Genomic DNA, 71,730 nt, shown 5'->3' on the forward strand with positions numbered 1-71,730 from the left:
CAGAGTTGTTAAGAGGTTAAGGTTGCCGTATTGTCTAGTTAAGGAGAATTTTTCAAGATAGGACCGTGCGCGAACGTAGAAGGCTTGTGGAAGAGAATACTTGAAGAGCATTGGATTACAGCTAGAAGGATTTATCCTACATACATTCCTGACTATGGACTTTGTGTGTGTATGTATAGTTTTTAAACTGTTATAACATGCTATGATTATGCTTATTGTGTTTGGTCTGAGAGTAAGGGTAGTGTTGTACGTGACCTTGGGTTTAAATCCCTAAACCTTCTAGAAGAATTGATCACTTAGGTTATGGGGAGCCTATCCAAGCTAATACGTGTGACGTGTGCTTGTGCGAAGCCAGGGCTCATAACTGATCCGGTGGCAGGTAATATGGTTTCTCAATTGCAAGTTCCTATATGTTAGACAACCTCATTAATCCCATTTATTTATTCTATGACTTACCTTGTTTAACTCTCTCTAGTCAAATCTCTTAATTGTAAATCCCAATAGTTAAGGCTTAATTCTTGTATTTGTTTTATTCAATGATTTAGTCCTGTTTTAGACCTAGACTGTATCTATTTAATTCTACCTCCAAGAGAGAAGAATACATCAGAAAATTCCCAAACTTTCATGGTATCAGAGTAGTGATCCTAACCTAGGGTTTCTGCTACCAATCTCTTCTTCTTCTTCCTTGGATTCATTGCCTTACACCTGCAGATCAAGATATCTTTTTCCCAGTCTACTTCACCATTATAGTTCTCTCGCTGCTTCCTCTTCCACTGTTGCCATGGCTTTATCTTCTAACTTTGCCAACATCACTCATCTTGTGACCATGAAATTTAATGATGATAATTATCTCGTGGTATCATCAAGTTGAAGCCTATCTCATTGGGCAAGACTTATTTAAGTTTGTTGATAAATCTCACCAATGTCTAGCGGAGACCTCTCTAGATTATAGTCTTTAGATACGTACTGATAAGACTCTTGTGAGCACTCTTTCTGCCACTTCGTCAGTGCCTATTCTATCTCTAGTTGTGAGCTGCAAGACCTCTGCCTCTATGTGGTCTATTATCTCTTAGTATTTCAGTTAGAAGTCCACAGCCAACTCCTCACATCTTCGACGTACTCTTAATGAAATATCTCGTGGCAGTAGAACAGTTTCTGCTTATCTTCAGGAGGCAAAATCCATTGCTGATCAACTTGCTTCTATAGGGGAACTAGTCTCTAATACTGACTTGGTTAATGCTGTTCTTTGTGGCCTTGGTGATGAGTATGAAATGCTGGTTACTGCTCTTGAGAGCGTCAACACACTTCCTCAATTCAATTCACTACGGTTTCTCCTTTTGACTCAAGAGTCACGATGTCATCTCTTTGCTTCACCACAACCTCAACCAATTGCCATGTTGGCCGTTCAGAACTCTTCCCGGTCTTCTAACTCCAATTATAGTTCTCGAAATAACAACCACAACAATAATTGGAACAACAACTGGAATTCTGGTCACTGAAACAACAACTCTGGTCCTCGTTCTACTGCCCCTGATGTTCTAGGCATTGCTCTTACTAGTACCTGCTAACTTTGCCATGGATCCGGACTTCTTGCTCCTACATGCCCTATGATTCATCGGTTTGCATGCCCTCCAGTGCCTAATTCCCTACATACTGCTTTTGCTTTGTCATGATAATAATGTTCTTTGTGCCTTTGACTCTCAACATTTTTATATCTTTGACCGTTCTAATGGTTCACTCCTTTTTCAGGGCCTATGTAGGGATGGTCTCTACAAGCTTCCATCCATTCCTTCTCGTCTACAAGCTTTATCCGCTTCTCATCTTCCATCATATATATAGCTTTTATATATGTGTTTTGTTCTATCTTTCATATTTCTCTTCCCCCCTCTCTTTAATTAAATTGCTATAAGTTAATGGGTGTTCTAAATGATGAAAATGTTATACATGTCAGTAGATGATCAGCCCAGTGTGTTAAGTTGGTCATTATTGGATTGGGCTTCTGCTTGGCATACCTCTCTCCTTTTCATCATATTATCCTTTAATGTCCCACTCCCTTCAAACGTGCTTCCACACTAGTCTTTGGTCTTGTGTATTTTGGCTCCCTTATTACCTATATTTGTCCTAATTTTTTATTTTTATTTTTTCATTACCATACCTACAACATATGGTGTTGATGCTGCATTCAGCTATAAGTATAACCAATTGCAAGGGGTTTGTGATAAAGATGCTCTTGCTATCTGTCCTGGATTTACCACTACTCATGTTATTCTGGTATTGATGTAGAATAAGGTTGGGCAGCAGGTTTTAGATAAACTAGAGGAAACAAAACACAACAAATAGAAACAAAAGATAACTAGAATCACTCCAGGGGCTTCACACAAAAAAAAACTCCTATCGCAGAAAATCTAACTCAGAAACTTTATTACTCAATAATTTGTCCTCCAAGAGGTACAAAGAGGTCTTATAAAGACTACAAACCTGACTGAAAATAAGAAAGCAAACCTATTCTAGGATAGAAATCCTAATCTAACTAGAAATAGGAAAATAAAGTCAATCCCAATAAAAATAAGAAATCAAACCAAAGTCAATCCTAATGAAAATAGAAAATCAAACCAAATCCTTCTTGAAATAAGAAAACAAAAAAAAAAAAAAAAGCAACACATGAAACAAACAGTTCAGAAAACTGATCCAACCACAAAGATAGAGTTGAATTAGATGATCTTTTCTTCGCTCTTCTTCGTTGGTAAACCTTAAATGGCTTGTTAACGATGTCCGCATCAATTCCCCCTAGTTGAGAAGAGCTCGACTCCGTCGAGATAAAGCTGTAATATCGTTCTAGAATGTCGGGATCAATCTGTTGCAGGTCTTCCTTTGTAATCCATGTGTTATCCAAATCTAGTCTATTCTTCCACTTGACTAGGAACTTCTAGTATCCACCTTGTCTAGTACAAACAACCTGTTCATCTAATATATCTTCTACAACATCCTTTGCTTTAGCTTTAGACAGAGGCAAAGGCAGGGTCAAAGGAGAAAATTTAGAAACTATAAATGGATATGAATTCTCTGCAGGGTGGTTAGGACTAAGGGAAATAGTCGATTCCCTGTATGGAACCAAGTCTTCAATATTAAACGTTGACCTGATTTCCATTTCGGGAAGAAGTTCCAACATATAAGCATTGGATCCCATCCGCTTCAAAATTTTAAGAGGCCCCATACTGCGAGCTTGCAATTTCTTTGTGATCCCTTGTTGAAACCTTTCAGGCTTAATTCATGCCATAACGTAGTCCCCAATTGAAAATTCCTTGAATCTTCGGTGAGCATCAACAGCTATCATACATTGCTCGTTACTCTTGTTAATTCTCCTATGAATTTCAGCATGTAGTTCATGAATATGAATTGCAAACTCATTAGCTGATTCAGAAAATCTATGTGAAACAGCCATGGGAATGAGATCTATAGGAGCTCTTGGCTTGTGACCATAGACAACTTCAAAGGGACTCATTCCGATTGTTCTGTTGATCAAGTTATTATATGCAAACTCCGCTGTTGGTAAAACAGAATCCCACGATTTAACATGTTCACCAACTAAACATCGAAACAGGTTACCCAAGCTTGTATTGACCACCTCTGTTTGCCCATCTATTTGTAGATGATAGGCCAAAGAAAATTGAAACTTACCTATCATGTGCCACAATGTCTTCCAAAAATAACTCATAAATCGAACATCACGATCAGATAGTATAGTTAGTGGCAAACCATGCAATCGAACCACCACATCCATAAAAAGCTTAGCCACCATCGAAGCATCATACGTCTTGGAACAAGGAATAAAATGCGCCATTTTAGAAAATTGATCCACGGTCACAAAAATAGAGTCGTGTTTTCTCATGGTTGTAGGTAGTCCAAGTACGAAATCCATGCTTATATCTTGACAAAGAGCATGTGGAATTGGTAAAGGAGTATACAATCCTATGTTCTGCCTTTTATGCTTCGCTAGTTGGCAAGTACGCACCTCTCCACAATCTTGGCAACATCTCGCTTAAGACTCGGCCAATAAAATCGATCCTCCATAAGAGTAATTGTTTTGTCTCTACCAAAATGGCCAGCCAGTCCACCAGCGTGCAATTCTAAAATCCGAAAATCTCGAACCGATGTGCGGGGAATGCAAAGCTTGTTTCTTTTGAAAAGAAAACCATCTTGCAAAACAAACTAGTTACTTGTGGCTTTGTCTGCCAAAAGTGCCACATAGACGCTCCCAAAATCTGGACAACCTAGATAGTCCTCTTTCAACCTTTCAAATCCCTTCACTTCTATACTCTAGTAGTTATGAGAGAAACCTTTCGACTAAGTGCATCTGCTGGCTTATTTTCGACCCTCGCCTTATGCTTCAACACAAATGTATATTCTTGAAGAGACTCCACCCACTTTGCGTGTCGTGAATTTAATTTCTTTTGAGAGAACTGAGGTATCGGAGAGCCTCATAGTCTGAAAACAATACAAACTCTTGTGGCAGCAAATAATGTCTCCAATGTCATAATGCTTGAATAACAGCATAAAATTCCTTGTCATAGGTTGAATATTTTTGCTTGGCTTCATTCAATTTCTCACTGAAATATGCAACCGAATGTCCTTCTTGAATTAAAACCCCACCTATTCCTACTCCTGAATCATCATAAGTGACTTCAAAAGGCTTCAGGAAATCCGGAAGGCGCATCACATGAGCTTCAATCATTCTAGCCTTAACCTCTTTAAATGCTATTGCAGTGCCATTAGACCAATGATATTCCCTTTTCTTGATGCAATCTATGATAGGGGCCATGATAGTGCTGAACCCATGAATGAATTGACGATAAAAGGTAGCTAATCCATGAAAACTACGCATCTCATGAATATTTGTCGATTCTAGCCACCCAACAATAGACTTTACCATTCCAAATTTGCCTTCATTCCCTCAGAAGATACAACAAATCCCAAGAAAATAACTTGACTAGACATGAATGTACACTTCTTAAGGTTAGCAAATAACTTCTCATGTCTAAGAACAAAGCAGACTTGCTTAAGATGATTAAGGTGCTGCTCTTGAGAGGTGCTATAGATTAGAATATCATCAAAATAAACAACCAAAAACTTACCCATGAATGGCCTTAAAACTTGTGTCATAACTCTCATGAAAGTGCTAGGCGCATTGGTTAGACCAAAAAGCATGACTAACCATTCATATAGGCCATCCTTCGTCTTGAAAGATGTTTTCCACTCATCTCCTTGTCGAATACGAATCTGATGATAGCCGCTTTTCAAATCTATCTTGGAAAAAAATAGTAGCTCCTGCCATCATAAACCCTTTTTCAAGAAGAGCATCAACCTGCCTTTTTATCTCAGCATGTTCCGTAGGATTCATCCTATACTGAGGCAAGTTTGGCAACGTCGCTCCAGGGACAAGATCAATTGCATGTTGAATGTCACGAAGAGGAGGAAGCTCATTTGGGAGATCCTCAGTGAACACATCATGGTATTCTTCAAGAATTGGTTTTACTGCAGGAGGCACTTCCATATTAGAAAAACAGCCAGTTTCTCTTACTGCCAGAGCATAAATAGGTGAATCTGCTTCTACTTCTTTCGTGAATTCACTAGAACTAATAATGTGTAGAGGTTTTAATGGTCTTGTCTTATTATGTCCTTCCATGTTGGATGTTGGTCGAGTCATGGGTTTGGGTAAAAGAGGCTTCAAAGTAATTTTCTTGCCTTTATGGATGAATGAACAAGAATTTTCTTGACCCAAATTAGTAACATCATGGTCATAAATCCATGGCCTACCCAAGATGATATGACCCACATTCATAGGCACCACATCACACCACACATTGTCCTTGAAAGATGAGAACAGAATAGGAACTTGGCACCGTTGGGTCAGGGGAAGAGAAGACATGTCAATCCATGCCACTCTGTATGGTTCAGGATGATTTACGCATGATAAACCAAGATGAGCCACATTTTGCTTAGACACCACATTAATGTACGTAACTTCTGTTATTAGTAATAAACTAGCAATTCTGGTCACCACACTTAGTATAGGTATGGAAGATGGATGTCCTTCGCCAATCATCGTTATTTTTAGGTTGAGTTAAAGTACACCTCACCACCGTCATCCTTGGTTGGTCAACATCATCAAGTTAACCCCACAATCCTCAATGTCGGTCGTAAGTTCGGGCTCATAAATTTCTTCTTCGAGTTCACCTTGATCATCTGAATCATCTTTAATATTTGTTGCAAACAGATTTCGAGTCTTCTCCTCTGTAGGACACTGGACAGTGAAGTGTCCATAACCCTGGCACTTATAGCATCTTGTAGGTCCATTACCTCATGTATCATGTTGTACTCCTTTTCCTTTCTCGGATTTCCCTATATTAGACGTTGTAAAACCCTTAGAAATTGGAGTAGACTTTGCTCCCGATATGCTAGTATGAAAATCATATTTTTCAGGTTTACGATTGTCAAATCGCTTGGAAACATTAGATGATTTTAGATAACGTGCGCTCCAGCTATTGTGCAACTTGATAAGCCCTCTCTAAAGAATTGATATCATGAGGAATTAACTCTCTGTGAAGTTCAGAATGAAGGCTTGATCTAAAACGAGAAAGAGTCACCAATCGATCTTCTCTTACATCACATCGTAGCATAAATTCTTCAAATTTTGAAATACACTAAGCAACTGACATGTTGTCTTGACGAAGAGTTTGCCATTTATTCCTTAAGCGTTCCTGATAGGACAAAGGTACATATTGTTTTAACCTTTCTTTCATCTAATCCCAATGGACAATTGGTTCTTCACCCGCTCTCTCCAATTGTCGTTCAACATTAGTCCAAAATAGTCCGGCTTGACCCACCAATTTTATCTTTGCAAACCTGACCTTTCGACCTTCAGACATATTTTGCCAATCAAAATAGTGATCCATGGCAGCTAACCAATCGAGGAAAGCCTTAGGATTAATCTCTCCATCAAAACTAGGAGCGTCAAGTTTCACTGACCTCATCACTTTCTCATTAGAGTCTTGCTCAAAATTACACTGAAAATTTGGTCTTTCTCTATCTCTATCGTTCCTCCATTGTGATTTCTTCTGCCACGATTCCTCTTTCCTCCACCCACGTTTTCTGCATCTTGTCGAATAAATGCTTCTATATCTGCAAGACGACAATCAGTAGTAGCAAATTGCTCTCTAAAGTTAGTGGACTATTCTTGCATGGTGGTCTGTAATTCAGATTCTTGCTGCGACAAGGTTTCCATCAGCTGTGCAAGATCTATGCTTGGTGTCACGGTCTGCACTTAGAGTTGTGCTTCCGTGACAATAATATGAAGTATGGAGGGTCAAATGTGTTAGTTTTTAGGATTTGTTAATGTTGGCTATTTCCTTGTCAAAACAATTGTATTAATTTGTATTTATTCACTCACAAGCTCTAGGCTAGATTTAGGACAAGGTCTGCTGCTTTGAAGAAGACAAGAATGAACAAGTCACAAGGTATACTGCACTTCATTCATTTCATGAAATTAACAGATTTTTGTCTATTTGACTAGTCATTCACTGATCATAATGAACACTGTTTTTCACGTACAGTGACTGTTACTTAAATTACAGTTGCTACAGTGGGTCATTTCGGGTTTTGATTTTTAAGCCCAATTCTTTGAAAGCCCATATTCTGTTTAGTATTAGACATGCATGTGCATTGCACAAGACTTGTTTTCTCCACTGTAGCATTCAGATCTGATTTCCTCTTTCCCATTCACGCACACACCTTCACACATCAGCACTATTCATCATCTTCTTCATTCTGATTTTTAAATGCAAAATTCCTTTTGACAGCTGATTTTTTCTATCCTTAGTAAATACTAGGATACCCCTCTAGGACAAAGGGAATATGCCCTTAATCCGTCTCTTGTGGACAGCCATTGATTGGCTTCCACGTGGCATGGGCGAACATGCCTCTTGCGTGGGTGTGTACGGGGTTAAGTGGGCTGGCTGTCCAGATCTGGTGTGTACGTTGATGAGCGAATTTTAGAGCGTGAATTCTTGGGTTTTCACTGCTGGGTATATTTCATGTGAGGTGCTCATCTTCATAATTTTCAGAAAATGGTTTTTAATTCTTGAAAAATCACATAGAGATTTTCTGAAAATTGTTTTTGTTAAATCTGAAATTCTATATGGGTTTGAGTGCTTAAATGTCTTCATACATACTTCAAACACATTCATTTTTAGATTTAAGTTGAAGGATTCAATATTGATCTTTTCATGCCGATAGCTTGAGAAGATTGATCTTTATTTGTGAATCCTACATTTGCATATCATGTTCATGCATTGATGAAACCACTTAGCTTGGTGCGGATTGGTGCCATGGGTTGATGAGCTTGGAGTGGAGCTGCCTTCTTCATGAATGACCATCTGCCTTGCGTATGGAAGTTGCACAAAATGGGTAAGCTAGCTGCCACTTAGTCTAGGACTTAGTGATTGAGCTTGTGTGTTGAGTGCCCTCCTTTGTATTGAACTTCTGATTTAGTGGATTGCCTGGTCAGCTGGATAGACCCCCAGTTTTTACCCTTTGTGGTTTTTCTGGGTGAACATCTTGTGTGCATCTGTCTTCCCTGTTTTGTGTTGTTATGATTACTGACTCACTCATCTTTTAAACACAAATCTGTACTGGAGCTATTTGATTAATATTGATATATGCCTTATATAACTATTTAGCTAATCACACACCACTGTAGTTGTGGATAACACTGGGATGCCTATTGTGATGGGTCCTCTGAGTGTATAGGATGTCACTTGATCCTTGGTGTGTTTGATTTGTGTTGTTTACTGAAGTGATTTTTGCTTTTTAGAAGTCAATGTGGAGTTTCACATTTTTGTTACTGGACTGTCTGAGTTGTGTTTGGTTGACTAGTTCGTGAGTGATCATATAAACCAAAAATTGGGGTCCGATCACTGAAAGTGAAATTAATCAAGATAATTGAGTGAATAGATCACCTAAATTAAACTTTCAATTGGTATCAGAGCGCTACTCTAAAAGCAAATAGAGAGATCCTAGGGTGTTGTTTGTTTTCTAGGTGTGTCTAGATGGAAAGAGATCGCGTTGCAGGATCTTGCAACTCTCCTCCATTTTTTGATGGCAGCAACTACGCTGCTTGGAGAGAAAAATTTGAAATTTTTCTTGATGCCTATGATGAGTTGGCATATGAGTATCTCAATGTTGAGTGGATTCCTCCCACACGGATTGTTGATGGGATTGAAACTCCTAAGCCTAGGTCCGAATGGTCTTTTGCCGAAGTCACGGCCTCTAGCTCCAACAAGAAGGCTAGAAATGCTATTGTCACTGCATTGTCTTCCTCACAATTTGCACACATACAACATTGTGTCACGGCTAGGCAAGCTTGGAACAAACTTAGGGTTGTTCATGAGGGGGACAAACAAGTTAGGTCACTTAAGCTTCAAATGGTACATGCCAAATTTGAAGAAATTAGGATGAAAGAGTCCGAGTCATTTTCTGAGTTCTATGAAAGGTTGGAAGCCCTCACAAATGAAGCCATGTCCCTAGGTAAACCTTATGAGGAGTCTACCATTGTCCAAAAGGTTCTTAGATCTCTACCTAAGAGATTTCAATCTAAGAAGCATGCAATACAAGAAGTCCAAAATTTGGATGAACTCAAAATTGGTAAATTGGTAGGAAAGCTTAAAACCTTTGAGATGGAACTTGAAATGGATGAAAGGGATAGCAAGAAGTCAAAAGATATTGCTTTGCAAAGTGTCAAAGAGATGAGTGAAAACTTGAGTGAAAAATCATCCATGTCCGATGATGAGGTTGCCCTTTTTGTCAAAAGATTTAGACGAATTCTTAGAAATAAAGGGAGAGAAGCTAGAACTAGTGGTAACAACTTTAAGGAGTTCAAATTCAAACCTCAAGGAGAGAATTCATTTGAGAGAAAACAAGAGAGGAAGCCTAACTTTAAAGAGGGAAGAACAACCAAGAGAGATGTGAAATGTTACACTTGTGGTGGAATAGGTCACATAGCAATTGAATGTGCAAACAATAGAAAGAATCATTCTTCAAGTAAGAATAAAGCCATGAAAATCACTTGGAGTGATAGTGAGAGTGATGACTCAAATGATTGTGAGTCTTCTTCCGATGTTGAGGGTGATGAAGTTGCATTTGTTGCATCAATCAAGGAGATTGATCAAGTAGAGGGTGGGTCTGACTCAGAATCTGTTCCTGATGATGAGTCTTACACTGCACTTTGTGATAAGTATGACTTACTTTTCACCGAAACTCTTAGCATAAAGGAAGAAAATCAGAAACTAAAGAATGCTAAATTGAAATTGTGTGAGAAGATTGAGTCATTAGAGAGTGAATTAGAAAGTGTGGCTATCTTGAAACAAAATTTTGAGAGTCAAGTCAAAGTGCTCAAGGAGAGCAACATCTACTTTAAATCTTTGAATGAAAAGCTTGAAAAAGAAGTTCATGAAGCAAATGAGAGCATTGTTGAGCTCACCATTGGGGCTGAAAAGGTTGATAGGATGCTTAGGATTGGAAAGCTTCATGGTGACAAAACCGGTTTGGGTTTTAGTGAAAATAGTCCTAGTGTATCCAACACAAAGACCATTTTTGTCAAGTCAGAATCTGATCATAGTGTCAAAAAGGGTCTAGGTTTCATTGACATTGGTCAAAATGCATCTCATTCTAAGTCAAGTCAAGCCACATCAAGTGTCACACAAATTGATTGTTCTACTTCACTTAGAAAAACAAAGTTTGTCCCGGTTTGTCATCATTGTCATGTCAAGGGTCACATTAGACCAAATTGCAACAAACTTAGAGGAAAGAAATCAAGTGAACCAAAGAGAAATGTTTCTCTACAAGAGCAAGTGAACAATCTACTCAAGGAGGTAACCAAAATTGCCTTACTTGTCACCCCACTTCCCAAAAATAAGCCAAGTCCACATCAAAGATGGGTTGTGAAGAGCTCCACTAAATGTCTAGTAACCTTGAATGCTTTTTCAGCCACTAAGAGGAACATTTGGTACCTAGATAGTGGGTGTTCCAAACATATGACGGGAGATAAGGAGGTCTTTACCTCTCTTGCTCCTTATGATGGTGGTAGTGTGACTTTTGGAGGAGGAGAGAAGTCATATGTGAGTGGAAAGGGGGTTGTACACATACCCGGTATACCCGAATTGAAAAATGTAAGATTTGTTGATGGGCTAAATTCTAATTTGCTTAGTATTAGCCAACTTTGTGATGAATGGGGTGGTGAAGTGTGTATGTCCCAAAGTGGATGTAGAATTGTTGACTCCCAAGGAAGGGAGATCTTGAATGCCCCTAGGTCTAGGGATGATTGCTATGTGTTTGATGGCAATGTTGGAAAAATTGAGAATACTTGCAATAGAGCTATTGATGACACTAGCTCTCTTTGGCATCAAAGACTTGGTCACATTAATGTTCATGACCTTTACAAGTTGTCTAAGCATGAGGTTGTTAGAGGTCTTCCAAAGATAGGAAAGCCCGAAACTTTTGTTTGTGGTCCATGTCAAATGGGGAAACAAACCAAAGAACCACACAAAAGAGTCAAAGACATAGGCACCTCTAGGACACTTGAACTAATTCACTTGGATTTAGTTGGTCCGGTCCAAACCTTGTCAATAGGTGGAAAGAAATACATTCTAGTCATGGTAGATGATTTTTCTAGGTACACTTGGGTGTCATTTCTTAAGGACAAGTCGGAGACATTTCATCATTTTGTCAAGATTGTGAAACTGCTGAAAAGTGAAGGTATGATGAGTCTGTCAACCCTGTCCAGAATTAGATCAGACCATGGTACTGAGTTTGAAAACTCTCAATTCGATGAGTTTTGTTGTCAAATGGGTATTAAACATGAATTCTCAGCTCCAATAACGCCCCAACAAAATGGAATCGTTGAGAGAAAGAATAGGGTTTTGATTGAGATGGCTAGAGTGATGTTGAATAGCAAAAATCTTGCTAAACATTTCTGGGCTGAGGCGGTAAACACGGCATGTTACATCATAAATAGAGTCTACCTTAGGCCGGGAACCAAAAAGACTCCCTATGAACTATGGAAGGGTAGGAAACCTAAGGTTACACACTTTAGAGTGTTTGGGAGTGCATGTTACATCCTTAGGGATAGAGAACATTTGGGAAAATTTGATTCCAAGAGTGATGAGGGTCTGTTCTTAGGCTATTCATCCAACAGTAGAGCTTTTAGAGTCTTCAATTTGCGAACAAATTCTATGTTGGAATCCATAAATGTGAAAATAGATGATCATGATGCATCTATTGAAATGGCTGCAGATAAGGATGGATTGTTCCCACAATCTGATCCGAAAGAGGTTAGTTTGGTTAAAGAAGAGTCCAAGTCAGGTAGTGATGAACCTACTGATGACTCAAAAATTGTTGAGTTTGACAAGTCAGAGAGCGAACAAAATGACAAAACTCTGAGTGACAGATCTGAAAAACCAAGATGGGTGAGGTGTAACCATGGTGAAGATGTAATTCTAGGTTCCTTAGACCAGCCAGTTAGGACTAGAAAACAAATGGCCAATGAACTTGCTCATGTGTGTTATGTTTCCATTGTTGAACCTAAAAATGTCAAAGAAGCACTCAATCATGAGGAATGGGTGAGTGCAATGCATGAGGAATTGAACCAATTTGAGAGGAACCAAGTGTGGACCCTTGTAGAGAGACCAACCAACACAAATGTCATTGGAACCAAATGGATATTCAAAAATAAATCCGATGAATTTGGGAATGTAGTTAGAAACAAGGCTAGGCTTGTTGCTCAAGGGTACTCTCAATTAGAGGGTATTGATTTTGATGAGACTTTTGCACCCGTTGCTAGACTTGAGTCCGTTAGGTTGCTTTGTGCCATTGCATGTCATCTTAGGTTCAAATTGTATCAAATGGATGTCAAAACAGCGTTTTGAAATGGTTACTTGAATGAGGAAGTTTTTGTAGAACAACCAAAAGGTTTTGAGGATCCTCACATGAGAGATGGTGTTTATAAATTGAGGAAAGCCTTGTATGGGCTGAAGCAAGCTCCAAGAGCTTGGTATGAGAGACTCTCTCATCACTTGTTGTCCAATGGGTATCAAAGAGGGTCGGTTGACAAGACCCTATTTGTAAAAAGGTTAAAAAATGATGTCTTGATTGCTCAAGTTTATGTGGATGATATTGTCTTTGGTTCAACTTCAGATTTTCATGTTAAGAGATTCATTGATGTAATGTCTAGTGAATTTGAAATGAGTCTAGTTGGTGAAATGAATTTCTTTTTAGGGCTTCAAGTCAAGCAAGTAGATAGTGGGATATTTATCTCCCAATCTAAGTATGCTAGAAACTTGGTCAAAAAATTTGGGCTTGAGTCTTCCAAAGTGGCTACTACTCCAATGAGTAAAAGCTCCAAACTTCATAGGGATCCAAGTGGTAAGCAAGTGGACCAAACCTTGTATAGAAGCATGATAGGAAGTCTCCTCTACCTCACAGCTAGTAGACCGGACATATCGTTTGCGGTAGGAGTGTGTGCTAGGTTCCAAAGTGATCCCAAAGAATCCCATTTGTTTGCAACAAAAAGAATCATCAAATATGTAAGTGGGACTCTTGATTATGGGTTGTGGTATACCCATAATACCAACACTAAATTGGTTGGATTCAGTGACTCCGATTGGGCTGGGTGTAGTGATGATTTGAAGAGCACCTCGGGTGGTGCTTTCTATGTTGGGAATAACTTAGTGTCTTGGCATAGCAAGAAACAGAATTCTGTCTCTTTGTCGACTGCTGAAGCTGAATACATAGCAGCAGGGAGTTGTTGTACACAACTCATTTGGATGAGGCAAATGTTAGCCGATTATGGAATTGATGAGAAAACCTTTCTCATCTATTGTGATAACATGAGTGCTATAGATATCTCCAAGAACCCGGTGCAACATACAAGAACCAAGCATATTGACATAAGACATCATTTCATTCGAGATCTTGTGGAGAGTGGAACTCTTACCTTGACTTTTGTTCCTTCCGAACAACAACTTGCGGACATCTTTACAAAAGCTCTAGAGAATCCGAAGCACATTAGTCTTCGGAAGTCAATTGGCATTTGTACACATGCATGAGTCTTTGTAGTTAAATGTGCCTCATTGTTTAAGTTTCTTTTATTTGGTTAAGTAGTTTTTCTTTTGAAGAAATTAACCACCTTGAAAGGTCTTAACATTATGTGTCACACTCTCTTTGATATTCAAAAAGGTTCTTGCATAACATGAGTCATGTCAATAAGCATAATCCCTCCTTCTTGTCAAATGTTAGACTTGAGATTTTTTTTAACACTTTGTCATAATCAATCAAACTTGTTAAATGCTTTTCAATGACAATTTGTTTGAGGATGCAATTTAACCTTTCAATATAATTTCTCCTTTGTGTCCCATCTTTAGCTAAAATTTTCCTCATTTGAACAAATGTGCACCATACAAAAACAAAAAAAAAAAAAAGGAAAGAAGTGTGACCAAAGAAGTCACGGCCCTAGGGAGAAACAAGGTGTTTTTATGGTGTTCTAGGGTAAAGAGTCGCAAAATTGGACCAATTCATTGCACTTAACTTGGGATGTGCCTAAACAAAACAAATGAAAATAATTTTCTCAAAGCCATTGTCATGAGTTGAAAAACTTTGCTTTCAAGATTTGTTACCAAATTAGAAATTCTCTTGAGTGGTTAAATTCTAATCTTTTGTTGTGGATGAAACTTATTTAACCTCTTTGGTTGTCTTTGACATTGTTTTTCCATCTTGAACAAGTCTTGAATGCTAGCATTGACCTCCGTATATCCCAAATATGCTTATTTTCTTGTTCAAAATTTGCAATCTTCATTTTCCATATCTATTAGAGTGTTGACATTGGTGGTTAAATTCTTTTCAAGTGTGTTTGTTGTTTTGTCAAATTTGTTTTGTCAAAAATAAAATCCATGAAGCACATCTAACTCATAGATTTTCCTTGTGTGTCATTGCTTCCAATTTTCTAAGGATTCCTCTATCTTTTTTGTTTTATGCTCCAGTACGCAGTTTGTTCATTTTGACTAGTCTAACAATCGTCAAACCCAGAGTCATTTTCACAGGACCATTCTGCACCTTGGATTACTGTTCATTAAAGGGCATTTTAGACTTTTCTGCATACCTAGGTTCTTCTCTGGCTGTCCCTCATATTACATGTCTACATTCTGCAAGCCCGGTATCGAGATGTTGCATTTAGGGGGAGTTTGTCTTTAGGGTAGTTAGCATTTAGGGGGAGTTAGTCTTTAGGGGGCGTTCGTCCTTGGGGGAGTTCAAAGTTCAGGGAAGTTATGGCATTTACTTCAGTTTCTCTTTGACCATATTGCCATTGATTTTTCTTGTATACTTTACCAACTCTATGTTCACTTGAACTTCACTCTTCTTTTTCATGTATGCCCTTTTGTCTTTCCATGACAAAAAGGGGGAGAATGTATTTGTTTGCTTGCTGCGTTTAAACTGCATATTATCATACTTTGTGTTGTGCAAGTTTTTCTTCATGCAGGTACATTATAACAAGTGTTGGGCTGTGTGTTGAGAGTCTTGTGAGATAAATGGGTTATTGTTTTGTCAAGGAAAGCCAAAGGGGGAGATTGTTAGTTTTTAGGATTTGTTAATGTTGGCTATTTCCTTGTCAAAACAATTGTATTAATTTGTATTTATTCACTCACAAGCTCTAGGCTAGATTTAGGACAAGGTCTGCTGCTTTGAAGAAGACAAGAATGAACAAGTCACAAGGTATACTGCACTTCATTCATTTCATGAAATTAACAGATTTTTGTCTATTTGACTAGTCATTCACTGATCATAATGAACACTGTTTTTCACGTACAGTGACTGTTACTTAAATTACAGTTGCTACAGTGGGTCATTTCGGGTTTTGATTTTTAAGCCCAATTCTTTGAAAGCCCATATTCTGTTTAGTATTAGACATGCATGTGCATTGCACAAGACTTGTTTTCTCCACTGTAGCATTCAGATCTGATTTCCTCTTTCCCATTCACGCACACACCTTCACACATCAGCACTATTCATCATCTTCTTCATTCTGATTTTTAAATGCAAAATTCCTTTTGACAGCTGATTTTTTCTATCCTTAGTAAATACTAGGATACCCCTCTAGGACAAAGGGAATATGCCCTTAATCCGTCTCTTGTGGACAGCCATTGATTGGCTTCCACGTGGCATGGGCGAACATGCCTCTTGCGTGGGTGTGTACGGGGTTAAGTGGGCTGGCTGTCCAGATCTGGTGTGTACGTTGATGAGCGAATTTTAGAGCGTGAATTCTTGGGTTTTCACTGCTGGGTATATTTCATGTGAGGTGCTCATCTTCATAATTTTCAGAAAATGGTTTTTAATTCTTGAAAAATCACATAGAGATTTTCTGAAAATTGTTTTTGTTAAATCTGAAATTCTATATGGGTTTGAGTGCTTAAATGTCTTCATACATACTTCAAACACATTCATTTTTAGATTTAAGTTGAAGGATTCAATATTGATCTTTTCATGCCGATAGCTTGAGAAGATTGATCTTTATTTGTGAATCCTACATTTGCATATCATGTTCATGCATTGATGAAACCACTTAGCTTGGTGCGGATTGGTGCCATGGGTTGATGAGCTTGGAGTGGAGCTGCCTTCTTCATGAATGACCATCTGCCTTGCGTATGGAAGTTGCACAAAATGGGTAAGCTAGCTGCCACTTAGTCTAGGACTTAGTGATTGAGCTTGTGTGTTGAGTGCCCTCCTTTGTATTGAACTTCTGATTTAGTGGATTGCCTGGTCAGCTGGATAGACCCCCAGTTTTTACCCTTTGTGGTTTTTCTGGGTGAACATCTTGTGTGCATCTGTCTTCCCTGTTTTGTGTTGTTATGATTACTGACTCACTCATCTTTTAAACACAAATCTGTACTGGAGCTATTTGATTAATATTGATATATGCCTTATATAACTATTTAGCTAATCACACACCACTGTAGTTGTGGATAACACTGGGATGCCTATTGTGATGGGTCCTCTGAGTGTATAGGATCTCACTTGATCCTTGGTGTGTTTGATTTGTGTTGTTTACTGAAGTGCTTTTTAGAAGTCAATGTGGAGTTTCACATTTTTGTTACTGGACTGTCTGAGTTGTGTTTGGTTGACTAGTTCGTGAGTGATCATATAAACCAAAAATTGGGGTCCGATCACTGAAAGTGAAATTAATCAAGATAATTGAGTGAATAGATCACCTAAATTAAACTTTCAAAATGGCAAAAGAATGGCATTCGTTTGGCAAAGAATGGCCGAGTTGCGCGCGTAGAAGGGTAATTTCATAATTTGGCTGTTTCGGGGTCTTCCGGTTGGAATTTGGGAAATCTAAAAATACCGGTAAATCCAGGAGGTCGAAACAAGTCCAACGCAACTGACGGTTCGTCATTCGGAGTTCGGATGAATTAATTACAGCCAATTATGACTTCTCGCGCAAGTAGATGTTTCCTCCTGCTTTGTGAGAAAACACATAAAATGCTCTTTAGGGGGAGACATGGTATCAGGCTCTCCACCACCCCCGACGCCCACACCTATGGAGCGTTAAGCGAGCTACTCTAGGAACCTTTGGGGACCTAGGGGCGGGCACATGACTTTCGGAGGGCGGTCATGTGTCTCCGTGGGACAGGAGGTCCCATGGACAATACAAGCGAGCGGGAGTGCTTGTATTGCGCTGGGTGCGCGCACACGAGGCTACAAGAGGAATTCTCTTATGCCGCACCGGATGCACATCACACCCATTACATGTGAACTCTCAGAGACTCCATGGTGCTCATTGGCCATGTAGTACTCAACGAGGGCATCGGCTTGGGTTCGGCCATGCACAATATATGATGCTAGCAGGCACGGGAGGGGCGACCTCGTGCCAACGAGAGAAAACTAATGTGGGGGCATCGGAGAAGAGTTGCTCACTCGGGTGGCATGCTTGCAAGTTGGCTTGCATGTTCAACTCGAGGAAAGGACTATGGGCGCGAGCTAGCCCTTAGTGCCATGACGGTCAAGATGTGGAAACAAAGTAAGACCCGACATGTGAGGATGGAATGCCGACGTCATAAGAACCTATCGATCGGGCGAGTGTCTTGGCTGAGAACCTTGACACAAGGAAGCAATCGTATAGTCGCTACGAGCGAGACTCGAGATGAGTAGTTCTTGTTGGCAAACCTCAAGAAGGCAACGAATGGGTCGAAATCTTGAAAAGAGCAAAGAGAAAGGATGGCTGGCCTTGATTCAGAGGAATCTTAGCGCCGCACGGGCAAATTCCGCTGCGTAAAAAGTGAGCCCGTGACACTTGGGTGTCTTGCCGCTACGAGTTGTGGGCATACAAAATGAACGTCAAACACACGAAACCTGGTCTGATACCAAATTTGACGTAGAATGTGGTTGGGCAACATGGTTTAGATAAACTAGAGGAAACAAAACACAACAAACAAAAACAAAAGATAACTGGAATCACTCCAGGGGCTTCACACCCAATCTTAGCTTCACACCAAGGATTGGCTTCACACCAAAAAAAACTCTTATCGCAGGAAATTTATTCAGAAACTTTATTACTCAATAATTTGTCCTCCAAGAGGTACAAAGAGGTCTTAGAAAGACTACAAACTCGACTGAAAATAGGAAAGCAAACCTATTCTAGGATAGAAATCCTAATCCAACTAAAAATAGAAAAATAAAGTCAATCCCCAATAAAAATAGGAAATCAAACCAAAGTCAATCCTAATGAAAATAGGAATTAAATCAAACCAAATCCTTCTTGAAATAAGAAAACTAAAAAAAACAACACATGAAACAAACAGTTCAGAAAACTAATCCAACCACAAAAATAGAGTTGAATTAGATGATCTTTTCTTCCCTCTTCTTCGTTGGTAAACCTTAAATGGCTTGTTAACGATGTCCGCATCAGGTATGCTTTCTTGGTTTTTACATTTGCTTAACTTAAGTAATAACAAATAGTAAACAGATGATAAATGTAGCCAAGGCCTGCTCTCTTTATTGTTACTTGTTGATCGACCATGATTTTTGTATTTCATTCCCCAATTTATTGATGGTGAGCCTGTATATAAAGGATGTTGTCGAACTAACATCAATGGGTACCACATCACTGATTATATGAAGCAACTTCTTTCACTTAAATACCTCCATCATATGTGAGTAAAATTTGGTTGGGTTCCGTTTCAATTGAGTAGGGAACAATTGTATAATTTCTGAGGCATGTGGTTCCTTGTTTTTACCTTGGTCAATTCAATTCCTGCACAGGCATTATATATTACAATTATTATTTTCTTAAAATGGTACATAAGTCTTGCAGTTGTGCCACATTTGAGTGATTTGCCTGAACTATTGCTGAAACTTAAGTTATTGCCAGAATACATACAAGAAAAGCTGCCTATAGACTGATCCTTGTGCAACAAAAAACCCTGATAACCTATTACAGGATTTACCTCCCTATGAATATAACCTGATAACCTATAAGTAGTCCTTAAGAAATATGTAAGGAGAATTCTAGAATTTCTTTTTTGTTCACCACTGATGACAGATTGGTGAAGTTTAAAAAATGCAATGGTATAACCATAAATCTCTCAAATAAGAGTTCTGGTACGACATTACTCTTTGTCCTCTACTACTAGTTTTTTAGCTGCAAGGTTGAGAAACTCATGATTGAAATAAAAGAAGTTCATGCACAGTTTGCTAGAGGAGAGAAGCTAGTGAGTTAGAAGTTGAAGCTGGGAAACATGAGATTTCCTACATTAAATGTATTTTTTTTTTTTTTTTAAAGCAAGCATTTCTCAAATCAGTTATTGGAATAAGGTTTCTATATAGACTTTGCCGCAGTTTCCACCTAATTTAGTTGCAATTCCAAAATATTTTATGAGTGGGCAGTTTCATGTTCGTCCTAAATATAAGAAAGTAACTCACGGCATTTGGATTGCTTCACTTTCATTAGTACTATTATGTTAATTAATGTTAATATTTAGCTATTATAACGGAGATTGCTCATTCTTTCTAATATTTAGCTATTATATGTCATCAATACTATAAGAATCAAAGCTGGAAGATGGCTTTGGAGAGGGCTTCAGCTGAGGTTCTAGCTCAATTGAGAAGGTCCCATATGTTTCTAATTTAAAGAGAAATATATATTTATGGTCAATTATGTCAGGGTACACTACTACAAAAAACGTAATACACAACGGATTTTATCCGTTGTGTAAGTTGCCAAAATACCGTCGTCTAATCGACCGACGTCTATTGGGGTACCATTACACAACGGTTATTTTCCGTTGTCTTTATTACATTAACACAATGGTAATTACCAAAATACCGTTGTATATATATACTAAAATCCCATGGTTTAAAGGCTACTGTTGTTGAGTATATAACTACACCACGGTTTTTTCCTCGAACCCATTGTTTTATGTTCTCAAGACAACGATTACGTGTACTAATACATGTATTTTACAACTATTTTAGTTATAAACACGAGGTGAAATACTCATTAACACAACGGTTTTTGGATTGTAACCGTGGTATAGGTCATTCTAAAAATAGGTGTATAAGATGTGTATATGTCTTTCATACTATGGTGTTTATATGAAACCGTTGTCTTCATTACATTACCACAATGGTAATGACAAAAATACCGTTGTATATACATCCTAAAAATCTCATGGTTTAAAGGCTACTGTTGTTGAGTATATATATACACAACGGTTACGTTTACTAATACAAGGTGAAATACTCATTAAAACAACGGTTTTTGGATCCTAACCGTGGTATAGGTCATTCTAAAAATAGGTGTTTGAGATGTATATATGTCTTTCATACTACGGTGTTTATATGAAACCGTTGTATTATGAATTTAAGAACATCAGATTTTAACTATATAACCGTTGTGTAAGATAGTAATTTCAAGTTTAATTAGATGTCTATAGATATTATATACATCGGCTTTCTAAGGTTTGTGTGGTATTGTTATGGATTATACAACGGTTTCTAATATGGAACTATTGTAAGTTAATGTTACAGACCACGATTTCGTCAGAAAAATTGTTGTAAAATGTTCCTGTTTACATTTGGTTTACATAGGCATGCAGTACCTGAAATAGCTACCTAGGTGTTTTTGGTACAACACCATTGTTCCAAGTAGCATGTTTCCCTTTATAATGTTAACATTCTTAATAAATTATACATTAATTCACAAAATCACAATTTGCTCAAATTTAAACTAATCCACAATAAATAAGGATTTTGGAATTGATAAAGTACCAAATATTAAAAGGAATTTCAAGGTAGCTAGTAATTGTATATATGTAGTTTACTCTCTAAACCCAATGCTATTCACACAACCAGCCATGCCATACACAAAAACCATCTATAACTCAAAAATCAACCATCAAGTTTCTAATCTACCAATTTGCTGCCATCAATCTAATCTAGCAATTAATTAAGCCTAGCTATCAATCTTGGCAGCACCCAAAAGAAGCTAGCAAAGTGATCAATGATATATATATACCCCAAGCTAGTCTAGCTAAACACATGGCCTACAAAATCAAGTTCAAAAATGCTATACGTCAAAAATCCACCTTCTACTCGATCTACATATACTGCCCCACAAAGTTTGCCCATTCAGCCCGGACTTCATCGATATCTTCTTGGGTATAAGTATTGTCCTTCCTTCGCTCCCACTGAAACAAGGCAAAAATGGAGTAGTAATTAAAAAGAAAATTCAACTCAAAATAAAAACATAATGAATCCAATAAAGAAATAAACAATATGCCCCTTAGGTAAAAAAGGCCAAGACAACTCATGATATAAGTGCACAACTACATTAATTAAGAATCAAGCACACATATATAACCAGCAAAATGTCCTAAGCTAACTGCACCCAAAACAGAATCCCCCAATGGCCTAAAGAAATTGCACCAGACCATTCATGAATTTGTTATTAATAATATAAGTGCATAACTACATTAATTAGAATCAAACTGAAATCAACCTCAAATTCACACATGCAAGTGATCATCAAACATGGGCCTAGCTATATAACATGGTCACTTCCACAAGTTTGAAAGAATCCACCCAGTATTCCCAATCTGCATGCACCCAAAACAGACTCCCCCAAGCTAATTTGTTTCCTTTTATTCCTTTACTACATTTCCAATTTTTCAGCCACAAAACAAAGAAAAGAATTTCAACATTTCCAAGTAAAAGACAATTTTCATATCACTACTCAGAGTTCACATGACCAACATAATGCCAAGTTACTTATACTTCACTAATGCATACCTTATTCACAAAAGCTAAGCTCTCATCTTCAATTATTTCCTTCATAAAACGCATAATAAAATAGCCACACTCCTTATCACTTGGCTGTTGAGGAATGCCCTAAATGCAAATAAACATTAATTAGAATGAGTACATATACAGTCCACTTAGCAATCTGTTATTTGAGTTTTAAAGCAAACTACAAACAAGCCAACCTACCGCCATATTTTTCCAGATTACTGCCTTACGCCCTTGCCTATTCCCTTGAGCATTGAAGATTCTAATCCCACTATCGCATGAAAAACCAAATGATTTTAACACTTGCTGATATATGTAAATGAACTTATAAACTGATGAGGCGTCTAATCAACTTACTTGTCTACCACAGTTTTCCATTCATCGCCGATCAGACGTCTTCTCATTGGGTCCATGAAATAGACAATCTCCTTGTCCGGATTGATAACAGTCAGCATCCAATGACATCTACACATTTATAATTCTCATTAAATACCTTATATGGTTGGAAATCAGTATTTACAATGACCACATAAATGATTAACTTACCCGGAATTGTAAGGGACCAAAAAAATCTTATCATCACGAGATCCAGCGAACCTATCTGCCAAGTACCTTGATCTTTCAGTTACATTTCCACACCCTATCGCACCAGTTCTCGCAGGGTCAACAAAACCAACCATACTTAGCATTTTTGACCTCTTTACCACATCGTAGAGGTGCCTAAAAAAATATTCCGTAAGTAATTGCATAATCTCTTTTGCTGGATATAAATATGTATAGAAAAGTAGTCTCATTAAATACCTCATGTAAACGACAATGCAGGTTGCTGATATTTCAACCATGCCACCAAATTGGACAATATCTTCACACAGAAGGTGGGTTTTACGAGTTGCCCCAAAAACATCTGCCTCTATTAAAAAGTTGATTGTACCCTCATCATTCAATACATTTTGTGCATACATGCACAACAACTTCAGTGGCGTAGGCATTGTTTGAAGATTCAACACAATCCCTTTCCCCCTATATTGCTTCTCGCCCTTTCCTTTGGCACGTTTCTAGGTTAAATTATCAATATATGTTAGAGGTAGCTTTTAAAAACACCCAAATCAGTTAAAATTACAACAATACAATTAGGTGAGACATAAAAACATACCTCTTTACCAACTTCCTGCTGCTTCTGATATGTTACAAGATTTTTCGGCCATGCTACAATTGTCCCAACAGCTTGACCAACAGTTACTACTTCGTCTTTAATTGGGATGGGAAGCAAAACTGAGTCATCCAACGAAGTATAAATTGCAACCCGCAGGCATCCCTCTGCCAAAGGAACACCATGCAGTGTCGGTGGGTTGGCATCGTCAACTTCAAGTAATGTAGCGTATGCAACAATATTTTCAAGTGAGCCAACAGCCAACATGCATTTTTTCTCCTGTGCAAATAGCCAAGATAAAATAGAAGTTAATTTAATGACTTTCACAACAAAAAATTAAGGCAATTAAACGTTGGGTAAGCTAGGATGAAATATATACCTTCGAAACACTATTCTTGTCACTCACATAGTCTAGGTCGACACAGTCAGCATCCAACATGTTCGTGTTGTGCTTCTCCTCCTTTGGATCATCAATCTTTTCCATGCCCATATTCTCAATCTTCTCAATTTCATTCTCCTCATTTATCTCTATTTCTTTCTCCACATTCATATCAATATTCTTCACAACTTTTTTCTCCACATTGGTGCTTGCCTTATCAGAGCCATATTCAGCAGTATGGGGAGTTGGGGGAGTACGGGGAATAGGGACTAACTTTAATGGGGTTGGTCCCTCAGCCTTGGAATTCTTCCCTGCCTCTACTGAATTCAATTTATCCATCCAATATTTTCGCTCCTCTGCTATTATTTTCTCTCGCTCTTCTTCCATGATCTGTTTGACACTTTCTCTTATTCTCTCTTTCATACTCTTTCGTGGAGGGAAGTTAAAGTAAGAACTGGGCTTCACATAACCTCCCACAGCTCTAACTCTCCCTGAGTGCTCAGGGGTCCCTAATGCCATTGTTAGCACATCACTGGTACCAGAAGTACATAATGTCCCCTCAGATACTTGTTTCTTCAAATCATCCTACAACCATACATGAAATAAAGCCAAGATAAATTAGATTATTAAAGAACTCAACACTTTCAAATCTAACATTGGCAGAATTATAATCAATGGAATATCTATAGCTTACTTACAATTTTGGCAGCAGTCTCAGCTACTTTTGCATCTGGGATCTTCCCATTTTTATCTTCATGTGCTTTAATCCAAAGGGTTGCTCGATCAAACCCCCCCTCAGGCATTGTTTTCATCTTTAAAATAACAAATAAATGTAAACACTAACCAGTTCATGTTTAATAATCATTGTACCAAGGCAGTTAAAGTAAACACTAACCAGTTCATCCTCCAAACCAGCATACCCTTTATGCGATAGTCTATGATGATACTCATGCTTAGATTTCCTCTCCACTTGTTCCTCGTGAAGTTGCTTCAAAACAGAATATTTCCACACATTGAGTTATATACAAATTTAAAGACAACAATTGTACGAAAATATATGTAGAAAGTAATAGCTTACCCCAAACTGATCCGTAAGCCTATGTAGCACAAACTCCTTCCAATCTGACTTGTCAATAAATTGATAGTCTTTAGGAGGATCACTTAATAGCTCAGGTTGATCTTTGTAAGGGAGAACAAATTTACATGTCAGCCTAGACTTGAATTCTCTCCACTTATTTGATGCAGATGCTAACACCATCTTCTTACATTGAGGACTCAGCACAAAAGCCATCTACAATCAATGATGTACTAGTTAAATAAATGATACTATATAATGTTTTAGTTAAATGATGTACTAGTCATATAAATAACCAAGTATTGTTGTTTACCTCTACATTTTCCCAAATTTTATTTTTCATATCCTCCGTAACATCCTTCCACTTCTTTATGGTAATTGGGATCTTTGTACGTGCTAAAGTCCCAATGTAAGACTGCATTTCGGTTGCTGCCTTCCCATGTGGCTGCCCTTTTGAATTAAACTCCACCACCTTTTTGACTTTCATTATTTTTCGCCTTACAATGCGATGCATTGTAACCATCCCCCTTTTCTTCCTTTTTCCATTAACTGAGCTATCTGTGGTAGCAGTGTCCTTTGTCACCTTCGATTCAGTTACAAGAGGCTCAGCTACCTTTGATTTGGAGGTTTTCTTCCTCGAGGAAGCCACTCTCTTTAGCGCCATTGTCTAGGATGAAATGAAATGATATGAAACAGTTTGTAAATAGAGTATATATTTAACTAGTAAGAAGTATATATAATAGAGACAATACAAAGATCGATTAGCACAGTGTAACTTTTGCAAGATAGATATGTTAATGGAGGATCTTGTAAATGGATCCTTGTTTAATTTTCTAGGGATCTTATAAATGGATCCTTGTTTAATTTCTAGAGACCTTGTAAATTAGAATGAACAACCTGCACGAGAATCACATAAATCATCATGAGATAAAAAAAACTAAATGCAACTCAAAGGGAAGCAATATGAAGCAATCTAGATTTTCCTGGAGCTGCCAATAAAAAAAGACATGCCAACCAAGATTGTCTAGAAAGAGCCAGCAGTGTCAGAATGAATAGAATGCAAAGTTTTCAACCCATTCCAAGATAAGTATATATACGAATGTTCTATTCCTCATTATCCAACTGCATTTAAAGTTGAAAAAATTCAAAGCTCACAATCACCTTGATGATTTCAACAAGCTGGTCTACTCCACTTTCACCAGGAAATAGAGGCTGGCATAATAGGCATTACTTAGTTAGCACATATATGTGAGTCTAAAGATAAAGGAAACTCACATTAAAGAAGAACAACACCTACCTGTCCAAGCAGTAATTCTGCTAGAACACAGCCAGCAGACCAAATGTCAATGGCTGTGGTATACTCAGTTGCACCAAATATAAGTTCAGGTGCTCGATAGTACCTCGAATAGATGTAAGATATGTTGGGTTCCCCTCTTACCTGTCAAATGTACATCCAATTCAGTATTGTAAAACCATTAGCCAGAATGAGCATATTTAAAGAATGCTTGGATGCAGAAAACAAACCAAGACTTTTGCACTCCCGAAGTCACAGATTTTAAGCTGGTGAGTACTTAGCCTATCTTGCAAAGAATGTTGTGAAGCACCTGCAGAACCAGAAATAAAAAAACATTAGAAATAATTCATACATGCAGAAACACACTTAAGAACAAATCACACATTAAAAATAAATCACACAATCATTGCCACACCAAAAATAACCAGTTACCTTATATAAATGCCATTTTGATGCTACTTATCAATCCATATACCCTCACCATCAGGTCTAATGCAGTTTGTAGGATTGTCTCTAACCATTTCATCCAATGTCTCAATAGATGGCAGGCCTCTAGTAAAAGGTTGATGGTCAACCATACTATCCCCTAACTCATCATCATTATAATCGACATCATTGTAATTTCTATCTGGGGTTGATAGAACAACAGACCAAGCAGCATCTGCAGGGTCTTCCACGTAAAAGACTTGACTCACTTGTCTTGCCAAAACAAATTGATCATGCTTGGAACCTATCCTACTAAGATTGACCAAAGTAAAGCCTAGATCATCTATTTTAATTCCATTTGTACTCTCAACCCAATCACACTTAAAGATAGGTATCCTAAACTTGAAATAATCAAGTTCCCATATTTCTTGGATCACCCCATAAAAACACATATTTGTAATGATGGGGTTTTTATCCTTCGCAGATGCAACTTGCATTGTCTCCCCTTGCCAACACACGCCACTGTTTTGAACAGCCCGAATGTCATCACGAGCCTTAGTATTAAAATGAACCCCATTAATGGAATAACTTGCAAATTTTGGGACTTCCATGCATGGTCCATCAGCTAGCCACCTCAGCGTGTCTGGTATGTCATGAGTTTCACAATTGAGTTCAGATCTAACCTGTAAGGATAAGCATTCTAATAAAATACAGGAATTACTTACATACAGTGGCGTGTATCCTTTGAACAAATTAAACTTACTCGATTCTTTAACCAAAGAATGAAAGTGTGATTGTGCTTATCTTGCAGCCACTTCTCATTTTTTTTGAACCTAAGATTTGTAGCCTTTAAATAGCTCATATGATCACTACACAAAATTTGAGATTCCTCAATTAATATTGAGAATTCAGCTAATCAAAGACATAATTAATGAAAAGACAAAGGAAATCTGGGATTGTCTTACGCGATATAAGGTGTCACTTCATATATATTCTCTAATACAAACAGATGAGCTTGGTCCAAAAGTTCACGATCAACCCTATGTATAGAAGCACCAGATAAGGCCATACATTCCTTAGAAGATCCTTGATTGTGTCTTGATGAGATTCCAATTGAACTGCCAGTAGAAAGATGTTCAGAGCAAAAATCTAAAGCTTCTTCGGCAATATAACACTCGGCAATGCAACCCTCGGGTCGATGGCGATTTCGAACATACCCCTTTAGCACTTTCATATACCGTTCAAACGGATACATCCATCTGAAGTAAACTGGTCCACACAACTGAACTTCTCTAATGAGATGCACCGTTAAATGAACCATAATATCAAAAAATGATGGTGGAAAGTACTTTTCAAGCAAACAAAGTGTAAGCACTAGATCTTGCTGCATCTTATCTAGTATAGAAGCATCCACCACTTTACTACATATAGAATTGAAGAAGAAACAGAATCTGGTTATAGCATATCTCACAGGCTTCTCCAACACTGAACGTATGGCCACAGGGAGCAATTGTTGCATGAAGATATGACAATCATGTGACTTCATTCCAACAAGTCTTAAATCCTCCATTGATACCAGACTTCTAACATTTGAAGAATAATACTCAGGGACTTTCATACCAAGAAAGGATTTGCATACAGTTCTCTTCTCTTCCCTAGACAGATTCCAACTTGCTGCAGGCAGATGTGTTCTTTTTTCTCCAACAATAGGTGCTAATTCAGTACGTACCCCCATGTCCAGAAGATCTAAACGAGCAGCAAGACCGTCTTTTGTTTTTGTAGGAATGTTCAACAATGTACCGATAATACTATCGCATACGTTTTTCTCAATGTGCATAACATCGAGAATATGGCGAACATGAAGAGATTTCCAATATTCCAGTTCAAAAAAGATTGACTTCTTCTTCCAACACGCTCTTGTATCACCCTCCACATGGTTACGGGGCCACTTTTTTTTTCCGAAAGGCAAGAAATTAAGACTATCCACCTTTGCCAATACTTCCTCTCCACTTAATGGCACAGGAGCTGGAGAAAGTTCTTGACGATTATTAAATGCAGCCCTTTGATTTCGATAAGGATGAAATCGTGGTAAGAATCTTCGATGGCCTATGTATGAGCATTTATTACCGTGGACCAACCTGTGGGGTTTTGTGTGTTCTCCACATATTGGACATGCATTATATCCTTTTACGACACAGCCAGATAAGTTACCATAGGCTGGAAAATCGTTTATTGTCCACAACAATACAGCCTTTAGAGTGAAATACTCTCCTTTGTATGCATCATACACTCCTACAACTCCCTTCCATAAACTTTTTAAATCATCAATCAAAGGTGCTAGGTAAACGTCTATATCATTTCCAGGTTGTTTAGGACCAGAAATCAATAGACTCAGCATCATGAACTTTCTTTTCATACACAACCATGGTGGAAGGTTATAAGTGACAAGTAAAACTGGCCAGCAACTGTATCTGCTGCTTAAAGAACTATGGGGATTGAACCCGTCAGATGCAAGTGCGAGCCTAAGGTTTCTAGGATCTTCAGCAAATTCAGGCCACTTATCGTCCACTAACTTCCAAGATGGAGAATCTGCAGGATGCTGCATCTTACCATCTTTCACTCTTTTATCATAATGCCAAGTCAAACTCTCAGATGTTTTACTAGACTGAAACATCTTTTTAAACCTTGGGATAATGGGAAAGTACCACAACACCTTCGCAGGCACCCCCTCCTTAATAGTTGAATACCTACTTAACTTCCACCTTGACACATTACAGTTAGGGCAATTAATCTCATCTGCATACTCATTTCTATACAAGATGCAGTCATTAGGGCATGCATGTATTTTCTCATAGTCCATCCCTAAAGCACACAAAATCTTCTTTGCCTCGTACATAGATGTGGGTATGTTATTACCTGATGGAAGAAAATCTCCAAAGGCAATCAAGTAGTCAGTGAAACTTGCATCACTCAATCCATGCTTCGCTTTCAAATTGTACAATCTTACCAGTGCTCCCAACTTGGTGAATTTATCACAACCAGGATACAAAGGTTCATCGCCATCCCCAACCAAATTCATGAAATCGTTAGAATCATTTGAAAATTCTTCCTCTTCATTATCTCCCATATCCACTGTTTCGGAGACAAAATTATCTTCTTGTTCCTCCACACTTCTAGCTGCATTCGCAAATGTACTAGAAACTTCTCCGTGCCATATCCAATTTTGGTAACTTTGGTCAACCCCATTAAAATATAGATGATCCCTTATAACTCCAATCCCAAATTGTCTCATATTTCCACATTTTTGGCAAGGACAATGAATGAGGTTTGGGTTTCTAGCATGCTGTAATGCAAACTTGAAGAATTCTTGAATCCCTAACTCATATGCCCTTGATCTTCTATCCGCATACATCCATGACTTGTCCATCTTTGACTTGTCCATACAAACATGCATGTCATTTATAAAATCATACCAAATATTGACTCTAGTGAAACAAAAAAAATACAAAGATAAACTAAACACAACCACTATACCATTGAACATGGGCATGCAATTGAAAGCTAACTGGTCTTACAGTAAAAACCATATCAGTAAAACCCAATAAACCCCATATCAGTAAAATCAATCACAAACCAGAGAATTTAACACAACCCATGAATATTAACTAAACCCAGAAAAATACCCCAAATTTTTATCAAGCCACAATAACTTCACCCAGAACTAGAACAAGAATAAGAGAGACAGAGTAGGTGACAGAGAGGAAATCAACACTAACCTGCAGGCTGATCTAAATTAGATATTTCAAGCTAGCACAATGCATCTTAAAATTATACACCTAGTTCAGTCTTAGTAATTTCCTCAATTGAAATAAAGCAAACACAATGGAGTAAATGAACTTATATGGTTTCTATAGGGTAGGGGAGGGGTAGCAACTTTCCACTTCAATATACAATTACTTACTCATAACTATTTTTCTCATCAAAATCAAACATTCATTATAATGAGTAACAAAAGTTAATCAATAGCATCAAGAAATCAATATAATCCTTTCAATAGTCTACAAATAAAACCCCTACCATCAAAATAGAAGAAAACAAGATGCCAAAACCAACAAAACGAAAAAAAAAAAAAAAGGGCCTGATGAACTCACCTTTCCAATTCAATCAGCAGCCTAGCTATTTTCTTTCCCCAAGCTCAACAATATCACCAAATATCACCAATATGAACTTCACCTTCAGCAAAAACATAAAACAAAAACGGTTTAGAAGAACCTCAAAGAACAAAAATCAGATATGCACAAAAAAAGAAAGAACAAAATCTAATGAGGAAAAAATCTCCCAAAATCAAACCCTATATCAACTGTACCTGAATCGGAGTGCAGAGATGCGCGAAGATGATTCAAGGGAGTGCAGAGATGGCCGGGCGATGAGGAATGGGCGGAGACGATGAGGACGGAGATGGAGGTCGGTGACGTCAAGAGACGTGTAGATGGAGAGCGAGGGACGATGTCGAAGATGGAGATTGACGCGCAATGAGGACAGAGATTGATGCGCGAGAGGGAAGATCGATCGGTGAAGCCAGAGGATTGAGTTGAGGAGGGAAGATCGATTGATCAATGAGGACTAAGTTGTGGGCTAAGTGTGTGTGAGTTCCTGAAAGGTGAAGTCAAAGGGCTTTGACCCAAAAAGACCTAATTAAGGCGCGATATATTTCATTAACGCGGTCATGCGCTTGTCAAATACAAAGACCCGCAAAATTTTATAATTTTGTGAAACTTGCCCAACACAACGGTATTCCCTAAAACTATTGTCTGTTAATTATTAGGAAAAATTATCAAACCAAATACCATGGGATAATATACATTAATATAACGGTTTGTTAAAAACCGTTGTGTGGTAAATTAAGATAACGGAAAAAATACAAAACGTTGTTTATTGACCGATGTCTATTACATTTTTTGTAGTAGTGGTATAAAATCATGTGCATGTGTTTAGTTTGTTTCTTCATAAGATACTCAATTGGTACAATTTCTTTAACATCAGAGTTGATTGATGAAATTAAATGGTATTCTTGTTGCAGTGGCATGATTCTCAATCGGCATCGATGTGCATTTTGTCCTTTTACAGGGATGATAGAGATGGATTTAAGGTGAATACACTGAGCCATCTTCTTCCTAGCTATCTTAGCAACACCAGTCAAGGTAATCATTTTAAACACTTTTTGATAACAAATTTTAATAAAATAACATAATTTCTAATTAAGCTTGCAACTATAATTAAAAGACATATTCCTAGATTTGAAGAAGTTGATGTTGCTTCCATGCCATTATTTTGTAAAGGATTGCAGAATTTAGAAGAAGTTGATGCTGCTGGCATGCCTTTTTTTTTTTTTTTTTTTTTTTTTTGTAAAGAAACCTGGAATTTAGGCCAATTAAGTGTTGCTGCCATGCTTGTATTTTGTAAATGGAGGCAGATTTGATTCAAAGTCCTTGAAAAGAAGATATAGGGTAGCTTAATGTAGATACTAGCTAGTTGAAATATTCTGTAATCCATTTTGGGTGAATTTGACTAAGTACTTTCATTTGATATTGTATGGATGTTGATATTTATGAGAATGAAATATTTTGAAATTGCACAAAGTTGTTGCCAGTTGGTTTTAGGGTACTTAAGTACCATTGTCAATTATATCACTTGTCCATAAATTAAACTGACACTACCACAATTTTGGCCAAAGGCCTCTAATGTATGCAACTTAAGTTGGGTGCGTGCCAATTGCTAAGGACGGTGTTCACCAATAATTAACATTAGTGGCTACATTAATATGTCAGAAAGCAACAGTGAATTCATATCCAACTTTGCTGCTGATTCGTTGATAACACAGTGGCAGCCCATTAATTAATTGTAATAAAAGGGGTCCATTCATATAGGGACTAAAAAAACGAGTTACAAAGGGCGTTGAATGTTTTGTCTGTTTCCTCCCACTTGCTAAACCAAGATACTGGGGTTCCCTTGTGGCAGCATCTCTTTCTTCCCACCCCCAACCCAAACGGGATCCAGCATCGGTGGGTGTCAATGGTCACGCCTGAAGGTGCCGATCGGCTCAAATCCCCAAATTAAGGGGTTGCTCCTCCTCCAGTCACCATCGGAAAGTGGGTTCCCTTGGGGTTGGTTATCGCCCAATAACTGGGGTTCCATCCTACCACTGATGGTGCATCAATGGGTTGGGGGAATTCATGGGTTTTTTTGCTTCTATGGCTACAGTGATTCATGTTAGTGGCACCTGACCTGGGTTTTTTTCAGAAATTGTGGTTCCTCTTTGTGCTTCGGCTGTGCGTGAATGAGCTAGCACCTGCTACCCAAACCAGAGGGGTCGGCTTTGTTCCGTATAATTTGCTTCTGCGTTGGTCCGACTGTGGAAGTTCTGAAGCTTCCAACAATCGGGTAAGCGATATTTGCAAAATATGATAATCAGTAATGATACAATTTCCAAGTCTTGCTCTGCTACCAACAAGCTTATTCGTTGTCCTTATATTAAGACTTTAAATGGCATAACTGTCTCTTGTGTTAAGCTTGCAGTAGGTTTGAATGTATTAGTTGTGTTGAGGCTAATGATGTAAAATGTGCAAATTGCTGGAGGTTTATGTAGGAATCGACCTCATTTATGAGGTCCGGGCCTCAGGGTTTTGTGTGCGTCATGGAGGTCATGTCCTGAAGGTGGAAGTCCGTTCCTCTGATTCATGTCTTTGCTGAATCAGAGGCGTGTCTGTTTTTCAGTGATTGTGGTTATTAGTTCTTCTAGTTAGTCTATACACTATAGGTGCTGTTACCCCATTTTGTTGTTTTGTTATAGATTTAGTTAGTTGGTATCAATATTCAGTTAGCAGTCAATATATAGCTTATCAGTCAAGGTTCGTGTACTCATTCCAACTGACAACAATATATTTGCACTTCATTTTCAGGAACACTACAGGCCAAGTGGTGATTTGGTGTACAATGATGTAACTCATAATGGGGCAGATTAGAGGTGGATAGACTGATTTTTATACTCCAGGCGTGCTAGAGTGTATCAACCAGGGATTGTACGTGCTTCATAACTCATCGAGTTCTTCATTCAGGTTTATTAATGATTAATAAGGGTTGGGTCAAGCTTCACCGCTTGAGCAATGAATATCAGATTCACCTCACGGATTTCCTAGATACTTGTTTCCTAAACCATTCAGTTGACAACAAAGTTAAATGTCCTTGTCGATTATGCTACAATCAATATTGGAGATCCAGACCTGAAATTCAGGAACACCTTACAATTGAGGGGATGGATGCCCGGTACATGGATTTGCCATGGATCAATCATGGCGAGGCGATCTCGAACCCAACTTTGGCAGAACTCCCCAATGACATTGGTGTGATGGACCACGACACAAATGCATCTGACATGCACTGTCTACTTGGTGATCTGTTCCCTTCAACAATCCCCCGCGAAGCGGGAGACGACAGTGGAACAACACCTCTAAATCCCGCTGGTTGCACTCCTCAAGCCGAACAGTTCTATAAGTTTGTGGAGGATGCTGATGCCCCTTTATATCCAGGTTGTGATCGCATTAAAAAGCTAGAGTTCATCGTTTCTCTTTATCATATCAAATGTTTGCACGGTTGGACGGACGAGTCTGTTTCCGACCTTCTTACTTTGCTCAAGAGATCCTTCCCAATAGGAGAAACGCTCCCTCCCTCATTTTATCATACCCAAAAATTGATCGGTAAGCTTGGATTGACTTACGAAAAGATTGATGCATGTCGACATGATTGTATGCTTTTTTGGAAGGATCATAGTAATGATGTCGCATGCAGTGTATGTGGGGCAGACCGGTACACCAGTCAGGATAGTGGAAGTGGTCATAATGTTGCTGCTAAGGTTTTGAGGTACTTTCCACTTGCTCCTCGACTTCAACGGTTGTATATGTCTAGGCACACTGCTGAGCATATGACTTGGCATGCTTCTAAGCGTGTGAAAGATGGTGTCATGAGGCATCCGGCTGACTCTCCAGCTTGGACTGAGTTGGACAATCGAAACCCCCACTTTGCCATGGAACCAAGAAATGTCAGAATCGGTCTAGCAAGCGATGGTTTTAATCCCTTTGGACACATGAGCAGCCAACACAGCACGTGGCCTGTGGTTATTACAGTCTACAATTTGCCCCCCTGGATGTGCATGAAGCAGCCATATTTGTTCCTATCTCTGCTCATTCCTGGACCAAAGGCACCAGGAAATGACATAGACATTTACTTGGAACCCCTAGTTGATGAGTTACGCCTCTTATGGTCCGAGGGTGTACGTACTTATGATATTGCAAGTGACCAATCATTCACCATGCGGGTAGCTTTGCTATGGACAATCAATGACTTTCCTGCATATGCTAATTTGTCCGGATGGAGCACGAAAGGAAAATTTGCTTGTCCACAATGCGCCCATGATACCGAATCCCAATACTTGCGTCGGGGTCACAAGCATTGCTATTTAGGTCACCGGAGATTTCTCCCAATTAACCACCGGTTCCGGAGGGAGAAGAGTGCTTTCAATGGTTATGTGAAGAGAAGGACAGCCCCTATGCCCGTAAGCGGGTCTGCCTGTTTGCAACAGCTGAGCACCCTAAGATTCAAATTTGGCAAACGTCGGTCCAAGCCACTTGTGAGGGTGCGCACCAGTACAGGTGACTTCATAGAGTACACTGGTCCGTGGAAGAAACAATCTGTTTTCTTCTCTTTACCGTACTGGGAGTTCAATCTTCTTCGTCATAACTTGGACGTCATGCATATCGAGAAGAATGTGTGCGACAATCTGGTTGGTACGCTTCTAGGACTCGAAGGTAAAAACAAAGATGGCATGAATGCAAGGGCTGATTTGGAATTGCTAAATTGGAAACCTACCCTTCACCCCATAAGACGTGGGAGTAAAACATACTTACCTCTTGCGGCTTTCACCCTTAGCAACATAGAGAAGGTCATGGTATGCCAGGTGTTAAAAAGTGTGAAAATTCCAGATGGCTATTCATCAAACCTTTCGAGGTGTATCAATGTACAGGAGAAAAAAATCCATGGTTTGAAGAGTCACGATTGTCACGTGCTTCTACAACATTTATTTCCGTTAGCTATACGGAGGGTTCTTCCTAAACCTATCACTTCTGTTTTCCTTGAGCTATGCAACTTTTTCAAGAATATCTGCAACAAGACGTCCACCTCGCAAGCATTCCTCGACTTGAACCCACGTATTGCTTTAACTCTGTGCCAAATGGAGCGTATCTTTCCTCCGGCATTTTTCGATGTTATGGTCCACCTGACAGTACATCTTGCCACCGAAGCGTCCATTGGGGGCCCTGTACAATATAGATGGATGTATCCAATTGAGAGGTTTGTCCCAAACTTTACTTTTATGATGTTCAAAGTGATTAAATCATTTTGAGTATTAGATATTCGTTTTATATTTCATTTGATTGATTTGGTTTCTGGGTGAATAAATGATGTTCTTGTTTATCATTAGGTACCTACATACACTCAAGTCTTATGTGAGAAATAAGAGTCGGCCAGAAGGTAGCATAGCAGAGGGATACCTTGCGGAGGAGTGTCTTTCCTTCTGCTCAATGTATTTGCAAGGAGTTGACACCCGTCGCAACCGTTTGGGCCGAAATAGCTACGACGGTGAGAATGTACCTCGGCCAGGTTATGCCATTTTCCAAGGGCAAGGCAATGCGAAAGGTGCAGGAACACAATTTTATTTAGATAGTGCCTTGAGGGAACACGGGCATCGCTTGGTCCTTTTCAATTGCCCCGAAGCTCAAGCATTTATCAGGTACCTTTGTAAAGGGTTTTCATACATAAAACCACTTTTACTTGATCAAGCGCCCCTACATGTTATCTTATTTGTGAATGTTATTCGCAGTCAACATCGGGAGGCAGTGCGTGCTGGCCGGAATAGGCAAACAACTCTTTTGGAAGCCGACACCCTAGCAGATAATACACTAACCACGGCCTTTAAGGACCATGTAAGTATGGGTAATCATGTACGAGCTTTGGATTTCTGTTTTACTTTTAATTCTTAATGATGGTTATAGGTCCAATACTCTATTCTTATTTGGTGTTATGCCATTTTTCACAAGTGTGTTGTAACTAGTACATCGCTTAGTTTCACCGTTATTTCATATAGGTGGAGCAGCAAGTCCAGTTAGGAGTTGAAGTGGACCCTGACTTATTAGCGCTGTCATATGGTCCAAGTAATTGGGCCACCCGGTTCAAGAGTTTCGTCACAAACGGATTCCGTTTCAGGATCAAAGAAATCGACCTTAATAAGAAGAACCAAAACAGTGGGGTTTTTGTTGTAGCTGACACTAATAGTTATGCCAGTAGACGGGACCGGAACCCCCGGATCGGTCCCGTTGGATACTACGGTGTGTTAACAGATATTATAGAGTTACAATATGAGGACCGAAGAACTGTTGTGCTATTCGACTGTGAGTGGGCTGACACGGCAAGTGGTGTAAAAAAGGATGAGTTCGGATTTAATATGGTTTCTTTTGAAAGATTGCTCCGGTCTGATGACACTTTAGTCATCTCATCACATGCTATGCAAGTGTTTTACGTTGACGACCCTCTAGAGATTGGGTGGAAAGTTGCAGTTAATACACAGCCTCGCGATCTATACGACATGTCAACAGTGAGTGCAAGGGATGTTTGTGGTGCACAAACGTTAGATAGACTTGGGGCAGACGAAAACGTATTGGACCGTGGACGTGATATTGATGGAACGACAATAGATTGTCCCCTCACGCCACTCCACCATTGAATAAGGTTAGATGTTGCCAGGTCCCTGAAAACTAAAGATTCTTTTGATTTTGAACTTTGTGTTGTGGCCTTACTTTGAGAACTTCATTGTATATATGCATGCTTATGCGAATCTGTTGGGGCATGTACTGATGTATTTTACAGTGATCAACTTTGTGATATAAGCATGTGTAATTCCCTATTAGATCACTAAACAAGTGTGGGGTGGAGTGAATAGGCTTTGGAAAAAAAATATACCAATTTCAAATCTGCCAAGATAATTGAGAATGCAGCGGAAACATTAACACAATTGAATCAACTAAAGTAAATAAATCAAACAATCAATCACATAAATAACACTATAATTGTTGACACAAACAATCCCTCCACTGGGTAAAAACAGCAGGACCATATTCGAGTAGTGAATCCACTATGATTATTTGAAAAACATACAACCAATAGCACGATCCAATTCCTCTCAAGTCTCTTGCCTTGAACGAAGCAACTGACCTCACATCCAATCTGAGTTATTAATGTATGAACCCAAGGTGATAACTTAAATCATTTAAAACAACTGTTGGACCAGTGAGATCACTTTTTAAGTCATACTAAAAGTGTGTCAAAAACTGGAATCGTTACACATGGTCCGGTCCCTGACAATAGGATCCGCACCTGAAGCCAAAATTTTGAAATTACCTTACTGGAGGTTTCGTACTCAAGACAAAGTTCCGGACTTAATGTTATCAGTTTCAACGCCAATTTACTCGAAGTCCGGTTCTCAATTTAGAGATCCGGACCACATTCATAAAACATCCTAGACCACCTTACTGTATATCCGGTCATAAATTTTTACGTGCGGACCTCAAGCATTGAATCATAACAACAACCTCACTGTTGTTCCGGTCCGCAAATTGATGTCCCGACCTCGATGCACAATTTGAACACACACCAAAATTTAACAAAATATGCTATTCACTCTAACCTCCTCGATTGCATAAGGTATTGTCAGTCAAGTTACCTTCCTTAAAATACATGCTCAATGCTTTGCGATATAACTTCAGATGTTGGGTGCATTTAGATTCGAGCTTCAATCGCTTTAGTTGTGTCACAAACTACTAGGACTGATTTATAATCATCCTAACTAGTTACAATCACATGAGCGTTTTGTGTAGGGAATTCGCCAATTACGAAGTTGCACTCACAATCTCCCCCTTTGGCATGTCCTACACAAAACCTCTATACATGAAGATACACAATAAAAGACACAACACGGGACATAAACCTGTAATAAGTCTTGTACCTGCAAACAATACATATCACAACCAAACACAACCATAATCTTATCAAGTTTTAATAAATATATGGAAAGCGAGATAGAAAAGATTCAGTTTCAATTCAGAAGTTAATTACATAAAGGTATGACAACCATTGAATTACTACCAAAAGGTCCTAGCCTATAACTGCAAACACTTCAGCTCCCCCATGTTGGCTAGGAAATGCCAAAAGGCCTAATAGAAGAGGCACTAAGAAGAACTATCAGATAAGCGATCTTTTAGTTCGCTTAGAGTCGCGTGGATGGCGTGCAAATCCCCGGTATACCGCTCCTCAAATGCATCCATGCGGTTATCATAAGCAGCAAGACTCGCCGACAATGAATCCAGGCGAGAGTCAACTGAGGAGAAACCAAGGTCAAGACGCTCCATGATGGAGACCAAGTCAGGTGTAGCAGGACCTCCAGAAGAAGATGGATCGGATGGAGCAGTAGGACCAGCAGGAATCTCAGGAGGAAGTTGAGGCACAACAGACCGGGAGCTAGCATCACTTATGCGCAGAACCCTCTTGTCAATCGGACTATCCGGGTCCCATAGGGGATCACCATCCAGCACAGGAATGTTCCAACGTTCAGCAAGACGAGTGATGAGACATGGAAACGAAAGTTGAGCATGCAAATTTTTTACACTTCGTCCACATTCCACAAGATGATTGTAAATGATGTGGTCCAAAGGAACTGGAACATCAGGGGAACTCAAGGCAATCATCAACCTACATGCGTCATCAGAGATGCGGGATTTTTGACTCGTGGGAAAAACATTGTATCGAACAAACATAAACAGCGTGCGAAAAATTTTAGTGCAAGAACCAGAGATGACGCGGTGAGATGCAGGGAGAACAAACGCAGGTGCATTATAAAGAGTGGTGATAATTTGTTCCCGTGACAAGGAGGAAGTGAAAGCGAGATATTTTTTGTAATCAGATTTTCCAGGTGTGGGCAGCTGACAGACATGGCGAATATCATCACGAGTGAGCTTGCAATTGTGCTCTCGAAGAAACACATGGGAATTTGTAGCTGGTTTGAAATCCGCAGGGAAATTGGCATAAAATTCACCAACAATATTGGTATTGAATTGAGGGAATGCCTGGACAAAGGATAGCAGACCACGTGCGGACAGTATATTCACAAAATCACTATCCATGTCACCAATAACAAAGGCACGCTCAGAGATAAATCCTCTATTTTCTATCACGTCCCAACGTGCTTCACAATCTGGATTCCGAAATCGTTTCAACTCAGGAACGGAATCCGTAGAACGGAACCCGGGGTTCGGGAGAACTCGCCCGAGTTCTCCGTTTCTTAGGGGCGGGTTGCACAGATGATGCTTTCTTAGGGGCCATGACTCTAGACATCAACAATTAATGACACAGTGCACCATAACAACATGCAAACCACAAGGACCGGAACCACAATAACAACACAGACCAAACCCAACACAGTCACATTGAAATTATCCACAACCCCAAACAAGAGCACAAACATATAAGCCAAAGATACAAAAAATTGAATTTTGGAGAATGTGAGGCCACATACCCGAGCAAGAGCACCACCCATTTCGAAAATGATGAGCAACCAAGATTAAGCATGAAGAAACAACAACAAAGAGGAGCAGCAAGTTAGTCATGATAACAGAAATTGAAGGAAATAAATTGGAATAGCCGAATATTTAAAGAACATACCTTTTCAAGCCCTAACTTGGAAAATCAGTGAAAAACACCAATTTGAACGCTCAAACATCAATGGGTAATCTTCGCAGGCGGCAGAAAATGGTAAATCAGGAAGACTTTATGAAGATTTTCGGGGTTGAAAAGAGATTTAGAGGATGGATTTGGAAGAGGAAGAGAGAAGATGAGAAGAGGCAGAAGGACCTCATGTTCGCAGGGGAATGGGAAGAATGAGGAAAAAAAAATTTCCAGGAAGAATAAAGGAGAGGCACGGTACCCGGGGAAAAAACACATTTAAAAAACGGAGGGATTTTTACAAATGGGGTTTAATTAATTGAAGGACCGGTTCTCTCAATCGGTGTCCGGTTCGCATTCCAAACCCGAGAGGGCAGACGTAGACTGGGGTCCGGTTCTAAAAATGGGGAACCAGTCTTGGGTGTTGGGAATTTTCTAAGTAAAAAGATTTTCAGCAATTAAACAGAATCTTATCCCAAGACCACGCCATTATTTGAGATCCACTCCATTATAAAATGTAAAGCAATCAGTTTACTTGGTCCTCCAGTGCCGTAATGCTCTATATGAACTGCCACTTAGCCCACCCTACTTAATTAGATTGATCCACCATACCCACAATGCCCAGGAGAATTAGGAAACCTGTCAACCTTAATGCTTATAGGAAATTGTTCTGTGAGGAGCCTCCACAATGGGATGTCCCTGCAGACGATGCTTGCTCTCAAACTGACTCATCACCCACAAATGAACTTGATCCAGATTTTGTCAACACCCTAGTCAACACTTGGGTGCCAATGAACCAATATGTGCTTAGAGTCCCTCGAAACTCTAAAGGTGAGTTAATTTATAACCCACCAGCACTTGTAACTGAAGGCCAACCCAATGATATGGAGTGGGCACCCCAAGTTCACATGCCTGCACCAGCTACTGAAACTGTGATGATCCCCTCAGACATTGAAGATGGAGAGACCAAGCGTATCATCAACAAATACTTCCCAAGTAATGAGCAGGATCTCATTAGCACTGGTCATTGCTCCCCCATGATATATTCCAATGCTATTCACCCCAGCTAATAAAGTAATTGGGGGGATGCATGGGGATCATGAAGATGTTAGGGCCACCAATTTGAACGCTTCCAGTAATTCCAAACAGAATGATGGGCAGCGCAGCTATGAGAACATGTATGTGCCAGACACCTTTGATGAATCATGGGTAACTCCGAGCATTTTCCAAGGACAACAACCATGAATGTAAGTTTTACTGAATTAGTGTACCAAGAAGTTGCACAAAATGTAGTTATTTCCTCTTTCAGTAAGGGTTATTAGACATCATGGGTAGGACTTAGTTTTAAGCAAGATATGTAACTGCTTTCTGTAGGGTGCCCGCAAGGTGAAACTTATGTGGTTGCAGTATGTTTTAATGTGTTTGGAGTTTTGGTGGCTGATGGACTCACTCTGCACAATATGTTTTTTTTTTTGAAGATTTTTTCTTCTATATGCTGTAGCTTTCTTTTGTGGTTATGTTTGAATTGTTATGTGTTTGCTTCCCTTGTTTTGTTGCTGCCTTTGTGGCTTTTTTGAATGGAATCCTTTGGTTAAGGACCAAAAAAAAAAAAAACAGATAGTAATGCATTCATGTTCTGATGTTGGTAGTATAATGACCAAGAACCATCATGTATGCAAGTATTTTAATTGGTTCTCTGTGCAGTAGTGGATGATTTGGTCGAATCAATTTCAATATTTGTAATGAGCAGCACTGATTAAACCCATGCTTGTGATGCTTAAATTTATATGGCAGTATATTATGAAGTCATGATCCAGGTTTTTGTATATGTTCTCATCGCTGTGGGATTTTCCTACATAAGATTGCACATTAATTTCAAACTGAGGAGTGCGACATATACTAGGTATTCCAGAAAGTATCAATTTGTTCTCTGGCCCCCCCAGGCCAAGTTTATGTTAAATACATGTATAACGAGAAGCATTTGAATACATGTTCAAGTGTATGTCAATTTTCAATGTGAATTACATTGGATTACACTAGCATACAGGGGATCAATGCAAATTGGGAATGCAAGGCAGATCAATACAGCAGCAGTTATGTTAGAAGTCATATGCAAGTCCTCAGACTTTATGCAGTATGTATTTGCTTATTGGAGATGCTCGCAAAGGAATTTTTATATATGTCGTGTGAGGTTTTGCACTGCCACAATGGTTATGTCTGTAACTCATAACCATGAATAAAGTGTAAATTGTTGGGGTGTGTTTATTCCATCGGCATACAGTGGTGAATTTTGGAAACACTATGGATTATTATGAATGTATTGGGACAGTAAACTGGCAAACAATGTTGATAATTGAGGGGGGCAGTAAAGTTGGATATGATATCAATCTGACATGCATTCATATTGAATGCATTGAATATTAAGTCATTTCACAGTGCAAGGGGCCAGGTCCTACAGTTCCCATTACACTAAATGTTTAAGTGTACTTGACAGCTTTCCCCTGATTTTTTTATTTAACTTCACCCACTATATAATTTCATGAAGTCCAACTCAATTATACCCCACATTCAGGAAACAGTGAATTTGAGGTAGATATGTGAATGAGTTAATGGTCTGTAAAATAAGTGGTTAGATTTGACTAATTATTTAAGATAACCAGTCAAACACCCTTGTAATTAATATAACGCTACACACCAAAGAGATATTAACATGGTATACCATTATTTGGCCAAATTATGTTAACCACATATAAACATATAAAACTTAGCAATTGGGGTTTAATTAAATTATATATCCTGACAAGTGGGAAACCCATATTACAAATCAGGTACAGTGGCAACCCGTCCAATTTCATATTCCCCTTAAAAAGGTGGGGCAATATTTAATACCTACTAATTTTCAACCTTTTCCAACTATGTAATTGGGGTTGCAACTGAAAGCCAACCCAAATTGTGTAAAACAGTAACCAGTTTGTCCATTTATTAACATACAATCGAAATCCAACTATGGGGTATTTAAAGCCTGCAATAAAGCAAGTCCAGTCAGTGAGACAAACTTTAAAACCCATCTCCCGCCCATGCTCAATATTTTTCCCTCCTTGTAATGGCGCCATGTAGGTTGGATCACAGTTACCCATGACTGACTTGATTATGTGTCAACTACTTGTGGCTGCTGACAGGCTTCAAGGGATACATCCTACAGTAAGGAGATACTCCATAAAGTGTTGAAGATATTTTGAAGAGCATTTACAGGGCTGCAGTGAAGCAGGTAGACCTACTGCTACACTGAGGAGACTTTGCAGAGGGAGTATCATCTGCATCTACTGCTCTACCGAAGATTCTCAAGCTTTTCACTGTAAGGTATGACATATTCCCTGCACTTATGGCAATCTTGACTTTCGGCTTTCCATAGTTAAGCATTGTTGCGATATTTTCAGTTGAACACACACCCACATTTGTGCATGTAGGTGTAGCACAAACCTCAGTTTTTGTCATTTGCAATAAATATCAAACTGTGTAGACCTTACTGGAGGTTATTTGTATTCTAGACATCAACATTAATGAACAGAGTTTGACCTAAGACTGTTGAATGGTAATGGAACTTAGGATATGCCGTTATTTATATAGTTAAAGACATACTTTTTCCAGAGCATCACTACTGGAAGTATTCGATTCAGAGAGTTGGTGAAAAAACTTTTAAATGTTCCACCATACATTATCACCGACGGTGCTGTTTGGATACACATGGAGGTTGACCCATATGGTATGCCTTAGTCTTGACCAAATAAAACTAACAAAAAGTGTGAATGCCTCTGTGTGTTCTTATTTGAGGCTACTGGGAGATGTAAAATTTTAATTAGCGTTTATTATGCAAGTGTGAAAAGGAAAAACTTTACAAAATTTGTTCAGTGATAATTTGTTAAAAACAAATGGCATGTGGCAGAACAATATATGAGAATTCGCTTAAGAAATAATCCAATAATCGGAAGTATTAAATGGAGTAGTGGATTTAAATGATTATTCTATTTTAGTTCCCATTCAAATCATTAGAAACCCTTATGAATGTTAGTTATATTGGCTGTGAGGTGGATCTTGTGAAATATTTATTGTTATATGAAAGCAGCCATAGAAGGAATCCTGTTGGTTTCATTATATCATGTGCCAAATACAGCTAACCATATTTGGATATGTTTTGCTTAGTGTGAGTCCACCTCAATGGCTAACTCCCAATCAGAAGGAATATCTCAACCCTTCGTGGATGTTGACGTGGTTCAGGAGACCCCTAACATGCCAGGGGAGGGTGCTGAGCAGCAGGTGGATGTTGTCATGCCAGCTGAAGTGGCAGCAACAAATGTCAATGAGGTTGAGGTTAATGGGGGTGGCATAATAGCTGGAAATAGAGTGAGGACAGTCAGAGGGCGCAACAGAGAGAGATGGGCCATAGAGAGGCCAGAAGTGGTCAGATTTAACAGCCATGGTCAGGCTGTTGCTCCTTCAAAGACAGTGGCAAGGTATGCCAGGTTTCTTGGGCAACAAGCCATTGATCACGGCCTCTTCCCGATTGACATGCTGGACTGGAGAAATTTTAGGGGACGTGTTCTAGACCGTGCATGGGGGAAGATTGAGGTACCTTCTAGTAAATTTGCATATGGTCGTCGAGAATCCTTAGCACATGGTTGAGTTAAACTGCTTACTGAACATGATTTTTTACATTACCCCGTATTGCAGGCAACCATTGACTGGAGCGATGAAAGGACAAGGGTTTTGAGTGACAGAATCCGTTGGATTGCAGAGGCCAAGATGAATGAGAGATGGAAGCACCATAAGTGTGATTTGAAAAAGAAGTGGTACAAGCCTTTCAGCAACACAAACCAGAGGTTGGTGTGTGGAGATGACCAAGTCAATCCGGACCAATGGCTGAGGCTTGTTGCTCACTGGGATTCAGTCATGGGAAAGGTGAGAAACACTGGATTTTTAAGAAGTAAAATCCGCTGCCATTGGTATAAAGTATGGAAAAAAATGATCATAAAATTACCCTTCATAATGGAGTTTTGTTTAGTAATTTCACTATGGTGCTGATGCTTAATTGATTGTATGCCTTCAATAAATTGTCTTTGCTATAGAATATATTACGAAGCAACACATTAGAGAGCTTTAACTTAATGATATAGGAAGTTTAATTCATCTCGCTTAGCAATATATATATATTTATATATAAGGAGAACAAGCTTCAGATCACCAAGGTAGGCATAGTTGGCTGAAGCAAGGAAAACAAAACAAACAGAAATCCAATATTATGAGGGGAGAAGATCCGGACTCTACACTTGAGGACCGGATCGTCTGAGAATGTAGAATCAGTGTAATGAAATTCGTTCGCAGGGAGGTCCGGTCTAAGATTGTGAGAACCGGATATCATGGGACGACGCAGCTGGAAATGGGGATTTCATACAGTTAAGTCCGGACCTCTTATTTTAGGTCCGGACCTCTTATCGGAAAATTTATACATGAGCAATATTTTTTACTAGGGGAGGTTTCGGAGAACCGGACCATGCAGTGAGGTCAACTCCCCAATCTTCAAAACCTGACCTTGTCATACATCTTTTTTTTTTTCATAAAGGAAATCTTATTTGGCAGTGATCTGAGTTTAGGATATGGATAGTCATAGAAAGACCCCCATGATAATGTGCTTTTATTAATTAAGCCTCTAATGGTGTGTATGGAATAGAAACGCTGTGCAATGAACACAGTTAACAGAGGGAAGCTTCTAATGGGACACACTAGTGGAACGAAGTCACACGCGCAAGTGAGGGATGAATACGTAAGTAAATAGACTCCCAATACTTTATCACCTTACATGCTATCTGAAGAAAGCAATGCAATTTTTAAGCCATATGGTTTTATTATTTAAAGAGTGCGTTTTTGTTTGCAGGCTCAGGATCACGATGGTCAGGAACCAAACCGAATTGAGCTATTCAAATTAACTCACCGCAGAACAAATGGCAACCCTATTGACGAGGCTTCTCGGGAAATCATGGTAAGTTTGGTGATGCACTAACTAGGTTCACCAAGAATGCAGCCACATTAACGTTACTTCAGTAGAGAAAGAAATAGTATTAGGCGGGTGGGATTTTTCTATTGGTTGACATACACATGTACATGTTGTAACAACATTTCGTTGGATTGACAGGATGAGATGGATAGGCGTGTGGCAGAGTATGAGGAGATGCCAGAAAACCCACCTATCACTCATGCTGTCTGCAATAAGATATTTTCAGATGTAGTAGGACCTGAGAGCAATGGACGAGTAAAGGGTTATGGAATTGGGGTAACCCCTGCAGATATACCTGGGCTGGTGATTCAGCGTCGTGGCGTTGGGGCAGAACTTCAACAACTGAGGTTGGCTAATCAACTGCTGGTGGCTGAGGCAACCAGGCAAGTGGAGCTTCAAAAGCTTGAGATGGAGCACAACCGCAATGTGATGGAGCAGTATCGGGTTGAATTGGAGAGGATTGCAATGGTAAACACTCAAGATATATTGACCATTCAAAGGCAGCAGTCCCACATGGATTTCAACTTGAATGGGAGGCTTACCACAGCTTTAGACAGCTACTTAAGGGGCAGCATTGGCACAAGCACCGGCAACACTCCATCCTTGGCACTCCCACTGCCCCCAGTTCAGACTGGCACAAATTCCTTCCACCTTCCACAGATGCCAGGTGTGAGGACGCCATTTTCTACAGCAGGAATGGCTGGTCCCCAACAGTTGGCGCAAGTGCATGCTAGGAATGACATGGGAGCAGAGGATGGTGGTGCGGGAGATGCAGGCGCTTCAAGCAGCGAGGTTGGGAGGTCACAACACAACTGATCGACATATCAACAGAAATCATGGCTGCCAGTAAGAATACTTTTTGTTGTTTTGAGCAATATACTGCTGCTATTTTGAACAGCTTTTGTGATACAACTATAAACTTGGTGGGTTATATTATGGATTAGACTATGATATATATCACCAAGTTTGGAAGTGTGGTCAAGTGATGTTGGGATCATATGACTAAGTGTTTTGCAGCTAGTGATTAAGCTTTTGTTGTTTTTGGTATATAAGTTTCATTTTGTTTTACAAAATGTGAAAAGTATGGGGAAAGGATATTAGAGTGGTTGTAACTATGCACTTGAACCGCTACTTGAATTAAACATGCAATTTCAATGTATATGGGAAGTCGTATTTGCATCAATGAAGAAAGTCCGTGATTGTGGGTTCAACTGTGCAACTTGAGTTGTCCATTATTTGTTTTTCATTTTTCTGATATGGAATTGAGGTTCAGCTACATACCCCTCCTATTAATGGGATTGCTAGACTGAAAGTTAAGCATGCTTGCTCCAATAACAGGGTATTTTTTTCACATTTTATGAAAAATATGTTGTAACAGCCATTGCAAGCATCATTAGTATTATAATAGCACATTGGAATTGAAAATGCAAATGAAAGATTAATTAGACACTATTCATACATTCAATCCCACTAAAGCAATATGTTTGGTGGGAAAATAGCATTCTCAATCTCATATAAAAAGTCACCAAATTTCTTGTTTGGTGTTTAATTTCTGAAACCAAATCAGCAACTAATACCGAAGATAGTGGGAGTCCAGTAAGCAACGGTTGATATTAGTGAGCATCCTTACCCACTGTTACCAAGATAGTAGAAGAAACCATGGCATGACATTAATTACTAATATCAATCAGCCACCAATTTAGCAACCCCAATACAGATGGTGAACAAGTGAAACCCACTAACTGCAGCATTAGTGAAGACCGAACCTGTCAGACTGACACTGCAGGTTTTGGCAGAAGCTTCCACCATGCTCACATGTGGGTGGCCTTAGCTACCTTGCCACCCCAACACCAACCTCCAACATGATATATGGTGACTGCAGTGTGGCAAGGGACATTACAAACTAGCAATAGTGGCAGTTGCCTCTATGCCTACCAAAAAAAAATGGTTGCCATTGCCGGTTTTTCTTGTAGTGTGATGTGAATGAAGGAAAAAAAATAAAACATATTTAACATCTAAAATATATTAAAAATGGAAATGTAAACTACTTATTATATCAGTTTCTAAAAAATAAATGATGAGATAACAACTTTACAAATCAATTACAGAAGCTAATGCGATGTATATACATAGAAATAGTTGACTCGACCATATCATAAAAAGGTCAAAAACTTATGTATAATGGAGGTATTCATATTAGTTCCAAAATAATTTATGATGACCTATATATCTAACATGTGTGTTTAATCCATCAATAATATCAAAATAAAAATAAATACAATATTAAAACATATATTAGACATCAATTATAAATTGATGTCTAAAAGGGTACATTAGATATCGCCACTAAAGACATCGGTTGAAATGAAGATTATACATCAGTTTTGCACTGAAGTATATCGATGTTTTTCTAGTAGTGTTTTAAGGCCCACTATAAAAAATGAGGTCTCAATGTAGTCAACTTTAATGAAATCACGTGGACAAATGCGCTGGGCACGGAGCCTAGCACGCCCAGCTGTTGGATAGTGCCAATTATAGTCACTGTTGAACAGTGCCAATTCTCATTGTGCAACAATACCAAAACAAGACAACTTATATAAATCTTCTGTCTTTAATTTCTTCCATAATCATGTAAAAAAAAAAAGCATAAAACCAACACAAAACACAAAAATTCAAGCTTTTGGAGTAAAAAATCTTAATTTTAACAGTAACAAATAATTGCCACTGTCCAACAATAACTATTGTCTCAGATAGTTATTGTCCAATAGTAACAATCGGCACAGCACCTCCAAATCACGCCCTCGACAAACTCCAGCCTCTATACTTCCAAATTGGAGGTTGACAAACTCCGATCTGGAGCTCGCCGACCTTCTTCAAAGCTCCAACGATGGGATATGGGGAAGGGCTAGAAGAGAGAGAGAAAGAAAGAAATATACAGAGAGATAGAAATTGACAGAAATGAGAAAGAAAGCAGCATATGAGGAGGGGGAGAGAGAGAGAGAGAGAGAGAGAGAGAGAGAGAGATAGATATCTATTTGGGCCTAATTTTGCACTTTTTATTTGATGGGCTAAAAATGGAAAGATATTGGGCCGTTGCAAGGCCGGCTCAATAAATGGAAGAAATTGCCAAAACGGAGCAGGACAGTAAGAGAAATAGGCCGGAGATAGCACAGAAGCTTGGAAAGCCAAGTTGGCCGAGCCCAGCGCGCGGATTAAAGGAGGAGAGTTCCATTAGAACAAGGAACCAAAGAGTCCAGAAGGCGAAGAGTCATAACTCTTCAAGATCCTTATGTAACACCCTGAATTTTCGGCTTATGGTAATTTTGTTACTTAAGTTGTTCAACTTTGTTCTTAAGGTTTGTTTAAAGGAGTTAGAGTTTTCCTTAACTTTATTTTAACTAACTAAGACCTTTGATTGTGGTTCTAGAGTTTAGTAGTTGCTTGGAAGTGAATTTTTTAAAAAGGAAATTCAAGAGTTTGGTGATTATTTTCTTTTTCGGAATTAAATTATGAGATGAGAAATTTTCATTATTTTTCTGGAAGTGATTTAACTATCTTGAGGCTATAGAAAATTAGTACTCAGTGAGACGAGTTTGTAGGATTTTTCAGGGAATTATTTGGAGTCTCGAGCTATTTTTAGTGAATTTTCAAAATTTTGGAGAATTAGAAACAAAATAGGAAAAAGAATTGATGACGCAGACGTTGACAACCTCCACATGGTGCGCATGGATTGGCTAGAGCGGCTGACGAGGCACGCAGTGGCGCTGACGGAAGCACTCACACAGAACGCAGCTTATGCTGCCTCACATGCAAGGAAATCATGTGTTTTAATCAGAGCCGTTCACAATGATTAAATGCCTCTCATCTGAGCTGTCTGGACCTGTCACAGCGAAGCTGGGTCTCTTGACCCGCTTGTCTCCTATCCAGGTGACCCAGATCCATTTTGTCTTACAAAACGGGTAGTCTAGCAGGATATTTCTAACCCAATTCGTGATTTCCCTTGTTTTGCACTTTTAGTGCATTTTCTCCCACATTGAAAACTTACAACTTCTTCTCAACCTCTTGTGTCTATAAATAAAAACCTTTGTACTTCATTTTCATTTGCACCACTAAGTGAAGTTAGAATTACTCACTCCTTGATTTTTTGAGAGTCTCTCTAAGAAGAGACATAACAAAAGGGAAGAAAATTCTTATAGTTTAAAAGTTTTCTTTAAAGAGATTGCCAAGGAGGAGAAGTCCAAGAGTTGGAGTTTAGCTTTAGAAGTCTACAACCAGGTAAGTATTTTATTATTTCTGCTTTATTTATTTTTCGTAGGCTTTAATATTAGGTTTCATGCTTAGATTAATTAAGTATGATTTATTTATTAATTAAGCATGCTTAGATTTATTTTAGAGATTTAATTGCTTAATTTATTTGGTTAATTAAGCATGATTAATTGTAACCTTAATTTAGAGATTTAATTTAAGGTTAATAACTGGCTAGGTTTAACAAGTTTATATTGTAGAGATTAAGTTGTATTTAAGCTACTATTCAAGCTTAATTAATTAGTGAAATATTTTGAAAAAATACTAATTAATTAAATACTCAGATAATACTTAAATTTGATTTATTCTAACGTAAATTAATTTGTGGAATTGCTTTGAATTAAAGCAATTAGTCAAGTGGTTGGTTTGACTTTAAGATAAAACTTGAAACTTAGAAACCCTAAAGAATATAGTTTAGTCTACTTAGGACTAGAGTGTTTAGGGACGTATGACCTAAAAGAATACATCATATTAATAGGGATGGCAATGGGGCGGGTTGGGTCGGGTTTGCCAATACCATCCCCTTCTTGCCGAGTATAGGGGGTCCCCGTCGGGTATGCGGGGACCCGGTATTTTTTTGTTAACTGTTCTTTTCTTATCAAAATGATACTAAATCAACAAAAATATATAATATAATATAGATGAAATATACTAACATACCCATATTACATTAAAACATCATTAAATCATATAATAACACTATTAAATTTAAAAGAAAAAATAAAAATTATAACATAAAATTGAAATGTAATTATAAAATTAATATTATATAATATATTTATTAAGTTAAACGGGTATACGGGGCAGGCCGGGGTAGGGCGGGGAGTGGTATTACCATACCAGTTTAATCCGGGTGGGGCTCCGCGGGGATTGGCGAGGATGGGGATTATTGTCATCCCTAGGTTATAATGAGATTGTGTTGAATTTAACTTTTGACTAAGTTCTCGTATTGTCGTTTACTAGGAACACCAGTTACCCAAATATTTCTTTGTAACGTGAGAAAAAGGCGATGGATTCGAGACGAATGGGGATGCATAGGCTGTTTAAGATAATACGTAAAGAACATTTGATTTTAGGTAGGAAGATTTATCCTACATTACTGACTATGGACCTTGTGTGTGTTTGTGTTTTTAAATTATTATAACATGCTATTATGAATATATTTATTGGTCTGAGAGTAAGGGTAGCATTGTACGTGACCCTAGGTTCAAGTCCCTAAACCTTCTAGAAGAATTGATTAGTATATTATGAGGAGTTTAGCCAAGCTAACACGTGCCTACGTGTGCTTGTGTCAAACGGGGACTCATGATTGATCAGGTAGCAGTGATACGGTATCTCAATTGCGAGTTTCTATTGTTTACCATGACACTCTCACTATTGGATGCTATTTTTTTTAATAGCTGGGCATAGTTGTACCATTGTGTATCGACCATCAGATATGAATGATTTGTTATGAAATTGTATGATTATAATTATGTACATGTACAACCGAGTCATAAATGTTTTGAAAAGGATTTCAAATGAAGGTTTGAAGAACTTATTTGATGATTTAAGGATCCAAAAGAAAATGATTTCCACTATGATTTACACTGAAAGCAGTATCTTGAGACTTGTCAACTTCCTGATTCATTTGGTGATTTCATTTAATTATTCTCTCGTGTCGACCCAGATTAATCGAAAGAGAGAAGAACCTATTCAGTCTTCAATTGCAATACAATACAGTCTCTCTATCATCCTATGTTCCTGAATTATGGTCGGGTATGGAATTTCGTCAACCTTAGCATAATCATTGAGACCCAACACTTATGTATAGATTATATTCGACCATGAAACCTTGTTTCCATGATCTAGTACTATGGCCAAAGATTCCTGAATCTAAACATCTGTTGTCTCTTGAAACATCTCTTCTATTACAAAGAGTGATAGATCATGTGTTGAACATACACATGCCTTCATACGTCAGTGACTATAGCCAATCTGTACATTTAACTAGACTCTAGAAATATAGCCTTATGATACAGTCAAAGCATAGCGACCGAACGCACAGGACAACTATGGCGTCTCAAGTCTAAAGACCAGTTGTATTATCAAGACTTAATGAATTTCTACTGACGTGTGTGTTATTCTCCATAACAGGTATTCGTTATATCGGTCACGTTCAGTGAACCATTTATTGGCACCCATGATCTTCTCCTAATGTCTTTACACTGATAATTTGAGACCGATTATCCTAGACGTTAAGCAGAGATAGATCATGCTGGCTTCACTGGATTGATATTGTCCAGTTATCAATCTTGTAAGCAGGAACTGTTTAGACTTCAAGTACTAAGAGATATAAGTCTCACTATCCTATCTTCTTTAGGACATTATTCTCTTAACATGAAATCATGGACCTCTTTTATGCATATACACATATACAAGGATATAGTATGTATATGAAGGATAAAACATAAAAGACAAGTTTGCCCATTGATATTAGAAATATACACAATACGTTTATTAAAACCTTTAGCATAAGTGCATATTCCAACATCTCCCACTTGCACTAATGTCAATCGACTACTAACCGTAACCCCATCCCCTCGAGATGACGATCTAGTTGTCGTTGTGACATGGCCTTAGTCAATGGATCTGATACTTGTTTTCTGTAGAAACACTCTAAGGATGCTGACTCTGCCTTTAGAGACAATCTCCTTCAGGACATAATATCTATATGTGTGTTTGGATTTGTGATGAGACCTTGGGTCCTTCTCTTGCACTATTGCTCCATTGTTATCACAGTAGAGTCGTACTGGTGATTGAATGGAAGGAACCACGCCTAGTTCAGTTATGAACTTCTTAATCCAAACAGCCCAGATCGATCAAGATTGTCAACCAGAGGAAGATCTGCACTAAAAAACCAGTATAGTTGGGAGTAAGCATCACGTATGTTCATAGCTTCCCCTCAAAGAACCCTGAGTAGGTTTGAAAGTAGTAGCGCAAGTATTTTCTACATATACTTTTAGTGAAAAACAATTCAAATGGGTCACAAAAAAATGCCATCAATTCAAGAGAACATTACCTAATAATTGATCACCTAACTAGGGCCAACTACCTCTACTCAAAGCAGCAAGAGCATCAATTCCTGGTTGTATTGCATAGGCTAACTGCTTTTCTAGTCATACCTGTCATATCCCAAAATAGGGTCTATCACTTTGGGGATGTAACAGTGCTACATTGGTTATTAACATTAAATTAAACTCACTAAAACCAAATGAGAATAATACTGTAAAGCTAATAATCAATGTAAGGCTAAGTTAAAAGAAACAAACACCTTGCAAAGGAGTTGTAAATTTTTTTTTTTTAAAGTACGAAGAGTTTGCAGCAAGGAAGCTTCATCAAAGTGATTAGCTTCTTAGGTTTAGTAAATAAAAATATGAACTTATAAGCAAACCTTTACCTTAAAACTAGGGGTGGGCATTTACTACCGAAATACCGAAACCGAACCCGTACCATACCGTACCATGTCAATTTTATACTGAAAAACAATACCGATTACATACCGTACCGATACCGTACCGTACCGAATTATATTTAATTTAATTATTTAATATTTTTTAAATTAGGTGTTGCCATATTAGTGGCTATTTGGGCAAAGGGAAAAGGAAAATAGTGTAGACTGTTTGGTGATGTTGCAGCCTGCAAGTACTAACTAAGTAGTGTTTATTGTTTGTAATAACTACTATTGTGTATTTGTCTTGGTTGTTTGTAATAAGCCATAAGGCTTAAGTACTAACTACCATTGTGTATTTGTGTTGACTGCTTGTAATAACTAATAAGCCATAGGCTTAAGTAGTACTATTGTTTTTGACTATTTGTACTTTGTAATAAGCCATAAAGCTTAACTATTTTGGCTTTGAGGACTGTTAGGTTGGGTTTTGTTTTATCTTTTGGTTGGGAAAAAATATTTCTTGTTTGTAAGTTGTAACTGAATAACTCAGTGCACACTGCATTCTATTCTATGCTGTTATTGTTTGTGATTTTTAATTCTATACAGCCAAATATTTACAATGTAATATTAGAGTTAAACAATTACTAGCAAATAATTGACAATTAATATGTAAGAATAAAAGTGCAAGGGATTGAGAGTATGTCTTTTTGGTTGTTAAATGTTGTTTTTTGACAAAAAAAAAAAAAAAGTTTAAAATATTGGCACATACCGAAACCATACCGAATTCATAGAACACTGGTATGGTATGGTACCAGTTTTTAAAATGTCAATACCGTACCGAATAAAAATTTCGGTATGGTATCGGTATGGGGCTCATACCGTCTCATACCGTACCGTGGCCACCCCTACTTAAAACACACTAAGCAATGACCTTTAGAAATAATAATCATATTAGAGTTATAAACCATAATTTCTCAAAGTATTGAAGATTCAAAACAATTTTAAGTAGACAATGAGTCATTCTAATCCTTTATATCTTGATTCCACAGATTTCACAATCAAGGCAGTAAATAAAGTAAAAGGGGTGTTACACACTCATCCATAGAGGGATCCTCTTCTTCACTTGAATCCTTGGAGGTTGGAGGTGTTGGTATGTCAATGTTAGGGGTCCTATCCCACCAGCCTCCTTTCTCTTATGAGTGAGAGTTCAATCATGCTAACCATTGGCTTAAGTTGATCCTACACTCACAGACTGTGTAGGGTGAGTATCACCAAAACAGCTGATCACACATTCAACAAGTCCAAGACATATCTTGCATTTCAAAGTAATTATTCAATAGAAATAGTTTTCATCAAAATCATGAGTCTTTTCCAAAATTGCTAAGGTACAAACAAGCATACATGTAAGCATAAACATTACTCAGTTCTAAACGTTAGTCATGAATGATTTCATGATATGTAAATGCATGTCAAAATAAATAACCATGCAGCGCGTACCTTCACCAAAACAGCTGATCACACATTCAACAAGTCCAAAACATATCTTGCATTTCAAAGTAATTATTCAATAGAAATAGTTTTCATCAAAATCATGAGTCTTTTCCAAAATTGCTAAGGTACAAACAAGCATACATGTAAGCATAAACATTACTCAGTTCTAAACGTTAGTCATGAATGATTTCATGATATGTAAATGCATGTCAAAATAAATAACCATGCAGCGCGTACCTTTTCTCCATGATAAAGCTAACCTGTCAAAGTTCAAAATCAATGGACTTGTCCCTAATTGTAATTTTCATTACCCCCTATCCCCATATCCTACTAATAAGTAGGTCTAGATAGTGAGATGTCATTCATTGAAGTAGATAATCATATTTCTTTCCCTCTAGCATATTCTTAAACCACATAACGTACCCTTTAGATAAAACCTGTATGCATACCTTTTAGGGGATTGAACCCAAGGATAAAGTTTTATTTTACCCTCTCATATCTGATTAGGAAGTCCAAATACTTAAAACACGTTAGAGTATACATTATTGATTAAAAAACTATGAATGCTAATGCAATGCTTTGGTAGATCCCTTGAGAAGGGTAATCTGCCCTCAATGAACTATTTATGTATCGTGCATATGCAATTAGGTCATGACAGTTCCATATATGCATAATAAGTCCATTAAACAAGTCATACAAGCATGCTTCTTAATTAAAGAAAATACAACTAGTAGATCACATTAAGAGCATCAATTTAAATGTAGCAGACTTGTATAGTTTTCATTTCTATTTCGAAGCAAAGTAGGATAGCCAATCACTACCTTATTAGTTTCAGTTCCTAGCTCTTAGTCCAATTAGATTACATTTCCAAAGACATGAAATACTAATGCAAAGCAGTGAAACTAGGTTCCATATTATCCCAATTTGTTTACACAACAGCTCCAATTATGCAGGGGTGTAAGTAATTCATTGTCAGGTAGGTTATTCACTTACTAGGCTCAGGTTCATGCATAGGGAAAAGCTGCAAGTTTTACTTAATTCTACTTAGGTGCATTCTAAGTCATGATCAAAACCAGTTCATGTTTTATTTCCTTTTTAGAGCAAGTTGAAGTCATCAACATATTTTCTCATGTTGATTTTATTTTATACAAAACCAATTAGTCAAATCAACAAACATTCAAACAAAAAACCAAAGAACTAGGCAGTGTTTTAATTCTTGTTTAGTGACTTGGTTGTCCTAGTGTACAGCAATTAGTAATGTAAACAAAACATCACATTATATTTTCTGCATGAAGAACACATGGCACTAGAAAATAAGCACATACACATAGAAATACATATATATACTTATAGGTATAAGGAAGACATGGGGTTTAAGTTGACTAGCTTCCCCTACCTTAATGAGGTTCCTTGTCCTTGTTGCACTTCCAAGTACATCAAGGCATGATAAGATCACAATCTGGGTTTATAACTCAAACTTAAGGCTTTCTAGTGCTAAGTGGCTAGTTGACTACGTTAGGTAGCATTCGAGTCCCTTTCCTAAGGTTTGGCAGGGAAATGACTTTGTACAAGTTACAAATATGGTATTGAAACAGAAACCAAGGCTTAAAAGCATTTCAAAAGCCTTTGCAGCAAAATGACCTTTCACTTGCAGCAAAGTTCTTGTTTTTAAACTAAAAAGTGAGGTTTAATACCTCGAAATGAGATCCATTTGTCAATAAATTCCTTTCTACATTTAGAACATCTTTAGAGGTCAAATGATACATTTTCAGTCCCTGAGCATAAGCCATAAGACTCAGGTACAAGGACTTCCATATTCCACTCAAAACAGCCTTTATTAAAGAAACAAGGTGAGCAGTATAGGCTCTGCCATTTTTATAAAATCACACAAAAATAATTTGGCTAAGATATTTTACAGAAAGCTTCTAGACATACAGAGGTTCGTGTGCAAAAATAATCACATTAATTGAAGTAATGCAAGTATGGTTTTTGAAAAGGTTTTGTTCATACCAGAAAACTGATTCTGCAGGTTTTCTGTTTCAAATAGAAAAATGCCTAACTGGGGTTATACTACTTCAAATCGAGTGAAACCAGTTGGAAAAGCTTTGTAAACATGTCTATTGATACTGTAAGAGTTTCATATTCAAATTCCAAATATAAAGAAATTCGTGCACAAAAGTCTAGCACTATTTCATTGAAAATCATAGCAGAAAACTGCAGCTTTTAAGGTATCTTGTAAAATGCATTATAAATCCATAACAGGTCGGATTCAAGTGATTTTTAACTTGAAATAAAGGTTAGGGTGTCTAGTTTCAAATCCTAGAATATCAAAACAAAAAACCTTTTCAAACAATTAATACTAGAATCAAAGAAAAGCTGACAAGGTCACATATCAGAAATAGCCAATTCAAACAGAAATTTAAAGAATTGGCTATGGTTAGAAGGATTGCCACTAACCCTAGCCACTCAATCAATACTTAGTTTCTAGAAACTAAACTCCTAAATAACTTAGAGATTGGGGTTGAGGTTCTTACCAAAGTCTTCTTTGAAGAACAATGCAGGCTGCACCTTCTTTCTTTTTCCCTGCAGGTTGGTTTCTCCTCTCTTGAATTTCCTTCAAGTCTCTCTCTCTCTCTCTCTCTCTCTCTCTCTCTCTCTCTCTCTCTCTCTCTCTCTCTCTCTCTCTCTCTCTCTCTCTCTCTCATCTGTCAGATTTTTAAGTTTTCCAAGAGGGCTCTAATTTGCTGACCAATCTCATTGGTCTCTCTCTCTCTCTCTCTCTAGCTAATCACTAAGTAAAATGGGCTAGGCCTACTAATCCATCCACCACTCACAGCCCTTTACTTAAGTAATTGGGTTTAAGTTAAGTGATCATCATTCCTATTTTTTTTTTTTTCTCTCTTCTTTCAAACCCAAATCCAGACTCAACTTATGTCATGATCACTATCTCTTATCAAGGTCACCTTCCTTATCTCTTTTCCAAGTAACATGGGTTTCTAGTCCTAGTCATTTTAGCTGGTCAACACTAGTGTTCAAGATGTCAAACCCTTAACCCTTAACCCTTTGGTATTCCCTGTTGTAATCCTAACAACTAACAAGCAAAAGCACAAAAAAAAAAAAATATACACAAGTATGGTCATATATGAAATCCGAAAATATTAACCAAGTCAATAGATAAAAATTTCAAGCAAATTGAACACAATTAACATAAGTGCATGAATAGAGTAAAATAATTTTTCATAAATTAAACATGTGGATTAAATCCACATCTTGAGTTTTCAAAATGTAAAAATTAGCACTAAGCTAGTTAATTAATTCATTAGCACCCTTAAACCAAAATCATTAAAAACTGAGGTGCTACAATACCACATAGGTTAACCGCTAGTATGTACAACTGCACTTGCATGGGCTACTCGCTCATACAACCACCTTTGGATGTTTAAGGGATCGAAACTTAAAGTCATCGATTACATGACCCTTTACTTTTAGATCATCACAAAATATCACAACTGATACCGTAAAAGTTGATATCATCAAATCCGAAAACTATACAACTGATGGCAACCAAAAACATTCATCTTTCTTATGCAACATATTTACTATCATACATATACACAACAAAAAGGGTTTATACACAAAAGGTGAGATTCCCCTTACCTAGAATCCAAGGTTAACTTTTTCGTAGTGCACCGTCCAAGACACCAATTAACTTCCAAGATTCCCTCTCACAAAATATCACAACTGATACCGTAAAAGTTGATATCATCAAATTCGAAAACCATACAAATGATGGCAACCAAAAAAATTCATCTTTCTTATGCAACATATTAATTTACTATCATACATACACACAACAAAGAGGGTTCATACACAATGGGTGGGCCTTACCTAGAATCCAAGGTTAACTTGTTTGTAGTGCACCGTCCAAAACACCAACTTTTTTGTAGGGCACCGTCCAAAGAACCAACTTCCCTCTTCCTGGGTAACTGGAAATCCAAGTCCGACAAAGCAATGATTTAGTCAAAAGTCCAGTCCGGCAGAGTTCTGGTGTGACATTTCCTTTAGGTCATATTTCCCTAGAAAGTTCTAGAAACCAGTCTAAGTAGACCAAGTTTCAGTACTTCCTGAGTACCTCTAAGGGTTTTTAACTTAAGTCCAAATTAAATTAAGTCAAAGAGGTTGAGCAGTTATGAACCTAGCTACAACGTGACTAGGTCAGTGCATGGGAAAATCGTGGGAGCTCTGGCCCAATACCCAACCCCCGTATACTCATGGACTAAACTTAGTCATCACGTTGTTTGGTTACCAAACAAGTGGAACAATTTCATAATTTAATTTAATTAATCTAACTTAAATTCTTTAATTAAAGTTACTAAATTTAATTAAAGTATAGTCTCAATTTAATAATTAAATTCTCCAAATTAAACATGCTTAATTAATAATTTAAATTCAACTTAATTAATTAAACATGCTTGATTAAATTAATAACACTAAAAACAAATAAAAAAAGTTGGGAGGATTACTTGTTTGGAGACTTCATTAGCTTAATCTCCAATTGAAAGATCAACCTCTAAATAAATAATTAAAGCCTAATTAAAAAATTAAAACTTAATCCAAAAATAAATAACTGAATTAGAGGTCTCAAAGCACCTTATCTGAAAACCTCGATCTACTACCGGAACCAAGTCAAAAGTTCGGCAAAACCTTCCTAAGTCGTCTAAACATTTAAACTGTTATGTCCTAGGTGCAAATATCCGTAGGATAAAAATGGTCCGCATCATGTTATGCGGTGTCGGTGTTGGTGTTATACGAAAAACAAGGCGCAAAGTAAGGTACGTCAAATAATTAAGTTCCGTTTGACAGACGATATGATATGAAGGTAGCTTACGTTATTCAAGAAACCAATGATTGTTGCTGAATCAGCTTTTACTCATTTTGTATTGTATCAACGAAATTCCTTGAATGAACGCCCTGTGGTGAAGAGGCATATTCTACGTACCCGTACTGCATTGATTCAGCAAACGCTCACGTGATTCATTATCTTAAATTGTTCCTTTAGTCATCATCTGAACTTCAACAAGCTTTCTGCTACCACTGTAGATCCATTGTCCACCACAATAAATGCCCTCGATCATCCTTATCTTATATTTCAATTGGTGTATGAAATATTAATCCAAAATTAATGAACAAAGGGTATTAAGTTTGTTCAATTAATATCAATTCAATCATTCATTTACCATAAAAAATAAAATAAAAAAAAGTTTGTGCAATATCGTTATTTTGAAAAAAAAAAAAAAAAACAAATTCATCCAAAAAAATAGATAAATACAATAAGTGTATATACTCTTTACTTGAAAATTTTACTCTTTATTTTAATGAGAAAGCTTCAAGTAAGAATATCATACTTTAACAAAAATATATAAAGACATTCTATCCCAGGCCTACAATTCAATATGATCGGAATTGCATGTCCATATTTTAGGACATCATTCAAAAATTACTTTTACGAAACAAATCAGAAAAATTGAATCTGTTGAGACAATTTTTTACCATCAACATCATTTCAATATTATTTGATGGACTGTGTTTGTTCGTACAGTTTAGATGATTAAACAAATATCGATTTGAGTGATTTTTTTACATAAACGAACTTTCAAGAGTGATCCAAAAAATAGACGATTCGGATCGTTGAACTGACTTGTTGGGTGATACCCAAAGAAGATATTCTTTTGAAGGACATTCTTACATGAAAATCCTTGTTTTTTTTATAGGCACCAAATTAACAAAACTCAAAAAAAACAGAAGGTGTTTACTTGGAAGATTAGTATAATCCAACATGAATTAATGCAGAGGAAAAGGAGAAAAGCAAATTAACAAAAAGAGTTAATTACACTTACACCCCCTGAGGTTTCAAAACTATTGCATATAACCCCTTACAAGAGAAAAAAAGAAATAAACAAAAAAGAAAATATTTGTATTGAGGTTGGACCTTACACCTTGAGTAATTTTGTTAGGCCATTTCACACCTTAGCATGTTTTTTTGCATAATTTCTCATCATTTTTCATCTCATAAAAGGGGTTATATGTAACAGTTTTGAAACCTTAGGGGGTATATGTGTAATTATTGAAACCTCAGGAGATATATGTGAAAAAACGATAAACCTCAGGGGGTGTAAGTGTAATTAACTCTTAACAAAAATAATAATAATCATCAATTGCATTAATGTAATAATTAATAAAAATATTAATAATAATAAAAAGATTTACATGAGGTTCACAATAACTATGAAATCTCTCTTTTGGTATCTAGCATATATTCTAGCTAGCAATAAATCTAATCTGAAAATTAAGATTTGAAAATCACGAAACTATACAGTATTAAATTGTGTATACAAGACTTTTCTGATGACTAATTAATCAATCACCTAACAAACTAAGATAAGAAGAAGAGGAAAAAATTAAGAAAAAGAAAAACAGGAAGCTTAATTAAGACATACAATTAATTAACAAGCAGCAAGCAACGCCTAGCCTAAGACTAAGTGTTCCTAATCTCAAATCAATTAACATTTAAAAGTCCCACAAGCCTTCTATATCATGAAGATGTTCATGATCATATGATGATGATGATGAGTTGTTGTTGTTGTTGTTGGTTCCCATATTCTCTTGCTTTGAAACAAGCGATGATGATATTTCAGTGGTGTTGGTGTTCATGTCAGTGCTGAGTCCGGTGTCTTGCGAGACGCTAAACATAGACGACTGGTTATTACATGAAAACTGCTCCACCTTGCACTGCCTCGTCTCTGTTAACAACCCACCTGCTGCTGCTGCTGTTGACGAAGTTTCAATATCGTTGTTGTTGCCTGCGCCTGCCATTGCGATTGTTCTTAGAATGGCCTCATCATCGTCGCTTCGAAACGTGAAATTCGGATTGGGGGGAAAGGAGAAGGAATGATTTGGAAACTGATGGTGTTGAACATGATGAGGGTATAACATGGTGGATGGGGTTTGCATAGGGTTACTGAGACTGGCTTGATAACTGTTGTAGTAGTTGCTGTTGGTGGGCAGGTAATTGAGGTAATTACTTGATAATCCATCTGATGTTTTAGGCTTCAAGTCTTGGGGATCTCCTGCATAGCCTGAAGGCTTATTATGAGTACTAGTGGGAATATCCATAAGAGGTGGAAGTGAAGAATAATCCAAGAGATCATGATCATGATCCTCAAAAGAGTTGATCCTTAGCAGCTGGCCTTGAGTATTCATTATTGGGGTCTTTTTTATCAGTCCCATATTCTTGTGGAAAACCCTGCACACAGCCCATTCATCCTGCACCACACAGCAATTAACCAAAAAAATTAATTATATATCAAAAAATTTATTCATCATATTTATAAACTTGATGAATAGTATATATCTTGCAGTTGAAACAACAAATCAAAGCAAGAGAAAAGTAGAAAAGGGAAAAATAAAAATCAAGGGACCCCCTACCCCTATGAAAGGAAACGCTCAACCAAAAAAGAAAAGCTAGCCATGATAACAAAATCCGATCCAAGAAAAAGGTATGAAACTGCGCAGAAAGGATAACAGAAAGATAGAAATTATATATAAAAAAATAAAAAATATTTTATACCTTTGTGGGCTTGGCAAGATTGTGGTATTTGCCTTCGAGTCTGTATTCATGCATGACCCAGTTGGTCTTTTCTCCTTTGGGAGCTCGACCTCTGTAGAAGACAAGGGTCTTCTTCATCCCAACAAGTAGTGAAGAAGATTTTCCCTTGTAAATCTCTTTGTCTTTGCCGGTGGCTTTCCAGTATCCAGATTCCGTTGCTCGATTCGTTCTCATCCCTGTTGGGTACTTCCGGTCTCTCTGGCAGAAGAAGTACCACTCTTTCTCTCCCATCTTGGCTTTCTCTGCTCATCCATCACAATGAATATATATTCAAAAATTATATATGTAGTACTACAATTTGCCCTAAAAATAATATGAAAACTAAAAATGAATTAGAATTAATAAAAATTAAATTATAATCCCACAAACAAAACTAAATTCAGTACTCACTAGGCAAATCCCAAGGCTCACACTTATTCAAATCAGCTTCGCCGATTGCAGTAGCGGTGAAGCTGCTGTTCATGACCTTCTCTGTGAGATAACAAGTTATGATTTCCTCATCTGTGGGGTGGAATCGGAAACCCGGAGGCAAATCGATGAGCTCGTGATGCTCTCCGTTGTTCACCACCATGCTAGCTTCCTCCATGAACGATACAACAAATTAGTTAAGCCCCTCTCTCTCTCTATGCTATTTTCAGAGCAGAAATTAATCAACTGTGAGAGATCGAGAACGAGGGTTCTGATCGAAGAAGCAAAGAAGAGAGAAATTAGATTTGGTTCTGATAATTAGAAAAGAAGAAAAAAAGCAGTTAAGAAAAGTATACCAAGAGGCAAAAGGAGGGCTTAAATAGAGGGCTAGACATAGTTCTAAGTTCCTTCCTCAGCACCTCATATTCTTAAGATCCGTGGTCCGCAAGGCACTTACTGAGGAAGCCACATATATAATCCGTATTATATTCTTTCGTTTTGTTTTCTTTTGTTTTTCTCAATATTTTATTTATATATTTTTTTATTGTGTATGTGTGTCCCGGTTTGTGTGGTTTCTCAACTCAACTCTATCTACCTGTTTGAAAACGAATGCATTCGCGCAAAAACAAAAACCAAAAAACAAAAAAAAGGTAAAATAAAAAAGGGAAGCTTTCTATTTTGGAGTGATTTGGTGAATACAGCCTAGGTAGGGACGGGCCCAGCATATACCTGCCCCTTTCACATTAATTAATTAGTTAATTAAATATAAGGCCATTTTACTTTATAACCAAAGCTTGAATGAATAGTTGAATGAATCTAACCTCTTTTGGAATTTCATTGTATGTTTCACATGGGTTAAATATTTTCATTCCAACAAGTCTCTATTCAAAGCTTTAGAAAAGTTCCATGTCTTTATTCATCTTAATCTTAACGATTAAGCAAATTTTTAATTATAACCCTTAATTAGTCTAATTAATACATATTTTTTATAATTAAATTGTTGATTATATGCTAGTGTGTATGTAGTATATATATTCCAGAGCATCAGCATGTATGAAATGAATTAAGATGCACGATATTGATTCCTCAATACAAATGCAAAGCAGAAAATTAGAGCGAATCTAGGGGCCTCGGACAGCACCATAAGTCAAAAGCTGCAAGAAAAAAAGGAATTTCCAAGAATTTTCCAATGGATTAACGAGCTGGCAATTGGCATGTTAGGGAGACACTTCAGCAATGAATATGTAGACATTATTTAATTTAAGTAAGCTTGACAACTGTTTTCAACTTTTATATCTTTTTCCTTCAATTTGTTCTTTTTTCCCCATGTAAATATATGTCTGAATTTAATAATTTTTTCTTGTTTTTTCAATTTTTTTTAAAGACCCAAAAAAAAAAAAAAAAAAAAGGAAGGAGAAGATATAAGAATGAGACACATTCTTTACTCTTATTTTTACAGCTTTTTTCTCTTTTTGTGTTTAGCATAATTATTTAAAAAAAAAATTAAAAATATTATTTATTAATATGAAAACCACGAGGCAATCAATATTATAACAATTATGCTACATTTGAGCATAATTATAGAGCAAAATGAGAAAATCAAAGAGTTGCTGAAACAGTGTAACTCAGTAACTCATTGACGTCAAAGGATCAATTGCATAATTAGTTTTTCGAGATTCATGTTTTTTTGTTTCTCTTTTTGATTACTTTCCTAAATGCATATATGTTGAAAAATGATGAAGCGCGTAAGTGATCATATTAACGGAAGACTTGTTTAAAAGAAAAAAGAGTCCGTTAATTACAGGGTATTGACAATCTTTTAAATTAACTAAAAGCACCCAAACAAAAATAATTACTTAAACCCCACTTTCTACTTACTTGCAACCCACCCCCTGTAAAGCCCAACAGAAAACACGTGACACAAAGATAAAAAAGGACACAATAATGCACAAGCCCACAAAAACTAACTTCCAAGTAATATATATTAACCCAAATTTCAACTTTAAAATTGAATCTAGTCAATCATGAAAGTGGAAAGTAATGAACACTACCTGCAAGCTAACGACACATGCAAACAAATTCCTTTGAGTGCGCGCCCAAATCTAAAAACATTAAAATGAGGACTCTATATTTTAGAAAAAGGGCAAATTACACAAAAGTACTTCAACTAACCACCCTATTTCACTTGAGTACCCCAATAAAAAAAAAGTTGCTCGTAGGTACCTCAATTACTGATTTTGCACACCCAGGTACCTCCGTCAACTTTTCCATCAGGCCTGCCGTTAATTGCCTACGTGGCACACTGACATACCCTTAGAAACATGCCACATAGACAAAAAAATAATAAAAAGTAAAATAAATTTAAAAAATGAACTAATTATTTAAAAAAACAAAAAAAATTAAAAACTCAAAAACTCAAAAAAAAAAAAAACAAAAAAAAAATGGAATTTCTGGGGCTAGCTTACAGCCTCCCTCCGCCTCTCACCCCTCCCTCCGACCCCAGCCACCATGCCGCCGACCCACCCCTTCTCTTTCCATGCCCCTCTCCTCTCTCTCTCTCTCTCTCTCTCTCTCTCTCCGAAACCCCAGCCCAAGCCCAGCCCCCAGCCTAGTGACCCACCCCCTCCTCCCTCCGCCTCCCCCAGTGACCCATCCACCTCCTTCCCCTCTCCTGCCACCAGCTTCATCTCTCTCTTTCTGTCACTCTCTCTCCCTCTATTTCTCTCTCTCTCTCTCTCTTATAGATCTGAACGAAGGTGGAGCTCGGGGCGGGCGGGTCGGGGCTGGGGTTTCGGGGAGAGAGAGAGAGAGTGAGGCAGAGAGAGAGGAGATGGGAGGGGAGAGAAAGGGGGTGGGTGGCTCGGTCAGGGAGAGAGAGAGAGAGAGAGAGAGAGAGAGAGAGAGAGCGAGCGAAGCAGAGAGAAAAAGTGAGGGGCGAGGAGAGAGAGAGAGAGAGAGAGAGAGAGAGAGAGAGAGAGTGAGAGTGAGTGAGGCAGAGAGAGGAGAGGGGGAGAGAGAGAGGGGTGGGTAGTCGAGTGGGTCGGCGGCGTGGTGGGTGGATTGACGGCAAGGTAACTGGGGTTGGGTGGGTCTCGGAGGGAGGGGTGGGAGGCGGAGGGAGGCTGGGAGCTAGCCCCTGCAACTCCATTTTTTTTGTTTTTTTTTTGAGTTTTTAATTTTTAATTTTTTTTGTTTTTTTAAATAATTAGTTCATTTTTTTAAATTTATTTTATTTTTTATTTTTGTCCACGTGGCATGTTTCTAAGGGTATGTCAGTGTGCCACGTAGGCAATTAACGACAGGCCTGACGGAAAAGTTGACGGAGGTACCTGGGTGTGCAAAATCAGTAATTGAGGTACCTACAAGCAACTTTTTTTTATTAAGGTACTCAAGTGAAATAGGGTGGTTAATTGAAGTACTTTTGTGTAATTTGTCCTTCAGAAAATTATTAGATATGCAAACCCAAAAAAAAGAAAAAAAAAAAAACACATACAAAATAAGAAAGCCTTTATGAAAATGTTACAGTAATGAAGAATTTAAGAATTATGAGACTTCAAATTCAAACTAGTACATCAAATTTGAGAATTTTCATAAATGAAATTACAATTGAAACTGAAACTGCAATTAAGATTTCAACTTCAACTGAAACTGTGAATTGAAACTGAAACTGAAACTGTGAACTGAAACTGCAACTAAAAACTGAAACTGTGAACTAAAACTGAAACTGAAACTGTGAACTGAAACTATGAACTGAAACTGAAACTGCAACTGCAACTGCAACTGCAACTGCAACTGCAAACGGAAACTGTGAACTGAAACTGAAACTGAAACTGAAACTGCAAACTACAACTACGAACTAAAATTGAAACTGTGAACTAAAAAATCGATTTCAATGCAATTAACTACAGATCTAAGCTAAAAAAAAAAAAAAAAAAAAGATAAATATGGATCTGCAATCGAAATCAAACAAACTATAAATTGAAAACGAAAGTTGCTATAAAACAAAAAGGACGACCATAGTCTCTACCACATTTACAAGCAGAGCATTATTTCACAGAGAGAGAGAGAGAGAGAGAGAGAGAGAGAATGAGACTTGGTTGCTAGTTTGGTTTTTTCTTCTTCTTGCTTCTACTGCTTTTTTTCTCTCCACCTACTCTCGATCTTTCTGTGTGTAAACTGAAGCTCAACTCAAAAGGTACACGACAAGCTTTAATCCATTAATTCAACATTCTTTATTATTAAATTATTAAATATTGTATGGCTGAAGTCAAAGGCAGCTAATAAATTTTCCACCCAGAGACAAGGCAAAATGACACATGAAAGGATTTGACATGAATAGTATGACCTTCTGCTATGTGACTTATACTTACAAAGGTCTTCTTATTGTTAAATTTGAACAATAAGTGTAGTAGAGGTTAAATAAAATATTTGTCATGTATCCTACGTTAATTAATTCAAGAAAAAATTGCAAGAAAATGGAAACCTTTTTTTTATTCATTATTTTTGTTTTATAATATTAGAGGAAATTAAATCCTGGACCTAGTCTAATTTATCTCAATCTTTATCCCACCCACCCTTACCACTTGACCTAATCCGCTCCCAAGGGCTTATTTTATTTTAATTTTTTTTATTCAGGAAGAAGAGGGATTGAACTTAAATGCAGGAAGAGCAATTATATAGCCCTTCCAAATGGGCTATTCCAACAACTGAAAATGAAAACCTTAATTCTTGTTGTATTTTGAAATTAATTAAGCGATTTAGATAGGAATTGGTGTTAATTCTTGTAACTACAACTGCAGCTTCCATGCAGCTTCAATGAAATTAAATTAAACTCTGAAAAATTTAGTTAAATAGAATAATATATAACTTAATGGGAATACAACTATATACATTATACAGAATTGTAACCTTTCCCCACTAATGAAACTAATGTGCGTTTTAAATGGGCTCCCTTCAGTTTTGCAGAGGTCACAAAAATGACCTCTCCAGTGGCTCATGATTTGGCCTTTGAAACTAATTAAAAGGACGACCACCTCAAAACACACCAACATAAATTTTATAAATTAGAGTTTTTCAATCTAAGATCATGACAATGAGCATAGAAGTTCTAAATATTATGATACTTTTCCTCTTAAGGGATAAATTGTGAGCATAATAAATATTTATTGCACTCAAATAGTTAAATTTAATTCGATAAATCAACAAGTTATTAAATTTTAATATTTAGAAATTCAATTGAATCAATATTTCAATGCTAATCATACATTGTCCTCTATTTAAAATTTATCTTTTATTTGAATAATTAAACATAATATTATATAGAATAAGTAAAACTTTATGTTTTCGATGTCAGATGTACTCTCAATAAGAATCCATGTAATTAATATTTCAAATTTATAATTTAATTATATAATTTTACTTTTAATTTACAGTCTAATAATATAAATTTTGTGTGTTACCAAATTGTAGTACGGTAAGAGAGACCCAAAAAAAAAATATATATATATATTTTGATATTATAGAATATATGAATAACCGAATATGCATACATATACACATATACATAATACGTAAATAACACAAGGCACAAGGTAAAGACATGTGTAGAAATAGTAAACATTGCGGCCGCCGACAGAGTAAATCAGCCGGCTTAATTTGCAAAAACAAAAGGCTTCCAAATGGGGACGTGTAAATTTTGCTTTCACATAGAAATTATACCCAATTAGCCCAACAAATCAACTACGTCATTATCTGCTTAATTAGATTACTACTAGTATTTACGAAAACAATTATGAGTTATTTAATAGTAATTAATGGGTTGGTATCATAGATTAGATAGATTAGAGATAGGGGCCAACCAGCCCAACCATATTGATCCCACCCCACGTGTTGACATTCTCTCTAGTTGAATATTTGATGTTTCATGGCTGAGCTGGATCATATATTATAACTAATCACTTGATTAATTAACTCCTTAATGAATATCCACAGCTCACCCTCAGCCTAAGTTTTGCCACCTCATTTGTCATCACCTTCTTAGTTATTTTAATTTGATGATATATATGAAGCTTAATCATATTGTACTACTAGCATTAAAGAAATAATAGTGAGACGTAAAAAAGGGAATTAATCCCGGTAACATAAAATAATTTAATATAAAACCGGACAGGACAGTAGGACAATGAAGTATTCAAGACTGAAAGAGAGAAGAGAAACGCGTGGACCCAACTAACCATATGCCACGTTAGCACATTATATTAGTGAAGGGAAATTGGAATATTGGATTGAATTGGAATACAAGGCTGCAGAAAGTGTTGGCTTAATTTGCGTTCGCCCAACTCCCTCTTACACAACTCTGTTGACTTTTGTACAACGAAACTGCAAAGTAAAGATTAAAGAATGAACAAGCCTAGCGTCCACCCCCCTACTTCCAACATTTAGCTGACATTCTGTGACGACACACCACCTCTCTCTCTCTCTCTCTCTCTCTCTCTCTCTCTCTCTCTCTCTCTCTCTGTTCTAGCCCCAATGAGAATGTACATGATACGTACATGTATAAACCTCATGAGTCAACAATTTTAATTTATAATGCTTCTCCAAATAATATATTAATTCAGGAACAATTTGATGAATTTGATTGTTTTAGAATCAAAGATTTGGATTATTGAACATGACTCATTCAAGTCCTTCACTCTAACTCGAATGATTATTTGTTTATTTGATATAAAATGAATGATATTTTGTGAGTTTAACCTTGAAGATAACTAGGGGGCATGTCAGATTAATATTTATCCATCTATCAGTGAATGTGTGATCATAGATAGGGATTTTATAATAGAACGGTTTTGGTGTTCAGTTCGTCTTAGGTACAGAAGATGTATTGTATACAATCATATATATTTGATGGAATAAATTTTACTTTCTTAATGTAAAAATAAATTGGTCAAAATTAAACAACAATCAATTGTGGGTGTATGATAAACTTTTTCTTTGCTCTTAGGCTGTTACTTAATCCATACCAATCAATTGTAACCCATATCTAATGAGAGGATCATACAATTCTGTTTGAACCAAAATTTTGCCCATAAGCCAAAATATATTTAGATTGCAATCCAATAACTGGAGTGAGTTTGGATTGAGATCATATGATAGAATCTTTGTGTGGCCTAGATTGAAATGTATTTAGGCCACAATTTCAGACCATCAGGCCAAAATCTTAAGCTGCCACTAAATTTAGGCCACAATTTTAGGCTGATTTCTCGTACTCAGGTCGCACTAAATTTAGGCCGTAGCCCAACGGCCAGATAAAGTCAAAAAATGAGCTTTGAGATGATTTTTATAATTATTTTGATCCTAGTTTAGGCCGACCTCTATTTCGGCCAAATTAAGAAGTGAAACAATATTTAGGTTGAATGTTATTACGGTCATCGACAACATGAACTACCGTATACACATTGCAACCTCACCTAATTAATGGCCGTAGCCAAACTAAATTGCAACCGAGCTTAATCGTGTCAAGCTATTCCAACTGAACAAGTGAGCAACCTATGTTGATAATGAAGTTTTGACCATGGTTTGTGGAAGTGATTCAAGAGCATAATGGAAGTCCATTCAATGCCTAAGGACGATGAGCCACGACCGACGGCCTTATTATGAGCTTCCATATTTATTATCAAGACCGTACTTAGGAAAGATTTTCAGAATTTAATGTCAGAGATTTTATCTTCAAGCCCAAGTTTACTCCAAGCCCACCACATGAAGAGTTTGGATATTTCTTGGAGACCAAGTTGATAGAAGATAAGAATCTTATCTTATCAAATCTCTAAGATTGAGTTGGAGTTTTCTTTGAG

At 37.6% G+C, this 71,730-nt stretch overlaps 6 protein-coding genes across 6 annotated transcripts; 1 reads left to right on the plus strand and 5 right to left on the minus strand.

The window, feature by feature from the left end:
• Positions 1 to 4,531: 4,531 nt before the first annotated feature.
• LOC147283074 (uncharacterized) lies at positions 4,532 to 6,103 on the minus strand. The gene is made up of 3 exons (XM_086248348.1): positions 5,274 to 6,103; positions 4,928 to 5,089; positions 4,532 to 4,826 (listed from the first exon to the last, which is right to left on the minus strand). Exons 1-3 carry the CDS (start codon positions 6,101 to 6,103, stop codon positions 4,532 to 4,534), a joined length of 1,287 nt encoding a protein of 428 aa, XP_086104474.1.
• Positions 6,104 to 21,403: 15,300 nt separating this feature from the next.
• Positions 21,404 to 23,246, minus strand: LOC147283075 (uncharacterized). The gene is made up of 6 exons (XM_086248613.1): positions 23,188 to 23,246; positions 22,933 to 23,106; positions 22,744 to 22,851; positions 22,588 to 22,657; positions 22,390 to 22,488; positions 21,404 to 21,788 (listed from the first exon to the last, which is right to left on the minus strand). The coding sequence occupies exons 1-6, from the start codon at positions 23,226 to 23,228 to the stop codon at positions 21,699 to 21,701; spliced, it is 582 nt and encodes a 193-aa protein (XP_086104739.1). The 5' UTR covers positions 23,229 to 23,246; the 3' UTR covers positions 21,404 to 21,698.
• Positions 23,247 to 25,857: 2,611 nt separating this feature from the next.
• On the minus strand, positions 25,858 to 28,328 carry LOC147283076 (uncharacterized). The gene is made up of 7 exons (XM_086248349.1): positions 27,676 to 28,328; positions 27,474 to 27,579; positions 26,760 to 27,393; positions 26,515 to 26,594; positions 26,288 to 26,428; positions 26,152 to 26,202; positions 25,858 to 25,887 (listed from the first exon to the last, which is right to left on the minus strand). The coding sequence occupies exons 1-7, from the start codon at positions 28,326 to 28,328 to the stop codon at positions 25,858 to 25,860; spliced, it is 1,695 nt and encodes a 564-aa protein (XP_086104475.1).
• Positions 28,329 to 28,365: 37 nt separating this feature from the next.
• Positions 28,366 to 30,137, minus strand: LOC147283077 (uncharacterized). The gene is made up of 2 exons (XM_086248350.1): positions 28,440 to 30,137; positions 28,366 to 28,380 (listed from the first exon to the last, which is right to left on the minus strand). The coding sequence occupies exons 1-2, from the start codon at positions 30,135 to 30,137 to the stop codon at positions 28,366 to 28,368; spliced, it is 1,713 nt and encodes a 570-aa protein (XP_086104476.1).
• Positions 30,138 to 33,833: 3,696 nt separating this feature from the next.
• Positions 33,834 to 37,541, plus strand: LOC147283078 (uncharacterized). Its single transcript, XM_086248352.1, has 4 exons — positions 33,834 to 36,112; positions 36,243 to 36,551; positions 36,642 to 36,744; positions 36,906 to 37,541. The coding sequence occupies exons 1-4, from the start codon at positions 33,834 to 33,836 to the stop codon at positions 37,539 to 37,541; spliced, it is 3,327 nt and encodes a 1,108-aa protein (XP_086104478.1).
• Positions 37,542 to 62,052: 24,511 nt separating this feature from the next.
• On the minus strand, positions 62,053 to 64,069 carry LOC147283079 (NAC domain-containing protein 87-like). Its single transcript, XM_086246287.1, has 3 exons — positions 63,863 to 64,069; positions 63,434 to 63,714; positions 62,053 to 63,129 (listed from the first exon to the last, which is right to left on the minus strand). Exons 1-3 carry the CDS (start codon positions 64,056 to 64,058, stop codon positions 62,374 to 62,376), a joined length of 1,233 nt encoding a protein of 410 aa, XP_086102413.1. The 5' UTR covers positions 64,059 to 64,069; the 3' UTR covers positions 62,053 to 62,373.
• Positions 64,070 to 71,730: the final 7,661 nt, after the last annotated feature.

This window comes from Dryas octopetala, chromosome 6, assembly GCF_963921425.1.
Source record: "Dryas octopetala chromosome 6, drDryOcto1.1, whole genome shotgun sequence".
NCBI lineage: Eukaryota > Viridiplantae > Streptophyta > Magnoliopsida > Rosales > Rosaceae > Dryas > Dryas octopetala.

What these genes read in the sequence shown, in the direction of transcription:
- LOC147283079 (XM_086246287.1), bottom strand. Translation starts at nt 64,058, where the DNA reads ATGGAGGAAGCTAGCATGGTGGTGAACAACGGAGAGCATCACGAGCTC. An exon ending in TGAGCCTTGGGATTTGCCTA is followed by an intron (nt 63,715 to 63,862) that starts GTGAGTACTGAA and finishes ATGGATGAGCAG; the next exon opens with AGAAAGCCAAGATGGGAGAG. An exon ending in ATCTTGCCAAGCCCACAAAG is followed by an intron (nt 63,130 to 63,433) that starts GTATAAAATATT and finishes TGTGTGGTGCAG; the next exon opens with GATGAATGGGCTGTGTGCAG.
- LOC147283078 (XM_086248352.1), top strand. Translation starts at nt 33,834, where the DNA reads ATGATTAATAAGGGTTGGGTCAAGCTTCACCGCTTGAGCAATGAATAT. An exon ending in TGGATGTATCCAATTGAGAG is followed by an intron (nt 36,113 to 36,242) that starts GTTTGTCCCAAA and finishes GTTTATCATTAG; the next exon opens with GTACCTACATACACTCAAGT. An exon ending in GAAGCTCAAGCATTTATCAG is followed by an intron (nt 36,552 to 36,641) that starts GTACCTTTGTAA and finishes TGTTATTCGCAG; the next exon opens with TCAACATCGGGAGGCAGTGC.
- LOC147283074 (XM_086248348.1), bottom strand. Translation starts at nt 6,103, where the DNA reads ATGATTGGCGAAGGACATCCATCTTCCATACCTATACTAAGTGTGGTG. An exon ending in AAGCGGCTATCATCAGATTC is followed by an intron (nt 5,090 to 5,273) that starts GTATTCGACAAG and finishes TCTAATCTATAG; the next exon opens with CACCTCTCAAGAGCAGCACC. An exon ending in ATGAAGGCAAATTTGGAATG is followed by an intron (nt 4,827 to 4,927) that starts GTAAAGTCTATT and finishes TCATGGGTTCAG; the next exon opens with CACTATCATGGCCCCTATCA.
- LOC147283075 (XM_086248613.1), bottom strand. Translation starts at nt 23,228, where the DNA reads ATGGTTGAAATATCAGCAACCTGCATTGTCGTTTACATGAG. An exon ending in TGCATTGTCGTTTACATGAG is followed by an intron (nt 23,107 to 23,187) that starts GTATTTAATGAG and finishes ATATTTTTTTAG; the next exon opens with GCACCTCTACGATGTGGTAA. An exon ending in TGGAAAACTGTGGTAGACAA is followed by an intron (nt 22,658 to 22,743) that starts GTAAGTTGATTA and finishes TTCATGCGATAG; the next exon opens with TGGGATTAGAATCTTCAATG.
- LOC147283077 (XM_086248350.1), bottom strand. Translation starts at nt 30,137, where the DNA reads ATGGACAAGTCATGGATGTATGCGGATAGAAGATCAAGGGCATATGAG.
- LOC147283076 (XM_086248349.1), bottom strand. Translation starts at nt 28,328, where the DNA reads ATGAAAGTCCCTGAGTATTATTCTTCAAATGTTAGAAGTCTGGTATCA. An exon ending in TTCTTTGGTTAAAGAATCGA is followed by an intron (nt 27,394 to 27,473) that starts GTAAGTTTAATT and finishes TTATCCTTACAG; the next exon opens with GTTAGATCTGAACTCAATTG. An exon ending in TCGGGAGTGCAAAAGTCTTG is followed by an intron (nt 26,429 to 26,514) that starts GTTTGTTTTCTG and finishes TACATTTGACAG; the next exon opens with GTAAGAGGGGAACCCAACAT.